This window comes from Aedes aegypti, chromosome 2 (genome assembly GCF_002204515.2).
Source record: "Aedes aegypti strain LVP_AGWG chromosome 2, AaegL5.0 Primary Assembly, whole genome shotgun sequence".
Classification (NCBI taxonomy): Eukaryota; Metazoa; Arthropoda; class Insecta; order Diptera; family Culicidae; genus Aedes; species Aedes aegypti.
Window position 1 is genome coordinate 411,321,073 of NC_035108.1, and position 64,052 is coordinate 411,385,124.

The 64,052-nt window shown below is 38.3% G+C and overlaps 1 protein-coding gene across 2 annotated transcripts; it reads right to left on the reverse strand.

Annotated features, from left to right (window-relative positions):
- Positions 1 to 30,011: 30,011 nt before the first annotated feature.
- Positions 30,012 to 57,572, reverse strand: LOC110674009 (tripartite motif-containing protein 45). Of its 2 annotated transcripts, none has more exons than XM_021847330.1 (7): positions 56,869 to 57,572; positions 56,574 to 56,806; positions 43,002 to 43,192; positions 42,666 to 42,875; positions 41,734 to 42,271; positions 31,031 to 31,557; positions 30,012 to 30,645 (listed from the first exon to the last, which is right to left on the reverse strand). In XM_021847330.1, the coding sequence occupies exons 1-7, from the start codon at positions 57,513 to 57,515 to the stop codon at positions 30,409 to 30,411; spliced, it is 2,583 nt and encodes an 860-aa protein (XP_021703022.1). In that variant the 5' UTR covers positions 57,516 to 57,572; the 3' UTR covers positions 30,012 to 30,408. The 2 variants fall into 2 exon arrangements, with proteins under 2 accessions (XP_021703022.1, XP_021703021.1); XM_021847329.1 differs by having other exon boundaries at positions 42,666 to 42,893.
- Between the last annotated feature and the right edge of the window lie 6,480 nt (positions 57,573 to 64,052).

Genomic DNA, 64,052 nt, shown 5'->3' on the forward strand with positions numbered 1-64,052 from the left:
TAAAAAAAAAATTTATTTTCGTGTAATCTGTTAATTCATTTTAATTTATACATATATACATATACATATAATATTTATACATATACATAATATTTATACATATAATATACATAATACTAATGAGAGGAGCGCAAGGACTACTGTGCAACAGCCATAATATTGTGGTGTCCAGTGTATTCTTCCTTATTTCGCATGAATTCTTATAAATAAATGGCGAAATTAAGTGTATTTGATTCGAACGTGTTCGAGGTTTTGAATCCAAGTGAAGCAATAATTGCAAAAAGTGTACTTCCCGTGGAAAAAGTGATATTAAAGTGATTTGTTCCAGCCTAGCAATCAGCCATTTTTTCGCGTCCAAATTTTGAGCAAGAGCGTGTCGAGCACGCCGTTTCCTTATGTGTTTGTGTAGTGCCAATGATAATGTCGCGTCTTTGAATTTGTGTCCGTCCGAACGAACAAATACTACTGAAAGGTGTAGTACAGAATAAGAAAACCAGTTCCATTGATCAGCAACATTTCGCATGCGGACGGTTGAGTGATGACACATTGAGTGTAATGATGATTGTATGTGTTTTTGCAATCAGTGAAATGGTTCGAGAAAGAAAACACCAGATGTTGAAGCGAAGACAGCAAACTGAAGCTAAGTATTTTTCTCGTTTTTTTCTTCTGCAGATGTGGATTGGTTTTGAACGTTGCAAAGTGATGCTGGGGACGAAGATGTAGATTTCAACGGATCGATGTGGGAGTAAATGTGTTTTTATTTCAGACTGTGTTTTTTATATTTAACACTCACTGTCTGCTCTGTGTTGGTACTGTTTTGCTTTATTTCATCTCTGCCATCAATTATTTTAGAGCGTCCATTGCACGATGAAGTCAGCGGAGAGTCGTTCTCTCCTCTGGAAAATCTGAGAAAGGTGAGAGTGGGAGAGAGAGGGCTTCGCTGCGAAAACAGATCGGTTGGATTTCCTTCATTCTCCATGGACCAATGCACGGGTTCACTAGTTTGACGTTTGAGCGGTGCCGTATTATTTATGTTACCATAGTAACCAGTGGATTCGGCACCGCTCAGGCGTCGAATTGGCGGACTCGTGCATCAGTCCATTGCACGGTGACGTCATCAGAGAATCGCTCTTTTTCCCTCCTTCGGGAGGTCTGAAAACGATGGTGCCAGCACCTATCAACTAGTTTTTAAGTTTTGTTAAAGAGCGAAAGAGAGAGGGTTTCTCCGTGAAATGCCTAATGGGCAATTCATTCATTAGTATTACTCGCCCTTATTTCTTATATGGGAAGTGGGGGTAAAGAACACCTTAAGATCAGCGATAGCTGAATGATTTGCTGCACATAAACTGAAATTTGCAATTCTCACACATCGCCTAACTGTCGAGGCTAATATGCAACACCAAAGACGGCCCTACAGTTGAGGTCAGAATACGCGTGTCTGTCAAAGGATAAATACTTTAGTGGAGTTAAATGACAAATTCGGTTTTTCATTTGTTTCCTTACTATTTCCTTACTTGTTTGATCCTTCGACCTTGTCGCTTGCTCCTGCGGGGGCGGGCAATGAGGGCAGGATTAAACTTGTCGCGCGTCGTTCGCTCAGAGAAATGAAAAAGCGCCGTGGATCGTTAGTAGTGTTTGATCTATTGATCGCGTCGCTTGCTCTTGCGTGGGCGAGTGACGAACACTTATTCGACGTACAATGCGATTATCGAATTATTTCGCGAATCCGGTTAGGCGTGATTATATCATGGATCGCATCACCAAACATTGGTGACTCCCAGATCTCTACCTTATCCCACTAACCCAATATCCTTTCCATGACAACCGTGGAGATGCAGAGGTGATCTCGGTCTATAGTAACAACGGTAGTCACACTAACATTCCTTCCCTTCCCCGATGACTGTAAGGACGTGGCCGGCGCCGTTATTGACTTTTAGATTTTGAGCTCTCGATTTGTGCACATTGAAGAATGGTAAGCTAATCCCAAGCCCCATTCATTGATTCCCTGTGCAACTTCGATTGTTCTGGTCAATCACGGAGTAGCAACTACGAATTGTACGGTCATCTATGCTTATGCTTATGCTTATGCTTATGCTTATAATATACATAATACTAATGAATACATGAAAACGACTTGTTTAATTCACGCAAGGCCCTTAACAATAAAATCAGCAACAAACTGCGGTTCCCGTAATAATTTACACCGAAAAAAAATTTTTTTTTCTACTAAATGTGAAAATTGTGACATGTTTGAAATGTCATAACTTTTTTGTGTATTGGTTTACCATCACCAAATTTTTATGGTAGATAGCTAATATAATGGACCGTTTTTCCTCAAAAAATTACGTTGGTATTCCGGTAGGGTTTTGAGATATTTGAGTTTTTGTGTCAAAAATTATGATTTTTAATGCAAAAAAAAAAATTTTTTTACAGTGTGTATTTTTTTTGGAATCATTATTTAGTTGTCTAACTTTGTTTCTTTAGTTGTCTAACAATCGAACGAACCGTTTTTGCTGTGCAGCTTTTTGAATATTTTTGAACCATTTTCACATACACCCTTTTGAAAAGTTAGTCGTGACTCAACTTGAAGATTTGATATCGGAAAATGACGATTTAGATGGAACTGGAAAACTGTGCAAAGTTTCAGCTCAATAGAAAAAAATGAATTAAAAAAATTACCAAATTTTGGTGCTGTTGCTTGGAATCACTCCTCTTCCTTAACCCATATCCGCCCAGCGTCCTAAAAATAGGACAGAAGCCCCGAACGCCCAGCGTGCTATAAATAGGACAGTACTTGTAGTGCAAATATCTTGAAAATAAAGAGGTTCACGAGAAAACTGTCTTCTGCAAAGTTGATCACAGGACCGCTGACTTCCACTTGGTAACTCACCAGGTGGCGCACAGATGCCAACAAATGTTGCATATGTAAGCAACATATGGATCAATTTTCCGGCGTTCAAATATTTGCTTCGTTTATATCTCAGTCCAGCGATGAGATACAAATTGGTGTATTCGACAAAGTTGAACAATTAAATAATACCTATTTGCGTAGAACCTTATAAATTCAGAAAACACTACCAAGATGACGCTAGAGAGCCAAAACTTTATTTGCTTATATCTTAGTCCAGCGATGAGATACAAAATTGGTGTTATCGACAAAGTTGAATAACTAAATACCTATTCGCATAGAACTTTATAAATTTGGAAAACACTCCCAAAATGGTGCTAGTGAGCTAAACCGTTATTTGCTTATATCTTAGTCCAGTAATGAGATACAAAATTGGTGTCTTCGACAAAGTTGAACAACTACATAATAAAAATAGATGGAGTACCGTATACCTTTTAATTCCGCTCCTAAATGCTTATGTTTGACAGATACGCGTATTTCGACTACCACTTGCAGTCTTCTTCAGTGTCAGTTACTCGTATCTACTGAAAAAATCGTCGCATCGCTCTACCTTAAATACTAACACCATATAAGTACCTACACAATCAATCAACCTAGGAAAGTTTCAACCTGCCATGTCGTGGTCAAAAAAAATAGAAATGTATTCAAGCTCGTTTATATTTCTTAGGTACAAACTTAAACAGCCTTGACTGTCCGTTTTCTTGATCCCTATTAAGAAGTAGTGAAGGCTTTTGTTTGTAAATTTCCAAACTTTCAGCGACGTCTAGTTTCCAAGATGAAGATACGCTTCGTACGATATCTATGTTATCGCTTGTCATTTGATGTCCCTTCTGGAAAACATGTTCAGCCACTTTTGATTTAAAGTCATACGCTAATCCCTTTTCTAATTTCTTGCCCGCTTTTTTTACCTCAGCAACATGTTCTTCGAATCTTATTTCTAGAGTTCGTTTAGTTTGTCCTAAAACCTATACAATATGGGTATTTTCGGAACCGGTATAACTAGGGGATGAATGAATCTTATTTCTAGAGTTCGTTTAGTTTGTCCTAAAACCCATACAATATGGGTATTTTCGGAACCGGTATGACTAGGGGATGAATGAAATCGATGTCCGACGCCATATTAAAATCCAAGATGGCGGTCTCCGGATAAGTAAGTACTTTCGGAACAGGCACGATGAGGGGTTTTGGCCTAAACGTATGCGTTTGGTACCAAAATTGGGACAGGGCAGTAGGACTCTATTTTACTTTTTTCTTCATATTTTATGCACTAAACTGAACCGAATATAACATAAAGTACTATAGATGACAATTCGTATACAGTAATGCCCCAATTTTGCCAGCCCAGTTTTCATAAATTTAATTTTGAAAATAATGATGCTAAAAGTTTCAAAATTGGTTAGAAATTACCGAAGTTAGGGTGACTTCACTGAAGGCCATTTTTATAACTTGAAAATTCACCTTCAAGATGCTTGCGCCACCCCTAAATCTTAATATTTTTAGCTCAAACTTTGAGATTTCTCTTCTAATATGATTTGAATTCATAAGAGCACACGAATTTTTGGTTTTGAGAACTTTTGAAAAATAAGCCGCACCCTAGGTTCTATGCGCAAAAATTCGCTAAAAGGTTACGCGAAATTGAAAATTCTAAGGCTTTTTTACATTTTTTACGTTCATATTATCCTCAGTGTATGAGGAAATCAGAATAAGCCCTTTGCAAATCAATTCAATTATGATTTGACACAAATACATCATCCTCTGATTGTCTGTAGAACAACAGGAGTGTTGCCAAAATAGTTAACCTATTGAAAGACGTACATTTTATATGTTTCTCAGTATATTGAAGTTTATGCGCTACAATCTTCAGATAAGGAAAGTATTGAATGGCTCAGTTATTATCAATGCATGCTTTGTTGTCTAATTCCAACGAATTAATTAGTTGTGTTCGATTTTTTCAGTGAATTGAAATTGTGAATAAAAAATACACCGCAATTGACTATAAAAAGTGATTGCCGAGGAAAGCAAGGTGCATTAATTTTAATTTGTGATTTGAAGCATAAAAAAACAGTACTTTCGAGTGATTTATAGACAAATCTAAAGTTTAATAGTGCCTGAGTGGTCGGTGCGTAGCTTTTGAGACAAATTGGTATTGGAGCGGAGAATTGGACCTTTCAAAGTGGTGAGTTTTTTTAAGCTGTACTTGTGTTGTTTTATTCGGCAGCTCATGAATGACGATAATTTCGTAAGGATTTATTTCATTCAATGATTAAACCCATGTTACATAATATTTTTGTGAAAGATGAGGTTTACATGGAAGATTATAGTTCAAGGAATATATTGAGTACATTGAAGGTAACTCTTGTTCCGTAGATAAATTTTAACAAGGACGATAAGTTAGTGCTGCCGAAAATACCCTCAGGGTGCCGAAGCCATCATTTACCCTACTAAATGAATCCTATTCGCCTAAAATCTTATTAGTTCGGAAAACACTCACAAGATGGAGCTAGTGGTCATTTTTTTTATATCTCAGTCCAGCGATGAGATTTAAAATTGGTGTCTTCGGCAAAAGTGTTCAACTAAATGGGATCTATTCGCCTAGAAACGTAGTAGTTTGGAAAACTATCCCAAGGTGGCGCTAGTAGACAAATATATTATTTGCTCATATCTCAATCCAGAGATTGGATACAAAGTTAGTGTCTTTGACAAATCTGTTGAACTAAATGAGACCTATTCGTCTGGAAACTTATAACTTCGAAAATCACCTAAATGGCACTACTGAGCACACATTGTATTTGCTTATATATCAGTCCACTGATTAAATCCAAAGAAAGCTATTCGCCTAAATCCTTCTTACTTCGGAAGTCATTCTAGAACGGCAAATATTTTATTCACCTATATTGAAGTCCAGTGAGGAAAAATTTGGTATCTTTGAAAACGATGATAACTAAAAGAGATATTTTCGCAAAAAAACTTATTAGCTGGGAATTGTTTTTATGTGCGAAATATAAAGGTAACAACCAATAAGAAATTGGTCTGCCTAGATCCAAACAATGGATATTTACTATCGAGTCGAGCTACACTCGCTTATTTCGGATGCAATGCTCCTTACATTTTTAGATGAACCTTGACACCATTTATTGAAGGCTAGAAGAAGAAAACACATGTTTTCTAACCATCGAATGAAGAAGATGATCTTTTGAAGCGAGTGAAGAATAAAAAAACCGACAAATTGACTTATCCATCCATGAACTGAACTCCAAGGGTGAAGGGCGGCTGTCAAATAAGAGTAAAATTGAATAGGCATCAACCTAAGTCCAGAACTGGTTTTATGGCTTAACGTGGAAAAGTAAAAATTATTCTTCGCAAAATTACAGGTAATAAATGCGCTTGAAAGATATTGTTTGCAAGCAGTTATTTACTTTCCTATTTTATTCCTAAAATTAATGTTTTCGAGAAAATTGATTACGCCTTCACCATTGTTTGGTCGTATTTTTGTATGGTTGTTTACTGTTTAGAACCAGCAACACGTTGAGGTAGCAGCAAAGAACCTCCTTTGCTGAAATCACTCGGTCCGAGAATTGTGACATTTGAGCGGGCACGCTACCGCATGCTCCCCAGGTATTCTGGCCCACTAGTGTCAAAAATCTTGGACCGCGTGGATTCGGTTCTATTGGTGGATAAGACCATATGCATCAGTGATGCAGTAACTTCAACGTTATAGACGAATGATGTTGGCTTCAAATGTTCACGTCTGTAAAGCATGTAATAGTTGGAGTGCAGTATTTGACTGTCATCAGACTGAAGGACTAACTTTTGATTAGCACTAACGAAATTCTGATATTGCCAAATATATATTTCGATCGCTGTCAGATCCGAGCAACATTGTATACTTATAACTTGACCCAAAAAAAAATATTTTAATAGTTATGTTTTCATTATCAGCTGGCAATTTTTATAGAATCTTTTTGAAGACTATTCTGAAACATCTGTAGGTTTTTTTATGATCAAAATATTTGACGTAAGATTTTATTTTGTTTTTGGTATAAAGGGTGTAAGTGTGCATAATTGACGGGGTTGGTGGTCTAATGGCTATCGCTTCTGCTTCGCAAGCAGAAGGTCATGGGTTCAATCCCAGGCCCGTCCCTTTCACATATTTGTAACACTTTTTCTAATAGCTGTCTTTCTCTATCTCTCTGCGTCATTATGGCGCAAATATCATCAGCTCTATCTATCGCTAGAATTGAATATATCGACTTAACCGCTTACCACAGTGGTATCCATACGGTCGAATACCTCATCCATCACTAACAAAACACTCCTACCTCCAAGTTAGCTGTGGGAAATGCAGGAGATTCTCCGGTTTTCTAGTAACAACAGCTAACTAATTAACTTCCTTCCTCTCCCCGGTGGACATAAGGACGTGGCCGGCGCCGTTATCAATCGAAAAATATCAAGGGTTGTGGGATTGTACACTGAAGATGGAAAAAAGCTAAAACCCAAGCTTCATCTGAGTGGTTCTCTGTGCAATATCACTATCCTGATTGATCACGGAGTAGCAACTACGAAGTGTATGCTCCATCAGTTGATCGTTGATCGTAAAGGGTGTAAGTGTGCATAATTGTACATGTTTTTTTTTTTTTTTTTTTTTTTTTCATGCATCTCTAGGAGTTAAAAAAAAAATCTTCTCAAGACTGGCCTGTATTTGTTCATGCTCATGCCACAGTGTATGGTTTGGCACTGTGTGGGATTCGCAATGGGGCGCCTACCCACTAAAAAACAGTCTCCTAGGTACACCGTCACCGTAAAAAATTCTTCTCCGGCACCACCTTGCGGTATTACTTCGAAGAAGAGGCGACACATGCTACGCGCACCCTTCATTAAGCCCTTCGGCTCCATCATTAATTTGTTAGTTCCTAATCCATGCCATGCTGAGCCCTTCGGCTCCCATTAATAATTTGTTAGTATTCCTAGTTTGTGATCTAAACATGCCATATTCATGCCATATTCAGCCATTCGGCTCACGATACCATGGGTGCCAGAAACTCCCTGACGAAGGAAGTTCTCTCGGTGCTGGACGCATGCCATTTAGCACTCCAGGTTCTCGCGCACTATTCGGATAGTCCCCGGCGGTGAATCTACCCTACCCCGACGAAGACTTCCCCGGAGGTGGAAGTTCTTCCGGTACCGATGCTGCCCGTACATGTACATGTATGCATAATTGTACATGTACATGTATGGAAATGTATGTATGTCTGTATCTTACTGACGTGGTACAGCAGAAAATTGATATGAAGTCACTAAATGATTGAGTTCTGGCATGCATCTTTCGCCTCTGAAATTTTTATTTTTCATGTTGCAATTTATTTTTCAGGGTACGTCCATAAATAACGTCACACAAAGTTTTGCCATATTCATTCTCCTCAATTTTCCTCTATATCACACTTATTGTATGGATTTCAATTGTTATATGGGTAGTCACGTTTCCTTGTAACCCCCTCCTTCCTCTTCTGTATGTGACGTAATTTATGAATTATCCCTCACTTGCAGCTTTTTTCAACTTGTTTACATTGTAATGGGTCGAAGAGCATGAAAATATATTTGAATAATCTCGAAAATAAACTTATGGAACAAGTAGATATGGACGACACACTTTCAAGAATTTTTTTGGATCCCCACCATAGACTTGAAAGTTTTTGGTGGAATAAGGTTGAATTTATGGGAATACGACTATGAACAATATAAACGGAGCTGAATTCCAATTGTGACATACCTTGGGCGTTAACGGGTTAATTGAGATATAATAATAAATAAATGACGTATTAAGCAGTTTATGGCGTTAACTGTAATCAGGGTTAAGGGATGGTACACAAATTATGTCACGCTAAATTTCAACTTTTTTGACCCCCCCCCCCCCCTTTGTCACAGTTTTGTATGAGTCCTCCGTAAGGCTTGTCACGCTTGGCTCGACCGGGGGGGGCCCTTGGAGCATGACGTAATTTGTGCATGACCCCTAACGTTGATCAGTTGTTTAGACATTTCTTTAAGGCTGTGAACCGTTTCACCGATTCGTTTAACTTTTAGTTAAAATTTGACAGCTCGATAGTTATTTCCCCTTCGCACAGTGGCGCATGGCCGGACAAAACCTCAAAAATTCATGTTCTCAAAATCACTCGTCAATATTTTTTATAGAATTCTATACTATTGAGAGACAATTTCTCAAAATTTGAGATTGATCTGTTCTGTTTTCGATTTTTGGCAGCATCGTAAGTGTGGGAAAGTCAGCAAAATTGAACTGCTCGAAATTCATCAACTATGATCCACCTAGCAAATTTCAAACAGCTGTATCTCAACGAAATCATAACCGATTAAAGCTCAATAGGTTCCATTTGAAAGCGTAGTCATAAGCCTTAGTTTTGGCCATAATAATATTTTTTTAACATATCAAGTTGTTATTTGTAGCAAAAAAAAGTTTTAAACAATCTTTTCCCAAAATTTTGGTAAATTTTCAAAACTTCGTACGTTTTATGTGAAGTGTTTCGGGAAAATGAGTCATTCACTATGGAGCAGCAAATCATCCATACTTTCAAGTGTGCAATAGTTTTTCTTGCCCCTTTTTGCCCCTAGCGGTGAAAATTCCATTTTCATTTTTCATTATAATTGATCGATTTCATCATTCAAATCTACATAATTTGTCATAATTCTTTTGAAACCTTAGGAGAATTTCCAAAAGGAAGTTAAATTTGTACTTCTAGTTCAGGTTTATGCACAAATTTCCGCATTATAACAAAAAAATGTAGTAATAGCCTTTTTATACGATTGGATGAAAAAACTTAATTTGGACCAATTTCACTAGAAATTTGAATTTTCAATTTGACTGTTATTTCCAACAATATGATATCAGGTATCCAATATAATTAATAGATTACCATTATCAAGCAATTTGAAACGTATTTGAAGTTTTGTCCGACCTTTGTATGAAGGACCGCCACTGTGCTTCGGTTAGAAATAACCCTGCTCTGGAGCATGGTTAAACTTGACAGCGCGAGATTTATTTTCTGCTACCGTGAATTTGAGAATAACTAACCATCTGTCAACTTTGTTCTGAAATAACTACTCGACTGTCAAAGCTCAAATGGGTCGACCGCGAAGTTCAATTTAATCATTTGAGGGGAAAATAATCGAAATGTCAAATTTTAACTAATAATTAAACGAACTGGTGAAACGGTTCACAGCCTAAATTGGCACATAAAAATGCAAATTTTGTGAGCCATATATTTCAAAATACTACTTCATAATAGTACTGGCACCATAAGTTTTCAGAAATCCAATGGGATATTTTTTGAATAATATTCTATTAGCCAAAATAAAGTTTTTAGTTCATAAGTGAAAGAGTAGATACCTAAAAGGTGAAAAACGCTCAAAACTGAACCCCTGACCAAATTGTTCTCCTCATTATTTGCTATGATAACACTACACAAACCCATGCAGAAACAGATCCAACGGAAAACAGATGCAACGGTGAATAGCAAATTTCCTGGGCACCTATCTACTATTTAAATTTCGTTTGTTTATGCAAACCCAAACAGTGCCTCGAGCGATAACAAGTTCCAATGCAGAAATATCTGTTGGCGCGAGCCATTGTTGAAACATTTTGTGCTGAACCATATCAAGCATTGGTGTGCTTGAATTTGAACAAACTGCGACAAACTGCCAGGAGTCAGGTTGTTCCTCCGTACAGCAACATGCGCGGAATGTTCCGGGCGGTGGTGGGTTGAAGCAGGTGGGGAGAATGGGTGGGAATATGCTCCTTGAAGGTTTTAAAATACTTCAATTGTTTTTTTTTTTTCGGACATAATGTCATGCTTTATATAATAGTGTAGTGTTTAATGATAGAACCTCATATATTTTTCAAATTAATATATCATAAAAATCTTGTCAATTAAACTACTTGAAAGGCAGATCGGACAATAGAAAAGTTAGTGAAAAACGGAAATACTAGTACATATCATAGTTATTTCAAGAGCATAACTCTAGAGAGCCAAAGAAGGGATTAAAAAAATTGCCCATTTCATTGTAAGTTGAGAGAAACAATCTTGACTTTCCTATAAATCAACAAACTTCAAAGAAGTTCAGTATCAATTTTTCTAAAAGTGCTTTCGCAAATAACTTCCCGTATTGAACCGTTTTACTTTTCCAGCGCATACGAAACCATCATCCCTACCTGCCCAGATGCAAGGGCAATGCTAACAGGAACAGAAAATAAACAATGACATTGTGGTCATTTCTCTGTCACACCGGTACCCGAAGATATATTTGCTTTGTGGTAAATTTGTGTGCATGCAACAATGCGCAGCCAACAGAACGTAAAACGAGAAAAAGTTCTCGATGATGCAAGCGAAAGTTTGCCCCTGCCACTTCCTAGAAGGAGCCTTTTTATTTATGGTTAAAATAATCTGTGATAGCTATCACTGGTGCACTTGTTATGCAACTAATGATGCTCAAATTGTGAGTTTGTCTGATGGTAGCCGTCCATGGACCTTTGCATGGGTTAATTATTTGACATTTTAGCGGTGCCGTGTTATTTATGTGACCATGGAAACCAGTGAATTCGGCACCGCTCAAACGTCAAATTAGTGAACTCGTGCATCGGTCCATAGGCATAGCCAAGGTTTCTCTAAAACTACCATCGATTTTCTGACAAAAGTGGGTTTGTCTACACGGAGAAATATTTTTACCTAATTTTTGAGTTTACTTTACCCAAAATTAAGTATATCGATTATAGTTTCAACCCAAAATCTCTCGGTTTTCTCTTTCTCCCACACGAATGTTGTCAAAAATAGAGAGAGCTGCATCTAACCAATGAGTACCCCCAATGGCCCAATAAGCTAAATTTGGGTAAATGCAACTTTTCTTATGTTTGGGTCGAAAGAACTCAATTTTGCGTCAAATCAACCCAAAATTCAGTATATTTTTCTAATGGAATTAAAGCCAAACTACCTAGTGGGGACCTTGGAAATTTAGCCAAAATTGAGTTATTGTGCTCAACTACGGAATTGCGTTGAAAAAACCCAAACTTGAGTTGGATTATGTCTCCGTGTACCGTAATCCGGGGTAACATTGATCATTTTTTTTAGTTTTTCTTAAATTTTTCATTTCACAATACAAATGTTACAAGTTTCATATTTTTAAAACAAGTACTGGCACCCACCGCTCCTAGCTATGTACTTTATTTTGTTTTTCGAAAGATTTAAACATGTTTAAATAAATGTTTTAAGTGATTTTTTGATTCAGCTGATATGGGGTAACATTGATCACCCAAGTAAACAACGTTCGCTAATATTGGAAATGTCGTTACTTACTAAAATCAGGGCCCCTGAAGCCGAATATGAAGACCAAACTCTTACAAGTCATTTACTTTTTGAGTTATTTCAAAATTAAAAACACCTTGAACCGCGTAATACGCCTAAAAGTAGGCAATTTCCTCAGGAAATTCTACATTCGTAATAGTATTTAGTTAATGTTGCCTAAATGAATAAACTTATGAAAGATTTGACAACGGAATCGTTTTCGGCTATGCCAATTTTAGTAACACCCGCATTTTCCTTGACCACACCGTCTGCAGAACTCATGTGAGACATGTGTTCGGATTAGACGAAATCGGTTTTTGCAGCAATCTCGTTGCAGACAGCTCAAACTGTAATAGATTTAATTAGTTCCTCATCTTCAATTTCAACATCTTATACCTACAAATTCTTGATATTCGTTTGACCAATCCGAACCCAAATTCCGGTCTGCCTACTACTTCGAGCCTACTGAATAATTTATACAATATAAATTTAAGCAATTTAGTGTGATTCCAAACATTACTTACATGGCTATTGAAAATCACCGATAGATTATTGGTGTACCGATATTAATCGTGCCTCACAGATAGTGTCTTTTTATCTTTTCAGCAATTTTCCTCTTCTAGCGCATCCAGGACTTCAAATAATACGATAAATTTCGCCAACTTTATAGTTGGCTTTAGCTTTCACATCCAACTATCTTCTTCACAATGAATCATCACATTTGAACATGACAACAAATCACCCAAACAATGCGATCTACCTTATCAAGATCAGGAGCCGTGTTGTAAAACTGATCGATCCGGCAACACACGGAACGAACATTCCCCGACCCGTAACGCTCCTTAAGCTTTACCCTTCGTTACCTCCAAAACCGCTATCTTTGCAACCGGCCGACGTAGTATTCCATTACTTGTTTGCACATCAGCTTGTCGGACTCTTCCGTCTTTGCCTGGTAGCGTTCGCACTATCCGACCTCGTATCCATCCATTCCTCGTACCTTCTTCAACCACTATCACCATATCACCATCTTTCACTGGCTTGACCTCGTTAAACCACTTGGTTCTCCTCGTTATCGTCGGCAAGTACTCTTTTATCCAGCGTGTCCAAAACTGGCTTAGCAAATGCTGTATCCACCGCCAATTGCTCCTCATCTGCGTTCTGTCATCTACTAACTCCTTCGGCGGCTGACACACTCCACTTGAACTCAGCATCATGAAATGATTAGGCGTTAACGCCTCCTGATCCACAGTGTCTAAAGGAACATACGTTAAGGGCCGAGAGTTCACCATAGCTTCGGCTTCAACCATTAATGTCCATAGTGTCTCATCATCTGGGTTTCTCACCATCTCTAATCCCGCTAATGCCGTCTTGACGGAACGCACGAGTCGTTCCCAGCAGCCTCCCATGTGCGGAGCTAACGGCGGATTAAATCTCCACTTTGTGGTGGTGTTGGTGAAGGTGGCCGCCAAGCTCTGGTTGATCATCTTTATCTCCTCTTTCAGCTCGTTACTTGCACCACGAAAATTAGTGCCATTGTCGCTAAAGATTTCCAAAGGAGCACCTCGCCGAGCAATGAAACGCCTAATTACCATTTTAAACGAGTCAGCAGACAAGCTGTAAGCGATTTCTAGATGAATTGCTCTTACGGTCATGCAAGTAAAAAGGGCGATCCAACGTTTTACCAAACTTCGACCTACTTTCACAAGGAATGGACCGCAATAGTCCACGCCAGTGTACGTGAACGGACGCACGTATGGAGTCAATCTTACTTCTGGGAGTGGTCCCATTCTTGGTATTTGAGGTTTGGTTTTGCGAATAATACAGCGCTGACACCGTTCTGATACCTGCCTGACCAATGTACGCAGTCGCGACACGTGAAAAACCTGTCGCATCTCGTACACCACAGTTTCCTTATAAGCATGTCCGTATTCTCTGTGGTACCAGTCCGCTATCAAGTAGGTTACACGATGATGACGTGGAAGAATAACCACACTACACGGTGCATATGCGGCGTTCAACGATCTTGTTTCCATCCGAATTACTCCATAATCATCTACGAATGGCGACAGTTTTGCTAATGGACTGCAACGATCGATGACCTTCTTACATCCTTTCTCCGAACGCTTATTCGATTGTAGAATACGCAACTCCTCAGAATACATTTCTGATTGCGCCAACCGCCACAATGATCTTTCGGCTTGTTGTAGTTCTTCCTTTGTCAGCATAACATCTTCTACATTGGATGATTTCCTGCGATTCATGAACCGGTAGACGTATGACGTGGAGCGATGAAGCCGTTCCCAACGCGAAAAACGATCGACTTGAATCCATGGAGAAGAAGCTTCAATGTGATGCAGTACAGGCTGCCTTAGTTCTTCATTTGTTGGAACTAGCGTTCCATCTTTTTTCGGCCAACAAATCTGTGCTTTGTGAAGAAATTCAGGACCAGCGTACCAACGATTGTTCGGGTTGAACGAGATCCCTATCTTCCATTTCGTGCCGTCATCTGCCACATTCAATCCTGACTGCACATAGTTCCATTCACTGACCTGGGATTTTGCCAGTATTTCTCCCACTCTGTACGCCACAAATTGTCGGTAACGACGAGAATCTGATCTAAGCCAAGCTAGTACTGTACACGAATCTGTCCAAAAATATCGACGTGTTACGCGCAGAGTATGATTTTCCTCAATTGACTTAGCCAGGCGAACTCCGATGAGGGCCGCCTGTAGTTCCATCCGTGGAATCGACAAGAACTTCAACGGCGCTACCTTGGTTTTTGAAGCAACCAGCGCACAGCGAGGTTGTCCACGATCGATGATACGGAAGTATGCTACACAGCAGTAGGCGTTCTCGCTTCCGTCAACAAATACGTGTAGCTCCAAAGTATCTAAACTTTCCGGCGAATACCCAGTGAAATAGCAGCGTGGTATCATAATTTCTTGGAGCCCTGCAATCAGACCGATCCACTTGTTCCATTCTTCAAGAAGGGACTCAGGTATGCACTCATCCCAATCTATACCGGCTCTCCAAAGACTCTGAATGAAGATTTTACCATGAATCAGGAATGTAGATATCATCCCCAGCGGGTCGTATAGGCTCATCACCACTTGCAGTACCTGGCGTTTTGTAGGAATTACTCCATCAAAAATTAGCGGTTTTAAGTCGTCTCGAAATTCCATGTTAAACGTGAAAACATCCGTCCATGGTAACCATACCAATCCCAAAACACGTTCTGCTATACCAGATTTGTCCAGCGTAAATGACTTTACGTCCTCTGAGCTCCGCTCCCCGACCCGTTCAAGAACAGTTTTAGAATTTGACATCCAATTTCGAATTTCAAAGCCGGCTTTGGCATGTATCTTCTTTACGTCCAATGCTATCTTAGCTGCCTCATCTTCAGTGTCCCTACTGTCCAGATAATCATCAACATAATGATTTTCGATTATGGCAGCTGCTGCTTCCGGAAACTCCTTCTCAAATTCCTTCGCATTTAAATTTTTCACGTACTGAGCAGCACACGGTGAGCACGTCGAACCAAAGGTAGCAACGTCCATCATGTACACACCTATGTGCTCTCCTGTACCTCTGAAGAGAAACAGTTGTGCTGATCTATCTGCCCGTCGTATTTGAATTTGGTGGAACATTTCCTTTATATCTCCGGTTACTGCTATCTGCCGCTGCCGGAATCGACATAGAACCGCTGGTAGAGATGTTAACAAGTCGGGCCCTTTGAGCAGGACTGAGTTGAACGATACACCTTTCACTTCTGCAGCTGCATCCCAAATTAGTCTCACCTTGCCAGGTTTTTTCGGATTCAGCACAACTCCTAACGGTAAGAACCATGAACGTTTCGGATCCAATGCTCTCAACTCTTCTTCGGATACCTTATGTGCGTAATCTTGCTCCAAATAGTGCTGAATTTGATGTTCCACGTTTGAACGCAGCTCAGGTATAGTGCGTAGCCTCCTTTCCAAAGATTTCAATCGCCGCACTGCCATACCATAACTATCAGGAAACTCCACCACATCTGTCTTCCACAGTAGGCCCGTTTCATAATTCCCAGCCTGTGTTCGCACCGTGGTTTCTCGTAGAATCTGGACTGCTCGCTGATTGTCTTCAGATACTAGAGTGTTTTTGACGTCGACTCCTAATGACTCTACTTCGAAAAAGGCTTGGACGAAGTCGTGCAGGTCTTGTTTGCTTTTTTCCTCACGTATATGTAAGCAAGTTTGCACATCGATTCCACCCCCATATCGACCAAATACAGCCCAGCCCAAACGAGTTTTGGCCGCTACTGGTTCACCAACTCGTCCTTCTCGTTTCCGTAGTGTAACTTTCAAATGAGTATGTTCCAGTCCAATGAGGATTCTCGGGACAGCATTTACATAGCTTTGGACTGGCAAACCTTCAAGGTACGGGAATTTCGCAACCATTTGCGCATAATCTAATGTTTGTGCTGGAAGTTCCAACCTGGCAACTGTGCAAACATTGGAAATTTTATACCGATTCATTCCATCGATACCGGAAACCTCCATCGTAACTCGCTGCGATTTCGATTCTTCTCTGGATACATTTGACGTCCATTTCAAATACAAGCGTTTTGTCTCTCCACTCACTCCAATTTGTTCAGCTAATTCCTCATCAACCATCGTGAGCGAGGAGCCACTATCGAGGAACGCAAAGGTTTGAATGGATGTTCGTTCCCCATGTAATACGACAGGAACTATCTTGAACAATACTCCACCTTGTTCATGACCGTGTGTTCCTACCATTCCAGAAGGAATGAAAGACGACGGCCCTGGAGCATCAGGTTTCCCGGGATGTAGTAGACTATGGTGATGATCTCTACACTCACCAACCCCACAATCTTGTTTGACTTTACATGGCCATCTTCCATGGGGAATCAAACAGCGCTTGCACAGATTATGTCGTTCTGCGATGTCCCAACGTTCTGCCAACGATCTCCTTTTCCACTCTCCACAATCTTTGACCTTGTGTCCTGGTTTTTCACACATTAAACATCGCATTCCATCCATCTCAATCTTCGGATTCGTGCTACTGACATTTTGAGCACACTTGATGCTAGAGTTTTCAGGATGCTCATCCTCTACATGTGCATTGACAAAACTTTTATATTTTGGTCGATCTACCTTAGATGGTTCATGAGCCACAGGGACTATGACGTCACTTGCAGCTGCCACCATGGAAGCCATATAATCCCCAAAACGTCCTAAATCAACTTCAGGTAAATAGCGCTTATACAACGCCCAGTCGAGCTTGATTGAAGCAGGAAGCTTTTCTACTAGTTCCTGAAGAACACTTGGATTGTTCAGATGATGATCCAATCCTGAGGCTCGTAGATGTGCACATAAGTTTTGGACTGATAAACCGTAGCTGACGAGTGTTTCCAACTTGTCGGCCTTCGGTGGTGGAAGTGCTCGCACTTTGGAAAGGAGATTATTCACTATTAACTCAGGCCGTCCATATAAGGTCGTCAAGGTTGATATTACAAATGGAACGGCTGCCGGCAGCAATAAATAACTCCTCACAGCATCCAACGCATCTCCTTTCAAGCAACGCTGTAGACGCATCAAGTTTTCACCATCGCTAAATCCACACAAATCCGTGGAATTATTGTATGCACTGATAAAGAGTGGCCAATCGGCAGGATCTCCCGAAAATATAGGTAAATCTTTCGGTACCACATGCCTAGCCGCTAGCTGTTGAGCCGATGGCCCCGTTGTCAACGTTCGGGATAATGGTGTGCTGTTCAACGGATTATTTCCCAGTGGAGTAATTGCAGCTCTTGGATCCACGATGGGGCGATTCATGGAGTGACCTTCTCGACAATCAAATTGTCCCTCTACATTCGGTCGAGCTGTAGCATCGGCTTCCCCAACGTCAGAAGAGTTATCGTAGTAGTCTGTCAATCCCCTCGCGAAATCCAAATGCGATCTCATGGGATACGGAATCATCGCCAAGTTACCACTCATTTGCTGTTTCACACTTCTATTTCGCACTTCACCAGACGTTTCTTGACGCGAGACATTGACATTGAGTGATCGAGTATTCGGAACCGTGTTCATACGTTCAATCTTAGCGGTTTGATTATTAGAATACGTCGCGTTGCCCGGCGGAACCTCTGATTGGCCAACAGTTTTACCTAACCCAGAGCCTTTCCCCTGCATATGCCGATCCATCCAATTTTCAACTTTACTTTTACTTGAACGGACGCTACTCCGACTACCTTCACTTCTATCCTCACTCCTATCATCGTCAAGTGCTACCATGGTTTGCAGTAATGCGAATCGCTTCTGTAACAACTCTTCTTCCCTAGCTTTTTTCTCCGCAAAACGTTTCTCTCTACGGGCGGCTTCCTCGGCCCTAGCTTTTTCTTCTTCTTCTTCCCTTTCTTGGTGCAATCTGTCGACAAGCTGTTTTTCCTTCTCTATGCGCTCTAATTCTAGCTGCAGCTGCGCTCTCCGTACACTCGATGAGGAAGTCGCGGAAGCTCTCGACTTGGATGACTTACCAGATCGCAATACCGATCTCCTAGGAGGGCACTTTACACAACTCCAGCTTCTGTCTTTCACCGTTTCATCGACATTGGCACACGTATAGTGCCACCACGACTCGCAAGTGTCGCATTGCACCATATCTTCTACCGAATCCGACTGGTTGCACCCGGCTGCGCACCCTACACATACCGTGACGTTCGTTGCAGGTTTCGACGCTTCCTTGCTCATGTTGCTGGAACTTCCACAACAGATCCACAAGAATTTTTTGAGTTTGTTCGGATTAGACGAAATCGGTTTTTGCAGCAATCTCGTTGCAGACAGCTCAAACTGTAATAGATTTAATTAGTTCCTCATCTTCAATTTCAACATCTTATACCTACAAATTCTTGATATTCGTTTGACCAATCCGAACCCAAATTCCGGTCTGCCTACTACTTCGAGCCTACTGAATAATTTATACAATATAAATTTAAGCAATTTAGTGTGATTCCAAACATTACTTACATGGCTATTGAAAATCACCGATAGATTATTGGTGTACCGATATTAATCGTGCCTCACAGATAGTGTCTTTTTATCTTTTCAGCAATTTTCCTCCTCTAGCGCATCCAGGACTTCAAATAATACGATAAATTTCGCCAACTATAATTTAGCTTTCACATCCAACTATCTTCTTCACAATGAATCATCACATTTGAACATGACAACAAATCACCCAAACAATGCGATCTACCTTATCAAGATCAGGAGCCGTGTTGTAAAACTGATCGATCCGGCAACACACGGAACGAACAACATGAATTTTCGGTAGTGTCAGTGAAAATGATAGAAATCATTGTTTCAAAAAGTTGACAAATTTGCGCATGAACTAAACGCAATTTTGGCAAAAACCTTTATTATCATTAGCTTATGAATATACAAAAGAGAGGCACCATTCATGGTTCGAAAATGTTTCATCAATAAATCTTTATTTGAACGTTTAACAAGATGAGTCATCCCGATCAATGTTACCCCGCTGATCAATGTTACCCCGGATTACGGTACTTAGATTTGTGACACAGCAAAAAAAAAACAATTTATAGTATTACAGTAGACTGGCCCTTAAACAAAAAAGTTGTAAAACTCAACGAGGCACCCCCTAGATATGAGCCTTAGGGTAAGAAAAACGCTCTCTCAAAATTTCAACTCAATTGGTTGCTCCACCAGCTGGCACATTCGATTTGAAGTTTGTGTGGGATATTCGTCTCAAATATATTGAAAATTGATCCCATGTCACTGTTTCGTTCCGTATACTAATTGTTCGCGTTCAAATAAGCCCAGAATGACAAATTCACTAGTTGATACCCAAATGAACATAATTGCAGAAGGTTGTATCTGAATTTAATCTAATTTTCATGACTCTTTCAGTTGTTGAAAGTTAGGCTTAGATCAGCACTCCCGTACAGTCACTTACATGCAAGCGACATATGCCTCAGCTCGCCCAGCGTCATAGGTGGCTATGATGCGCTTAGTGGCTACCTCCAAGCTATGTTGAAGAAATACAAGCAGTATTGCATGATATACTTCAGATGGTTAAAACACCAACTTTATTAATTTTGATCATGGTACAATCTTCTACAATATTTTTCGCTATTACATCAAGTAGTGTTTTTGACATTTTGGGTCCAATTGAACGCGATCATCAATTTTCCTGAACCAAACAGTACATGATGTGCTGTTGCTCATATGTTTGAGCTGAAAATCCCATATTAACTTCAATTCAAATGCGCCAGCTCATGAAACGACCAAATGAGCTGAATTTTTCAGAAAGGCTTCCTCTAACCCCAAGAAATAATCCTGGGGGGTGCCCCGTGGAATCATACAACTTTATTTTTCTCCCATACTGAGCTGGGCCAGTCTAGTATTACAGTCAATGCTGTTAAATGTCAACACTTTGAAAAAAAAATCAAATGATCATAGCACCCTTCCATGTGAAATATAGCATTAGCAAATGTTACCAATCGATATTAATATGGAAAAGGTAACAGGGAAGAACATTTTCCGATGATTTTTCCACGGGGAAGGTTTGTATTAGCAATATTTGATTGTCAAAGTCTCGTGATTTTCATGACATTCATTTAGATTTTTTTGTAGGTGAAACCAATTTTTTATTACCTTTTTAGGTAATATTAGGTAATATGAGCTCAACATGCTCAACAAACATCCGTAGTAATTTTATATATTTTGACCATTCAAAGATCAATGTATCTTAAACATGAGATACATAGTATTCACGTAATCACGATATACATATTATTCGACAAATTTATTTCCAATTAAATGATACACATTGAGGAAGTTAAAAGGAATCCATATTTTATGCGCATGGAGTGCAGAGTCGTTTGCCAATGTCCTCGGAACAAAAATAAGTGTCCAAATCATTTTTATACGTTGGAGCCATAATAATTCTGTGACGAAAAATTCTAAAATGCGTCCATTGACATTCGTGATCATGTGCTGCTAAATCAATGTGCTTAAAACGCATTTTTCGTTCATATGTCAATAACAACATCAAGTTTTACTGAAATGTAATTATATGCACACTTATTTGAAAGTAAATATCGAAGGCAATCTTTTGATGGTTTCTGAGTTCATTCGAAAAGTCATAATGACGAAAAATGAGTAGATTAAACCAAATTAGACAAGTTAATGGCCTGCTTAGCTCTGTAACAGAACATTTAATTTTGATATCTTGGCGCAAAAATGCGCAAGCAACGACAAAACACATCGAATACCTAACTTAATTTGTAACATAGTGAGGGGTGAATGATCATTTTAAAGTGTTTCAAAGATAACACAGCGTAACAAAAATGACATTTTTGCGTGTCTCAAGGATCAAATTATGTGTCTCTAGTAGATTTGGGATTGTTGAATCTGATGTCATTCTCAGAAATGTTCCAGCACGTCACGATTTTTAGCTACAGGTCGCCAAAGTAGTATTAAACACTGGTTTTATTGATGTTTACATGAAATTTAAAGTACAATTTATCATTTTTTTGTAATCCAAGCATGCAAAATAAAACTTGAACTTTCATTTCAGATATAATTCGATTGCAATTGCACGATTAAATTTTGATTAAACCGATTTCTTCAACATGCTTGCACTGCCCATAACTGCATATTTGTAACATTCGACAAAAGTAGGCATTGAGTAAGTGTGCATTTTATGGCAGTATGGGAGGAAACTAAAATTTCTAAAAATTACCAGGAACTCAAAAATGCTTATTTGAGGCTAATATTTTGTACAACTCATATCGCATACTAGGTGAATTGTTAAAAAATAATTCTGATAGAAATTTCATTGCAATCACATTACAAGGCCCATTCATAATCTCAATGTGACAGTTATGCGGTTATAATTATCAATGTGACAAAACAACTTGGTATTTTTTTTTCGAATTTTCTAGAACAATCTCACAGATTTCAGTAAGCTGATCGAAAGTATTCATCATTTGATGACTCTCCATGGTATTAACTCCATTTTGTCAAAAATGTCGAATGTGACTGTTTTGCAGTTATGGGCAGTGCAGTCTCCATACAAAATTTTTCGTTTCTTCCATATGGCAAAATACAACAGTTCTCTAAACCATAAAAAAATAATTTTTGCGCATCGAAAGTATTATAAACTTTGTTGACAAGTATTGTTATATACATAAAATTAAAATTCTGTGGCAAATTAAGCAAATAAATTACCTTACAAGCTGGCAAACTTGCATGCAAGTTGGCTAAAATATTCATTTTTTGCATTTTCAACAGCCAATATCTAAAAAACTAGACGTGCTATGATATTTCTGTAAACGGCAATGGATTCAGCAACGTTTAATTAAGGGAATAGCGGTATTTTGGTGCTGGAAACAAAAACGTGTTACGCAGTGTAGCTTACAAATTGCATTTTTTTTAATGTAATCCATGCTATACACTTATTGACATTCTCAAATGTAAAACATTTTTGATTTCGAACAAACGACTCATAACACCTTCAAAACGAAGAATAAGGTCTGCTCTTTCGAATGAGACGAGTTGAGCTGGATTTGATTGAGATTTAGTATAGATACAGCAGTTTCAAAGGAACAACATCCGTAAAATTTGAAAAATCCAAAAGGGTAAATTATTGCTGACATCTCTACATTTCACATGATGTGATAAATCGCATTGTACACCAATCGATCTCAAACTTTGGAAAGTTACTATTCACTTCTAGAGTAACCAAGACATAATATCAATTGAAGGATTTGCGAACTTCATTTTTTTTTTAATTTTGACCAGCTTTGGGTCACTGTACGACCATTTTTTTGACCTGTTTGAAAGTTGGCGGCGAGTTTTGTTGTCAATGAAACAGACAATATTTATTAGAGAAGATTAATCAAGTATTAGGCAATGTCTTGGTTATACTAAATCTAGAGCAAACATGTTCAAATGCTTTGTTCTCGAAGAGCAGGAAAAAGCACTTGATTGTTGCATAAGTACACTATTTTTTTTACTTCCCTTCCGAAGGAAGTCGTCACTATAACCTTTACGTCATAAGTGGCTATCTCGGGGATGGGATTTGATCCCAGGTCCTCGATGTGTTGGCTGTCCGTATGCGAAACGTCCTTATGCGATACGTCTTTATACGAATTGTCCCACCCGTTCAGAACTTTACCATGCGAGAGAGTGAATATCAACATTCATAAGGCTCTCCGAATGAGATAAGCATAAGCATAAGCATAGATGACCGCACAATTCATAGTTGCTACTCCGTGATTGACCAAAACAATTGAAGTTGCACAGAGATTTTATGAATGGGGCTTGGGATTAGCTTACCATTCTTCAATGTGCACAAATCGAGAGCTCAAAATCTAAAAGTCAATAACGGCGCCGGCCATGTCCTTACGGTCATCGGGGAAGGGAAGGAATGTTAGTTCGACAAACGTTGTTACTAGAGACCAAGATCACCTCTGCATCTCCACAGTTGTCATGGAAAGGATATTGGGTTAAATAAGACGCCGACACGTTAATGCTTCCAGTGAACGATTTGTTCTTTGAAGGCAGCACCACACTAGACAACGGACTAGCATGCAACGCCCAGTGGCACAGTCGAAATACATTTCTGACGAAAAGTTTCCCAGACTGGAGCGGGAATCGAACCCACACCCCTTGACTCGATGCAGCTAAATGCTTGGTAACACTAACCGCAAGTGGGTTAGTGGGATAAGGTAAAGATCTGGGAGTCACCAATGTTTGGTGATGCGATCCATGATATAATCACGCCTAACCGGATTCGCGATATAATTCGATAATCGCATTATACACCGAAAAAGCATTCATCACTCGCCCCCGCATGAGCAAGCGACACGATCAATAGATCAAACTTTACTGATGCTCGCGGCATTTTTTCAGTCTAACGCGAACGACGCGCGACATGTTTGATCCTGACCTCGTCGCCCACCCCCGCAGGAGCAAACATCAAGGTCGAAGGATCAAACACTACTCTCATAAGGCTCTCCGAATGAGATATGCCACAAACTGTTATGATTCATGAATTGTTACTCACTGAATGAAATTTCATTCACGATTCTTCAGAATAAGTAGATTTAGTTAAAATATGTAAATCCTTCTCATCATTTGCTAGAATAAGAAGTAAGAAGAATAAGAAGAAGAAAATCATCGTTCTTGGATTACACAGAAAGAAAAATCCATGTATATTTCAACGTTAAATCATGTACATGAAAGGAGGGCCAGATATGTCGCAAATTAACACGTCATATCGTGAAAAATTACTATAACATCATGTAAGTTTCCGTTATACATCGTGTAATCTAGCATGGGGTCTTTTATTTTTCATTTATTTCGTCAATCAATTGTAGACTAGATGTTTGCTTAATACTATGTTGTTTTATATCTCAGGGAATCAAAATATTGCCTAAGCTTCGTTCGCAACATGGTCATAAAGAGACATCATTTGATTTTTTTGGCCGAATTTGGCATAATTAGTTCGATGATTGTTTGATGCAAACAAACTCTGATTCCTCAACTGTCTGGCGGGCGTGTAGAAATTCAAACTAGATAAGAGATTGGTGGAATCAACACGATGCGATACTATATCATTGTCAAATGAAATCATGGCTAATTCGCGACGCTCATTTAAAGTTTGGATGTCAGTAAGCATGCATCGAGCCTCGTATGATGGCAGTGGAAACGTTGTCCAGCCTAATTTGCGTAAGGCATATAAAAGAAATTGCTTCTGTACTGATAAGATTCTATCCTCATGTGTTTTCATATGTGGGGACCACACAATACTACAATATTCTAAAACTGATCTTCCATAAGCAATGTACAAGGTTTAAATCGTATATGGATCCCGAAAATTGGAGCTAAAACGCTTAATAAAGCTTAACATATTGGTTGCTTTATAGACAATAGTATTATAATGGTCAGTAAATGTAAGTTTAGAATAATATAACACCTAAATCTCTAATCATATCGCACCTTTGAACATCTTGGCTCTAACCGGTTACACGATAATTCGCATAAATTTACATTATGTTGATGTAATTTTACACGATGTGTCATGTAAATTTGCGACAAATCTGGCATTCCCTTTATGTGCATGATTTTACGCTAAAATTTACATGGATTTTTATTTCTGTTTATAAATAAGTTGATTTCGTACAAAATTTAAATAATTACTTAAATTATATAGGGTATTGCATACCTTTCAATCGGTAACAATTGACGAAATTTTTAAATTTAATTTTATGCCTCGAATGTTCGCAATTCCTGAGAAAATAACACTAACATGAAGTATTATACTAATACTTTTTACTTTTGCAATCGTTTAACTGCCGTTATACGCATAATTGTCCCATGTTACTTTTTGTGTATTTTGACTTTTTGTCATCAAAGAGTTTATTTTTACGTATAGTTTTAGAAAACACTTATCAAAAATTAACTTTGTTCGGAAAATCAATGAAAAGCAAGCCAAGTCAATTTGTCCCATTGTTGAATTTCCACGCATAACTGTCCCACTACTGTATTTCTACGCATAACTGTCACACTATACAATTCGCTGCGCTAATCTTGAATAAAATATTCAGTTGTGAGTTTTGAATTAGCTAGTGTTTGTGAAAATCGTTTTGAACATTTTCTCACGTTGACTTTACATCCCATGTGGAACACAACCCGTTTTATGTGTTTGTATTATCGGGATGCATTCGTCATTCATGCGAGTCTGACGTCAAATTTGATTGAAATTTTCAACTTAATAATATTATTTCCCATCAGTTTTTCAATGAATTTCAATTGAATTTGCAGGGTCAATCACATTTTTTTTTTTTCAATTTTTTTGAACCGCCGTCATCGATTAGAAATTCACCGTAATTTTGGATTCATCACGAGGAATACTGAAAGAATCCCACTTGAAGAATCAGTAATTACTTTAATTTCAAGTCCATGGCTTGCGACAAATCAACTTCATAATTTAGCAAACCAAGTAAAACAAAGCAAATAAAAATAGTTCGACCATTTTTGGATGACTTGGCCATATGCTGGGTTGGTCCGAATACCGGTTCACTGGTGGAAGTGGCCATTATATTGGCGAATCTGAAACCTGGCTTGCGAGACATCAATTTTCATGAATTTGCAAATTAGGTCTACAGGTGGTTCAAATGTATTTGAATGACTTGACCACATGTCGGATCGTTCTGAATTCCCGGTTTCCTGGGGGAAATGGCCTCTAAACTGTCGGTTCTGAAACCTAGCTGGCAACATCAAACTTCCTGAATTCACAAATCAAGGCTAAAGAAGGATAATTCAAAGGTTCCTGGATGACTTGATAACATGCCAGGTTGTTTTGGATACCCTGTTCCCCAGAGGAAGTAGCCATTATATTGGCGGTCTTGAGACCTGTCTTGCGACATATCAAACTTGATGAAGTCAAGACGAAGTCAAAGTCAAGTCAAAAGAAGAATAGGATGACCTGGACACATACTGGGTTATTCCGCATAGTTGGCTCTTCGGTGCAAGTTGCAAATATGTTGGTGGTTCTAAAACTTAATTTGCGATGCATCAAAAATATCATGATATGTATTGCAAACAAAGTCCAAAGAAATGTCAAATCGTGTGAAGATTTGTGTCGTAAATTTTGAGTTAAATATATACTCGGCAGATTAACCTTGAATTCGCAGATGAGTTTCTGTCAAGCCTGCAGCTGGAAGAGTCGATTTAGGAATTAATTACATCTTATAAACTCTCTTACTTATTCATCCACTCTTTCTTTCACTAACTCATACATTTTCTCACTATCACTATCAAAATTGTTTATTTTTCACTTTTCCACACGTGGCTCCGTATAGCACATGTCACTTGAGCCTTGATTAGGTGCCTTAACATAGTCTTGAGGATATACGTGCTCTACATTCGGTACAATCTATACGTAAGAACGGTCATCCACAGCAGTATGTTTAGCACATAATTGGTCACCACTCTCAGTGGGACTGTTATGCGTAGAAATTCACCAAAAACCCCGTATTTCTAGGCATAACAGTCCCACTTTGAATTTCGTATCTAAATTTACTTTATTCCCATAATACAAACTCTTGACTCTAATAAACATGCTATTCTTTATACTATAGTGAAGATTTCAATTCAATTTACCACACACCTGATCAACACGAGGCCTAAATGTGTTAAACGCGTTTTTCTCGATTACATATTTTGGAACATGGGACAATTATGCGTATAACGGCAGTTAACTGATTATCAAAAAATATGTTGTTTCGTTAAGTAAGATGTTGCTCCTGCACTATCAAAGATACCGTAAAATCGGGTGTAATTGATCAGAGGGGTGAAATTGATAATCGTATCACACGATTTTATTTATTCGTAATGGGGCACAAATATCAATGTAAGCTGCAGTAAATGAACGTTGTTTGTCGTAACTATTGTCAAATTGTGTATTGTGAACCTGAAAGTTTGTGAGGATGCTTGAGATATATCCGCAAATCCGGTTTCATCACCAAAACTCGTACCAATTAGCTCAAATGGTTGAAATAATTGAATTTCTGTTAGATATCATTGATTTCCTTCGGAAATTGCATACATTTAGGCGTTTTCCGCGTACACTGATAGGCAAAATAAAGTGCCCACCTTACCAGTTTTCGAATTTTTCTCATTGATTTGGTTCAAATTAAAGTTAACACACTTAAATCTTTTTTGATATTTTATTTTTGATATTCTTTAAAAGTTGCACTTACGAAATTTTGATAAAAAAAAAGATTTTCACTCAAAGAAAAAGAAAATCAATTTGTATTGAAAAATAAATAGTGACAAAATAAAGTGCCCACTACCTTCTTGGCCCCAGAAAAGATGATTTAAGAAAAATAAAAAGCAATTTAATAGTTGATGTGTCCTCCTTTGGCCTAAAGGAATTGGTGGAGGCGCTTCGGCATGCTTTTCACCAGGTTTTGTAGGTGTTGTGGTTCTAGTTCTTCCCAGGCGCGCTCCAAGGCTTCAAAATAAGTATTTTTGTTGGTAACACCAGTTTTGTCAACCCTGGCATCGAGAATCTCCCACAAATTTTCAATGGGGTTGAGGTCTGAGCTTTGTGGAGGCCATTCCAGCGGTTTAATCCGACAAGACCGGAAGAAAAACTTGGTCTTCTTGGTAGTATGCTTCGGGTCGTTGTTCTAGAGAAACATAAATTTCTCTTCATGGCCCGTCTGGATCAGCGAAACCTCCAGATTTTCCCGCAAGATGTTGATGTAGGAATCTGTCGTCATTATTCCGTCGGTATTCACGAGGCTTCCTACTCCACTCCATGAAAAACACCCCTAGACCATCACATGTCATTACATCACACCTCCATGCGTCACCGTTCCTTGGATGTAGCGCTCCTGAAGCTCGAGCTGTTTAATGGAAAGCGGCGGGCTCGTGTGTGGTGCAGAGCGCCACATCCAAGGAACGGTGGAGCATGGAGGAGGAAATGTGATGGTCTGGGGGTGTTTTTCATGGAGTGGAGTAGGAAGCCTCGTGAAAATCGACGGAATAATGACGGCAGATTCCTACATCAACATCTTGTGGGAAAATCTGGGGGTTTCGCTGATCCAGACGGGCCTTGAAGAGAAATTCTTATTTCTCTAGAACAACGACCCGAAGCATACTGCCAAGAATATCAAGTCTTTCTTCCGGTCTTGTCGGATTAAACCGCTGGAATGGCCTCCACAAAGCTCAGACCTCAACCCCATCGAGAATTTGTGGGAGATTCTCGATGCCAGGGTTGACAAAACTGGTGTTACCAACAAAAATAATTATTTTGAAGCCTTGGAGCGCGCCTGGGAAGAACTAGAACCACAACACCTACAAAACCTGGCGAAAAGCATGCCGAAGCGCCTCCACCAAGTCCTTTAGGCCAAAGGAGGACACATCAACTATTAAATTGCTTTTTATTTTTCTTAAATCATCTTTTCTGGGGCCAAGAAGGTAGTGGGCACTTTATTTTGTCACTATTAATTTTTCAATACAAATTGATTTTCTTTTTCTTTGAGTGAAAATCTTTTTTTTTTATCAAAATTTCGTAAGTGCAACTTTTAAAGAATATCAAAAATAAAATATCAAAAAAGATTTAAGTGTGTTAACTTTAATTTGAACCAAATCAATGAGAAAAATTCGAAAACTGGTGAGGTGGGCACTTTATTTTGCCTATCAGTGTAATTCTTGAAATTTAACTATTCGTTATTTATATAAATATTGCATTGTTAAGATTTTGACAAGCATATTCGGATTCAGGGAGCTCAAATTTATCATGTAGAGTTGCTTTTGAAAACTAACAATAATATCATTGACAAGTGATCAATTCACCCCGAAATGAGATCCCGTGATTTTTTATTTAAGAGATATTTGTTAACACAAAAATGATATTTGTTAGAAAATTTCGGTACATGAGTCGATGTGGCTCACCTTCGTACTTGTTTTCCTGCATTTAGTTGTTTGGCATTGTTAACATTATGGAAAACAGACTAGAAAAACCGTGAAAAATGATCAATTTCACCCGAAATTACGGTACCCTGTTTTACAGTATTGCACTGTGAACTGTGATTTACCAAATACCTGTAAGTTTTCAGTTATCTAGTCCGTTCCTTATACAAAAAAACAGCTGCTATACTAAAATAGTAAGCACCGATAGCCAAGGACTTCGATCATTCAAAAGAAAAGCTAACGAAATTGTTCACCAGAAAAGTGGTACTGTTTAGTCTGTATTGAAACGAATTATTTGATTAACGTTGTTCAATGTAGTATATGCATGTTTATTTCAGCTCTTCTTTTATTTATTACATAACTTTCATACAGCGTCTTCTACGCTGTGAATCAAAATCAATGTATGGACATTTGAACCTAGTAAAGTGATGGACAAAGTAAATCGCTCTCATATAAATCAAAATTTAAAATTGTTGGAAATTAAAATTACCAATGTCTCATATCATGAGGAAAAAATATTTTTCTCGCCATATGTTTTCTTATCTATAGGTTTTCCTATCTCATATTACTTTACTGTTCCCTCACTGCTTACGGTGATCGTAAAGTAGCACCTACTGCTGCCAAACACATATGTTATGCGTGTTCACTTTACTTTCTTGGTCGTACAATCCGAATGCTCCAACAAGCTTGCACAGCAGGACCAGTGACGGTGACCGGGGTGTCCCTCGTGACCGTGGCCGCAACCTTTGTAGCCTCCGGGCATGATGCTTCCGCAAGCACACGTGCTGTATTTCGACCCGTTGCTGGAGCAGAACGAACAACAATGATAAACACCGTTGTGTGGCCGTAAGTTGTGAATTCTCAGCACATATGGGCAACCCTAAACGAAGCCGGAGAAAAGCAAAAACAAGCGCTTCAATCATAAACAAGGTACTTTACGGCTTCCAGCCAGTACAGAGCATCACGGTGCTTCCCAGACCGTTATTATAGGGAAATATTTCCATCAAATCTATGCTTTTCAGACGTTTTCCATGGCTAAGATGCATATCTGGGCAAAATTTGAAAAAATAAATGTAGGACCCTGATTTGATCTGAGGGTGAGAAGATTTTGTATAAATTCAGTGCAACTGGTACCAGCACTACACAGTCGTATGATAAAGTTTCTAATATAATGATTGAAACAAATGTTAAATGACTAGTGAGCTCAGATTTTATGAAGATTTTTTTGATAATAACGGTCTTGGGAGCAGCGTGATCAACCTTACCTCAATAATTTTCCCATCCACAGAGACCATCAGGCTCATCACACCTGCTCGCTCCGGCACAAAAGATAACCCATAGGTCCCGTTGCGGTTATCTGCCACGTTGAGTGAGATTGGCCGAGAATCATCCTCCTGGTGGCGAAGGTCCGTCTGTACGGTGATTCCACCGTGGTTCATAGGTCTACCTTCATAATCTTTGGTGACAAGTGACAGCTCAACCTTTCGATGCACTTTGAGGCTGGCTAGCTCAGCACAATTCACAAGTGAGCACTTTCTTGGATCAGCCTTCTGGGTCGTGATGATACCGTAAAGTGGAACTAGGTTTTGCACCCGGAAACAGGGTGTCATTTCATCCGGTAGGAATTCCAATGTATCCGTCACCTTGAAATCAAGCGCCCGGTTGGAGCGCAAACATTGCTCGAAGCGTTTCAGCAGGATGCTAACAAATATTAAATTTTCTATCTCATTGCCTTCGTTGATGATCTCCTCGGCAAAGTCGATGGCTGTGCGTGCATTTTGGGAGCGTTGTTCTAGCGATTTTGCAGAGTATCAGATGGAACATAGAAAAAGATAAAATACAAACATTAATTACACGATTTTCAGAGCATGCATATCGCATGGAAAAAACAATCATATAAAATTAGGTCATTTACAGCAACGTGTGTATGTAATCCTGTGTATGTAAATCCATCTTTTAGTTCATAAATTTTGCATGAACGCATTAATTTCCAAATCTTAACCTTCCTTGTGCATTGGGGTAATTTTTGGCTCAGTAAGTAAGGCTATTGTATATAACTTTGTAAAGAAAATAATAGATCTCTTTTCTTTTCCAAGATTAAATAACTGTTGCGAAAGTGGCTCGGTAGCTCAATTGGTAAAGCACTCGTATAACATACAAGAGTCGAGGGTTCGAATCCCATCTGAGCACGTGGTTCATATCTTTACTCATAATTTATCCATGGTTACCACGCGTAATGAAATAAATAATAATAAAAAACAATGCGGATTGGATTACCGTACAACTCAATAAATGTGTCAATATGAAAAATATAAGACCCTACAAGGGAATTCTGGATTCAATAGAAACTGGAACCTATTTCAGATGGAAGTGGTATACACTACATTTAGGATGCCATACGGTTGTATGATAAGATGGCTCAAATTTCACGATTGCTTATTCCGATTAACATGAGCTTCAAATTATTAGCAATTATATTTGACCATTCCGGAATCGAAATCGGTTCCGGTACGGCATTGTGTGCACATTTTCAGAACATCAAATAGTACCATCTTTCGACAGCTCAAAATTTATGATTTTCCATCAATATTCTAATATACCAAACATGTCATGTTTATGAACGAATAATCAGAACCGGTTTCGAAGTAGCGTTTGGTCTGTTTGTTCTGTTGCTTGTTCCTGAGGAGGCGGAATCATAATCGTGTCCACTTTTGGATATTGTGGTGGCAACAAGAGTTGGTCACCTATGGGCATGCATTCATTTCAAATGACACCTACCTACATAGAATCCTGCAAAGCATCAACCCTTTTTCATATCCAAACTCCTAGTGTTTTCCGGTAGAAGTCCATAGAACTTCTCAGATTCAAAAGTATGTTGTAGCATGTCAACATTTCCCCCATCCCCAAATTGACCTGCATTTGGGCGCAGTCAGCACTGGTCTGGTTTGCTAACATGGCTTGATAAGTCCAAAATCATGATTTACACCACTACTTGATTCTTTGTTTGAGTCTCTAGTAATTCTTTTAGAGATTGTATGTGGCATTTTAGAACGATTCTTTCTGCGATTCATTAGGTTGTTTCCAGAAACTCTGTGGAGAAAAAGGCACCTCAAACAATTGTTAGGTATTTATAGCTCGCAATGAAATATGTGGCAAATCAACTGCAGAACTACTAATACGATAACTTAGAATCCCGAAACATCCAAAAGGGAGAAAGACTTAAAGTAAAAAAATAAACAAAATCCAAATCATCGAAAAGCTGGTGAAAATTTGGAGATTTTTTTGTTGAAATCTGAATTTTACCAATAAAGTGATGCCAAAAAATCATTTTGCGAATCTCCATGTAGAGGTTCGTACGTAAAAACGAAGCCTTTGAAAAATAAGGGACTTTGAATGTTTCAAATTAAGCTCATCAAAGTCCTTAAGTACTTTCTACTACTGCTGCAATTCCTTTAAGAGTCTATAAAGGTATTGTCGAAGAAATTTTTGAAATTAATATTTGTTGAAGGATGAATCTCGAGCAGAATACTTGGAGTAATTTTAAGGGGAACCTTCCGTACACTGTGCGAAACTCTGAAAGAACTTGGCGAATAAATACAGGCAACTCTGATTCAAGTTTAATTCCTGAAAGAAACCCTGTAGTACAACTAGACAAACCCTAGAAGAATTCATGGAAAAGTTCTTTGAGGAATTTCATGAAAAACTTTTGGCAGAATTCCAGAAATCCTGAAAGAATTGCAATATAAATTGCTGGAGAAATATTTGGAGGGTGCTCTGAATTCAATAAAAATGTTTGCAAGGATTCTAGTAGCATATTTCTGAAAGAATAATTCGGAGATATTCCGGAGAAATCCCCGGATGAAAACTTTAAGTAGTCTTAGCAGTCTTAAGGTATATTTTGAAGAAATCTTCGAGAACAAACCTGAAGGAATTCCAGGGGTAACAATTATATAAAAACCTGTAGAAATTTCTGAAAGAATATGAAGTCTACAGTGGACAATAACTGTAAAAAGAACCTTTGAAAATTTTTGAGGATACCTGACTGAAACAATGTGGGAAATCATGCATTTAGTTACCCTGCAGACGTTTCAGAAAAGTGAGAAATTTTACAAAACTTGCCAGCTAATAATGACAACATTTTTATCAAAATATTTTTTTACTGGGTCAAGCTATTAATACACGATGTAGTTGGGAACTAACAGTGATCCATATATATTTTTGACGCTATTACAATTTCGTTAGTGCCAAGTAAAAGATTGCCCTCAGTTCAATCACAGTAAAAAAATGGACGTGCTTTTGGGTGTTCCTGGATATCCGAATTAAACATTATAAATCTATCACGTTAAAGTTATTGTATCACTAAGGTTGTCTTGCCCGTTGGTAACTTCTTTCAGATGCCTTCTTCAATAGACGGCTAGAAAACATGTGTTTGCTTTTGTTAGCTTTCAATATAATTCATATTTTTTTTTTCCCTTCACTGTAGAGCCTATTCAACCACTGCGTCTATTATTTAGGAATATTGTGGTATAACCCATACTTGATTTGGTGCTTAGGGCTTATTCACAAATTTCATAACTCTGAAGTGGGTGGGTGGGTGTCCTTAAGATGTTACAGCTCATACAAAATTTGTAAGATGTTCATACAAAAAGCGTTATAAGGGGGTAGGTGGGTATCAAAAATGGCCATTTTCGGCGTTATGAAATTTGTGAATGAACCCTTATCAAATATCCTGTCACAACTAAAATGTGATAGACATTGGTTGATATAGCGCACGATCCCAGTTAGGCTGGACTTGTTCTATAAAGTCCATAACCCTGTTGGGATTACTTTGCCAGATTTCTGGGGAATAACCCTTTTCCAAAGATTGACCTTCTTTGATTGAACAAAGCTCCACAGCTGCAGAGTATATTTTCAGCAGTTTCGTTTTCGATTTGACAAAAACGAATTCAAAGATTGGATTATCCCAATTTTATACAGATGATACCTACTAGGGCAGTGACCAGTCAACAGACCGGTTATTACCATCAGATCCTTTTTTTTAAATTTAGTATAGTAATTAAGTATATGAACCACTGTGCCTTATAAACCTTTTTGCTTGTCTTGATGTATCCGTGGTATTCCAGTTGGATTCTACCATAGACATTTCCCAAGATTTGAGTTTTGCTCTCAGAGCGCACTCTGAAACTCCACAAAATGGCTCGGGAGCAATAAAATTCATTGAGGAACCTTGTCTTGCTAAACTGTCAGCCGTTTCATTTCCATCAATTCCACAATGGCCGGACACCCAGTATAAAGTAACTTCGTTCCTACGACTCGTACCTAAAAGTCACCAGCCAGAGTTGTCTTTTTTTGCATTGAATTCGGTATTTAAACTGGGAGGTGAATCCAAGGTGGGGTCTAGTGATTCAACTTCGTTACTGGAGTTTATCATAATATTTGCTGATATGGCTTTCATCTCATTCAAAATATCTATTTCTAGTAATGGGTTGTTTCTCATAGGCTCCAGCGAAGTTATGTCTAAGATCAAAGATGCAAATTCTCTTACATATTTGCTAAGACATTTCACCTCGTCAGTAATATTGTTTGCTATTGACTGCATTGCCGTTGATATGCTGGATTTGGACGACTCAAGCGCAACATCAAACAGCGCAGTAATGTGGTTTTTAAAAGCATTGTCAGCAAAACAACGTCGCGAGCTGATTTTTGACATCGATCACTAGAACTTCCAACCGGTCAATGGCTTCATCGATCACTCTCAAACTGTTCGGTTGAATCGAACGATGAATCACCTCTGTGTTCTTGTTAATTTGTTCTGCTTGTTGCGTCTGTTGACCAGCAAGCGACTTAAATTCAAAGCTTGCAGTAACCATGGTTTGACATGAACTGCAGCATGGGAACACATAACATGTCCATTCTTCTATCTTTCTTCCGGAGAGATCCTCATTGAATATTGACTCCCACGCAAGCAGGGTGGAATTTACGTGAGCACCCAATGCACGACCTCATAATTGAGTCGGTAATGGAGTCCAACAAGCAAATTTCACAATTCTTTTTACCTAAACACTTTAAACCGGTATCTAGCATGTACAAAAAAAACGAAACGAAAACAATTTAAACGAAAAGTGCGCGACCGGGAGCTTAGCTTAGCTTAGCTTAGCTTGGACTGACTACACATATCAATGGGTGCTATTCCGTGATTGACCGAAGTCAGTGAAAATGCACAAAGAATCAACTAGAAGTTTGGCTGGGATTGGCCATAATCTTCTTCAATGTGCATAATTCAGTGCCTCTATTTATACAGGGTCAATAACGGCGCCGGCCACGTCCTTGCAGTCAGGTGGGATTGGGGGAAGGAATGTTAGTGTGTAACCTTTGCTATTTGGAGACCGTGTTTGCCTCTGCATCTCCACAAAGGTTATTGGGAGGGATGTTTGTTAATGGGAAGGATCACAGGATTCACTTTGATAAGCGATTAGACCATGATAAATAATGATTTGTGAAATATATACATGCTTATTTGTAAATATAATATTTTCATTTGATATGAAAAATTTCTATGTAGTGGAAAATTATGCCGAAACTTGAGGTGACGAACCATTCAAAGTTTGTTGAACAAATACCTAAATGTAACATTCCTACAGCTGTCAGGAAGAAAGCATGTGTTATTATATTTAACTCATTTGAAAAGAAACAAAAAACTTGATTGGTTGGAACATCATAGAACACTCTTATTCTTATGCCGACACTTACAGTGGCGAACCATCCAAAGTTTGTTGAATAAAGTGAACTTTTCGCAAGTCTACACTTGTAGTGTCGAACCATTCAAAGTTTTTTTTTTAATTACAAAAATAAAGGTAAAAAGGGGTGTTCTGAAAATAAAAAAATGTGAAACATAAATAATCCATGAATCAGAGTTTGTGTCGACACTCACAGTGACGAACAATTCATAGTTTGATGAAAATTCATATTTACGTCCCACAATTGTAACGATTAAATGTGCAGTCATACATATTTTATAGATTAGAAATAGTAGCATGAAACGAGCTCACCAATTGATCCTTTATCCTTCACTGTGCAGCCACAATCCACTCTCAGCCTCACTCGTTTGCTCGGCTATATAAAAGCACCCAGAAAAAAAAGGCGCGCGACCCGAAAAGGATAAAAAACTTGGCTTTCTTGACGCACTGCCCAGCAGCAAGCGTCAAGGTCAAAGGATCAAAAAGAACTTACCGATCACGCCACTTTTTCACTTACTAGACGCGCGACATGTTTGATCCTGCCTCCGTCGCTCGCCCCCGTAGGAGCAAGCGTCAAGGTCGAAAGATCAAACAGAACTAACGGATCGCGGCACTTTTCACTTACTCTAACCGAACTAACCGATCACGCCACTTTTTCACTTACTAGACGCGCGACATGTTTGATCCTGCCTTCGTCGCTCGCCCCCGTAGGAGCAAGCGTCAAGGTCGAAAGATCAGACAGAACTAACCGATCGTGGCACTTTTCGTTTACTCTAACCGAACTAACCGATCACGCAACTTTTTAACTTACTAAACCGACGCGCGACATGTTTGATCCTGCCCTCATCGCTGGCCCCCGTAGGAGCAAGCGTCAAGGTCGAAAGATCAAACAGAACTCGAAAAGTGCGCGACCGGGAGCGATTAAAAATGCGTCCGAACTGATTGACGATCAATAACCGATTCGCTTGGTTGGTAAATGGCTGGGCATGGCGTACCATTGGTACCTCGCGTACCTGAAGGAATAAAATAGACCCCTCTGTGCGGTCCTTAGCCTCTTGCCCAGCAACTCCTATCCCTACCTCCTCGCGGTACTGGCCAAGGTACGAGTAACCTTAGGGATCATGCACAAATTACGTCACGCTTCAAGGGGGGGGGAGGGGGTCGAGCCAAGCGTGACAAGCCTTACAAAATTTTCGCAGGACTCATACAAAAAGTGTGACAAAGGGGGGAGAGGGGGTCAAAAAAGTTGAAATTTAGCGTGACATAATTTGTGTACCATCCCTTAGGGAAGATCGGGTAACCAACTCCGGTGGGAACTTTGGTCGTTTGCTGACAGGAAAGGGGGGGTTTGCATTTGCTTTTGCTTCTGCAAACCTTGAGCGTCTGTACTCCATGTTAGGAGCGGCTCACAACAGCGTCTGTTCCCCATGTCGGGGGCGGCTGATCATCGTCCGAGTGCCAGAGAAGGACTCTAAGCTAAACTGTGCAATATGGTCCTCCGAACATTTAGCGGGAATGGTCCTCCGGAAATCTAGGGGGTAGGTGCCAGGCCCTGCAAGCCAGCCGTAAAAAATCAAGCAACGAATAATGCGGCCTACAAAGTATTATCTCAGATCATCTTCCGTCGTCTGTCACCTGTAGTAAACGAGTTCGTGTGAAGTTATGAAGCCGGCTTCGTTGACTGCCGATCGACAACGGACCAGATCTTTACTGTACGGCAAATCCTCCAAAAATGTCGTAAATACCAGGTCCCAACGCATCACCTTTTCATCGATTTCAAGGCGGCATACGACAATATCGACCGCATAGGGCTATGGAAAATCATGGACGAGAACAGCTTTCCCGGGGAGCTCACGAGACTGATAAGAGCGACGATGGAAGGTGTGCAAAATTGTGTGAAGGTTTCAGGCGAACACTCCAGTTCGTTTGGATCCCACCGGGGACTACGACAAGGTGATGGACTTTCGTGTTGTTCAATATTGCGCTAGAAGGTGTTATGCGGAGAGCTGAGCTTAACAGCCGGGGTACGATTTTTACGAGATCCAGTCAATTTGTTTGCTTCGCGGATGATATGGACATCGTCGGCCAAACATTTGAAAAGGGTGCTGACCTGTACACCCGCCTGAAACGCGAGGCAGCAAAAGTTGGACTGGTGGTGATTGTGGCCAAGACAAAGTACATGCTAGCTGGTGGGGCCGAGCGTGACAGGGCTCGCCTAGGTAGCAGTGTTACGATAGACGGGATACTTTCGAGGTGGTCGACGAGTTCGTCTACCTTGGATCCTTGCTGACGGCTGACAATAACGTTAGCCGTGAAATACGGAGGCGCATCATCAGTGGAAGTCGGGCCTACTATGGCCTCCAGAAAAAGCTGCCGTTAAAAAAGGTTCACGCCCGCACCAAATGTACCATGTACAAAACGCTCATAAGGCCGGTAGTCCTCTACGGGCATGAAACATGGACGATGCTCGAGGAGGACCTGCAAGCACTTGGAGTCTTCGAACGTCGGGTGCTTAGGACGATCTTCGGCGGTATGCAGGAGAAAAGTGTGTAGCGGCGAAGGATGAATCACGAGCTCGCCCAACTCTACGGCGAACCCAGTATCCAGAAGGTGGCCAAAGCTGGAAGGATACGATGGGCAGGGTATGTTGCAAGAATGCCGGACAGCAACCCTGCAAAGATGGTGTTCGCATCAGATCCGGTTGGTACAAGAAGGCGTGGAGCGCAGCGAGCTAGGTGGGCGGATCAAGTGCGTATCAATTTGCGTGGGGCAGAACCGAGGATGGAGAGATGCGGCCACGAACCGAGTATTGTGGCGTGAAATTGTTGATTCAGTGTTATCTGTGTAGATTTTGACTAAATGAATGAAAAAATGACCGATTCACTTGGAGAAGCTTGGAGAATTTCTGGCAGAACTCTAGAACGAAACTCTGAATGAATTCCTGAAGAAATTCCTGGAGTAATCTCTGGTAGAAAACCCAGAACAAATAATGCAATGCTTCCTCAAGAATTTTTTGAAGGATTACCTGCTGTGATGTCTGGAGTAATTACTGGAAAAGTTTTCGGAGGGATCTCTAGAAGAAACCCTGAAATAGCCGTTGTTGTCTGAAGAAATATTTTGGAGAACCGATTCCCTTGGAGAAATTATTGGAGGAATCACTAAAATAAAATCATGAAGGAACTCATGGAGGAATTTCTGTAGGAGTACAGAACAGAAAATATAAATGAATCTCGTGTAAGAGCTCCTTAAGGAATTCTTCATCCGTTACTTAGAAAATTGTCAATGGAAATCCTCAGAATAACTGTTGTAGTAATTTTGAAAATAATACTGCGGAACAAGTTTTTGTCTCAAGCACTAAAATAACGCTATTTTCTATATTAAGCTTAGCTGAATCAATTGCGGTTTTCAAAAATATCATAGCACGTTTGGTTTTTGAGATATAGAATGTTGAAAAATTGGATATTTCAGACAGCTTGCATGCAAGTTTGTCTGTTTGTATAACAATTTGTTCGCTCAATTTGACACAGAATTTAAACTTCATGTTTATAACAATAATTATCAAACAAAGTTCATAATACTTTCGATGATCAAAAGTAATTTTTTGTGGTTTCGAAAAATATTGTATTTCGCCATATAAGAGAAACGAAGAATTTTGTATGGAGACTGCATGCATGTTAGAAAAATCGATTTAATCGAAGTTTAATTGTTCAATTTCAACCAATATCTGAAATGGCAGTTGAGGTAAATATGTATCGAAGCTCGGAATTTTAAGAGCTTATATCTAGAAAACCAGACAATCGTTTGTGCAGAAAATTTAATTAGCTGGTCATCACCAGTGAGTTACATTTTCAGCTCAAACGGTTGTCTGGTTCTCTATATTTGTGCTCTTGAAATTTCGAGGTTTGGCTTCGATGCATCTTCAACTTAAGGTGCATTACATGCTTGGTGAATAAGATAAAGAAAGGTTTGATAAATCATACTTTAAATTCCATGTAAACATCTATGAAAGCCATATTTTATTTAACTTTGATGACCTGTAGCTAAGAATTGTGACGTGATGGAATATTTCTGAGATCGGCTGAGATTGGCATCTGATACAGCAACTCTAAATCTGCTAGAGACACATAATTTGATCCTTGAAACAAGCAAACATGTCATTTTTGTTACGCTGTGCAGGAATCGCTAAATAAACAGACAGATAGGGTGCAGAGCTACTTGGGCACTTCCATGATTCACTTTGGCATGGGGGGTTTTTCTCGGCCGAATTGTCTGAAACTTTGCAATGAAAAACGCTTTGGCAGGACGCATATTGTGGCCTAATATGCGCTCTATAGCTTTCAAAAAAAACTCCACTGGCAAAGTAAATCAAAAGTGCCATAGGGCAATTCGCCTAATGTTGAACGGCTAAGAACCTCGCCTATTGTTGAACAGTCCGTGTATTCCTTATGGCGTGTTCAATAATTAGCGAGCATTTTTTCGATCAACAATTGGCGAATTACCCTAAATAGGATCCGGCTCCCTACCTACCAATAAATTTTCAGGAGAATCGTAGAAGGAATCCCTCTAAGGATCCACATACAATCTCTAAAAGAACCTCAAGTGGACTATATCAGTAATGATTAGAAGTTCTTATTGGTTGACAGTATTACTTGTTTTCAATTCTGGATATGATATCTTGATATGATGGGACAATTATAACGTTTATTGCACAGAAGCTTTTATAAATTGGAATGAAAAATCCTAAAATTTGAGCCATCCTACCATTCAAGCGTATACAATTCTAAATACAGTGTGTACCAAATCAATCTGTAATAGGGTCAAGGTGCCATTAAATCCAGAGTTACCAAATTAAAAAAATGTCTATGGTTCCTTTTTAAAATCTCATATTTTTCGTTTAAGGTGAAGGTTAATCGAAGCCAAACTTCAAATTTTCAAGAGCACGGATCTGGAGAACCAAACATCCGTTAAAGCTGAAAACTTAATCGATTGGTCACTAGCTAGTGGTGACCAATCGATTAGGTTTTCAGCGATTAGGTTCACCAGATCCGTGCTTTTGAAATTTCGAACTTTGGCTTCGATTTATCTTCACTTTAAAGCTTAAAGAATAAAAATTAAAAAATGGAGTGTTTAAGATCATAATGCAAAATGTGTAACTTTTTCTTAACTCACCAGGAAAGTAAAAACAGTTTCCTCACGAGTACCTATCAAGCAAAACAAAACTGTTCACTCACCCAAATCCACCTTCTGTGCCATTATCATTGCCATCTTCGCCTCCCGCACCTCGCCGATTTGTTTTAGCAGCGCCTTCCGGTGGTCCTCCAGTGCAGCAACATACTCATCGATGTAAGCTTCCACGTCCCGTTGGACCGCTTCACACTTGCTGTTGATCCTTATCGACATGTCATTGAGCCGTCCGATCGATTGCATGGCGTAATCTTCGAGCGGTTTCGTCTGCTCGATTGCATTTTTCACAAACTTACTGTAAACCTTTCCCGCTTTCGATGCAGACGTGTATTTATGGTCCCGGTGAATGAAAGCGGTGCACTCGTTACATATGACTTGATGGCAAGTGGTGCAGAATAATTTTAATTGATGCTCCGGATGCATGGGACACTTAATCGAGCGTGCCTCCGGATCATTGTGGCGGGATTTTTTCAACAGCTCCCCAAGCGAGCGAACCTTATGCTGGGCTGTATTACGCTGCCGCTGGTGGGCTTCCTTGCAAAAGCTACACAACTTGAGGGAACACGTGGAGCACGACGATGTGGCCTAACCACGGGAGAGAGAATATGTACAGAGGTCAAATGTTATACAATCTGGTGGTAGTGCAGCTATGATGTGAAAGTAGCATTCCCCAGAGTATATCAGTTAAAATTATTAGGATCGCATGGAACATCTATTGAGTATATGTACTCAATATCCCAAGGAACAATTAAATAACAATTCGGCTTTCGTGTGTATTTATTTATGATATATGACAGTAACGTGAATGCTATAATAATTAGAGGCAACTAAAAGAAGATATTTTGTAAATCGATTCTTAGCTATTCAAACCCTTTTAGAAGCACATTCATTTGTGAACTTAAGTCGCTGTATTCATTCATTTGTATGGTTCATGGAAACAGCAATCATCATTACCGAAATAAACTTTTGTCATACCTACCGTGACTTCATTGGTGCACAATTCGCAGAACAGATTCGGCGGAGGATTTCCGCAAGCCGAAACCATATCTTCAATTTTGCGTTCCATGACAAAATGAGGCGGTAAGCGATTCACTCCTCCCAGTGGGAGCACGGTTGCCAATCCGCAACTGGGACAGATCAAATCCTTTTCTTGGTCAATTTTCGCTGCGAGCTTTAGATTGCTTTTAGTCTGGAAACAGTAACAATCCTGTATCGTTATATCGGGATAGAAGAATGGTCACAATAAGCTCAATCCAATCAGTGTGGTGGCCGAGAAATTGAAAATCTACGATTGTACATTGATTGTTGTACCTACCCTCTCTTTAGACGGTGACTTCAAACAGTTTTTCTCCTTGAAGTTCTGAAAAGACGCTCTAATCTGATCGAAACGTGATTCTCCGCTGAAACCATCATGATTAGCAGCACAATTGATGGCACGTGAGGATTCATGTGTGGAAGTCGCCCCAGCTAGGAACTTTTCATTTTCTCTGTTGCTTTCATCGTTTGCTAACGGGAAGAAAAAAGTGTAAAATCAAAAGCTCAATCGACTCTTCGTACTGTACGTGGTATTATCAGGGTTGGTAGCAGGATTCTTTTTAGAGATTTCGTTCCATGCAACAACAAGTTTTTGATGGAAGATCTTTAAAGCAGTAGTTTCCGACATTTTCAGAATTGCGGCCCCTTAAAAATAAAATTTCATTTTTTAACATCGCTTTCCATTTTTTTTATTGAATGTTGTGCTTGAAGTTGTTATGAAAATGTGGTCTCTCCTTTTCAAAAAGATGTTTTCTTGAAAAATTTAAGACGCATCCAAATCAAAAAATCGCAATAAAATCGTAAAAGGTATTTCGAAAATTCATATTAAATTTCCTCATGTTCTAAATCCAACCAAACTTACTCTTGTCGAGAAATCATGCACTGCATTATGGATCTTGAATTTTATTTAAGAAAACTTCTGAAACTTTCTAAGAACCTTAAAAGAATATGCAAAGCATCATTAGAGGAGCTCAAAATATATCATAGCTGTGTTTAGTATGAATATTTCTTGTATTTCCATGGGAAAAATAAGAGGGTTTCAAGGCTGCTCAACGAAATCTATGACACTTGGTCGAATGACATTTGGTCGAATGACGTTTGTTCGAATGACATTTGGTCGAAAGTACATTTGGTCGAATGGACATTTGTTCGAAACGAATTTCATTGCTTTTTATTAGGCATTTGATCGAATGGACATTTAGTCAAAAATTTAGTTGAATAGGGATTTTTCAGACTCGTACTGAGAAACATTTTGATGTTAATGTACAGTGGTTGGATCATTGAAAAAGGGGAGTGCACATATGATACGTGCTATTACTGGAAGTTGCGTATGCTAGAACAACATGATAAAAAGGCATTATATGCAGACAATTTGCAGTGACCAAATTGTTCCATGCCTAATCGTATAAAGTCTGGTCCCCACATTTTAAATTCTTATTCACGGTCGCACACTTCAAAACTTTATACTTCATGAAGGTTCCGAGCACTGAAAGTTATCTTTAAATAAAGATCAGCAGTTATATATTAAGAACGATGACATTTGAAAGAATAAAAATTTCAACAATGCTCAATATTTAGTTCACGGTGTGTTTCGTAGAGCAATTTCAAAACAAAAAATTCGGCATGTCTGAAATTTTGACACAAGAAAGCCATGATTTTCCTCTTTCATTTGCGACCACAACGAAAATAATCGGTCGGGGGGCCTAGAACATTTTTTTTGTTTTCATTTTTTTTACCGAGTTCGGGATATAACTTAACCTTAGTAAAGACCTTAGGTCGTTTTCGACCCATTTCAAAATTCAAATCATTGTAACTTTTGATTAAAATAACCTTGTAATTAGACGTTTTCTGACAATTAGGTATTTTTTGTGGGAACATTTTTTTTCGGAGACAAAAGTTTTGAATGGCCCTTAGGGAGCTTTCATAAATAAAAGTTATAAATTGTGACTTAGGGTCGTTTTCGACCCAAAAATTCAAAGAGCTCGAAAAATCAGTGTGTTGACCGAATTTAGTTCTGTTGGGAAATGAAATGAAAGGCACACATGTCGATTTTCGGAAACGCATCCGGAGATCCGGAATTGCGTCAATGTGGCCACCGGGAACCTGCCACATCTGAAAAAATGTCCCTTTAGATACCCTTACTTTGACAACATGTAGTTTCGTAACTAAACAAGTAATCTTAACCGTCCTCATATTGTTGAATAGGTATTTACGTGGACTGTAAATAGAGATTCTCAAATCATTTAGTTATTCATACCCGGTTCCGGAAACCCGGAACATCCGAAAAGTAAGTGGAAACTTACTAAATGTCGCAGTTTTGTGTATGTAATTCACATCGGTACTATTCAGTTGATGGATATTTTGTCATAAAATTTATCTGTAATAAGGAACCAATTACCAGTGCAAATCCCTTGAGAAACTCGGTGCGGTATGATCCAAACAGAACCGGTTCCTGGAGACCCGGAAGGTGGTTAATCTGCACAATTTAAAATTACTCGGATTGATGCCAAAAACCAAATGGCTTGTGTCCAACTCATATTGATTTATTATGTTTGAATGTATTTTGCCAAAAGAATGAATTGATGGTTATTCTGGTCCTTTTGGGTACCGAAATGACCACCGGAAAACCCATAGTATGGGACCACTAAATTTTAGCACCAAAACTAGGCATGCGACGGCTCAAACTTCATGATTTTGAATCCCTGTGACTCTTATAATTCAATTATAGCGCCAACTCGAACGTCTTTTGATGGAAGATTAGCATCAAAAGTCGTTCGAGGTGGCGCTTTTGGAAGTTTTAAACACAAAAAAAGCTATACGAAACGTAGTACCATCAGTGCACGAGATTCCGCTCATTTAAGGGAAGTTATGTGTTCAAATGTTTATTATAAAATAAACGTTGTGTCAATCAACACTATTTTTATGTCACAATGTAGCTCCAAGTATAGCTCCAAACTTTCATAAAAAAATATTCAATTGCATTTGTTACTGCATCTACGTGTTCCTATTTCCGCTCACGGTAAACAGATTTCGTGACGAACTTACTAAAACATGCATTATTTTGAAATTCGTTATTTATACTGTTATTTTTTATGGCCAAACAAAAGCTATTACTTCAATAAAGGAGGCTGTACACTAAAATCGACATTTATTTAAAACTTTGTTCAATTTTTTGCTTGAGCGGTTATTGGAACACACGAAAATACCTAGTGATCCAATAACCGTTCACGAGGTGTTGTGTTTTCAATATTAACAATTATTTTATCAAATGAAAATCATGTCAGACGACTTCATTTGAAAGTTGTTAATATTGCTAGAACAAATCCGTGCGAAAAATATTGGTTTTTGACACAAGAAATCAATTTTTGCACTAGTGAGCGGAAATAGGGGCATGAGCGGATACTGGTGCACTGATGGTACTTGAAATCTGCTGAATATAAATAGCAAACAAGTCTGTATGCACTAAAAATCACCGTTTTTGGCTCTTTTTTGGTGTAATCGGAGACTTTTATGATTCACCTGATATTTTTGTTAAAGCGTCGTATGATTTTGTTATTAAGCTAACAAAATCGTAAAGTTACTGAGTAACATTTTCAAAACTGATTTAATGTATTTGTTTTATTAATTACTATAAAATTCCGTACAACTCTAATAAAACTATGCTAAAACTGAACATTACAGCACTTATTGAGATCTCTAAGCAAAATATTACGATCACACGATCAATCTTTCACAGGTAGATTTGTTATGAATGAAACCTTTCGAGTTTGTATGAATTCATTTGCACTTTTCCTACCATCAATTTAAAAAGGAAGTGTATATTCGTCAGCATTATTTAAGAGAATTTCAGCCCTAGACCGGCTGCTAATCTGAGAATATTTGTCAGCAATTCTGTTTGTTTTACCATTGCAAACAAAAGCAACGTTCTGTCAATTCTCACAACAAACACATGGACAATAGTGTCAATATTGCATTGCTATTGCAATTGGGTTAGAATATTGGATTTATGAAATATTATATTGGGTCTGTCATTTGCACAAATGTGAACTTGTCAATTTTCTAGAATTTATGACAAAAGATCGAAAGGACAAAAGTTCGAGGAGGAATAAAAAGGAAATAAAAAGGTAAAAATCTTCTTTCAAAATTATTTAATTTCCCATAATGCAATTCAACCTGTGGTCCTTTTGACCTTTTGCATTTTCGACCATTTGTCTTGTCTTCCTTTTGTCTTTCGACTTCTTTTGTCTTTCGATCGCTCGTTCAGTAAGTCAGAATGATGAATATTGCTCTTGAGTTACAAATAAAAATTGAAAACAGGTTGTTTGACACACTTAGTTTTTAAAGCAATGCAATTTTCAACAATGGATGAAAGCAAAAGAGAGGCAACTCGATAATTTAAATTTCGACCTTGACGTGTAAATTTTTAGGTCTAGAGCTGTCTAGAACATAATCTACAAGATATTGACACTAGATTTTTGCAACATTTTCATCTAAATCCGTTTCAACAGTTCACCCCACCAAAATTTATTAATTTACGGTGCATTTAAAATGATATTACAAATAACAAAATTCCAAAAAAAAAAGTTGCACTAGACCCCCCGATGGATTATTTTCGTTTTAGCAGCAAATGAAAGGGGAAGGTCTTGTCTTTCATTGGTCCAAATTTGAGACATGCCGATTTTTTTGTTATAAAGTTACATGAAAAAGACACCGTGAGTTATTAGGGTAATGAAAGTTTTTCGGAATATTAACAAAGAATTATGATATTTGAAAGAATAATAAACTCAACAGATCATTATGTTTCCAAATTTAGGCAATGAATAGATATTTGACACAATAACCTTTGAACTTTTACAAAACTAAGTTTGTTTGTTTGTTTGAATTATTTATGACCTTTTAATCGTACTGATCATTCGGGTCGTTCAGATTTTTAAGGCACATTACATCTTAATACTTTTATAATAATTGAATGTTTCCACTTTGTCTTGGTTGGGGTACTTCGTTGCTTCTTTTCTGCGTCCTGTGTGTTGATCTCTTACACATTAAGTGTTAGTACTGATTTCACTTATGGCTTGTCCCTGCCATCTCTTCCTCAGATGTTTGGCTATTGTAAAGATGAGCTGGATTACCACGATAGTAGACCCGTATGTATCTCCTGATTCTCTATAATGGCAACGTCTTGGTCGCCATTTTCAGATGTCTCCTTGGAGTTGTTTGTTCTCATGTTGTATTGCTGTGTCGATCTAGTTGTACAAAACTAAGTAAAATAAAACGTCTAGTCTACCAAACCAAAAACAGATGAAGAATAAGAACATTGACAAGAATAATTTATCCTATGTTGACACTTGTATATATACAAAACCACGGTGTAAAACGTAGGCAATAATTATCATTTGAATAGATTCACTATTTACTTCTGATGAAAAGTTTGTCTGCCCAAAATTAACTTAAGATGGAATGTTCATCTACTGCGCAAAAAATATAGTCGGTTTTATAACTGCTGAATTAAATGATTTTTCAATCAAACATTCTAAAGCCATTCGACCAAATTTCCTTTCGACTAAATGTACTTTCGACCAAACGTCATTCGACTAAATGACATTCGACCAAATGGCCTAAAGCCGCCCAACGAATCGAATCTATGACATTTGGTCGAATGACATTTAGTCGAATGATGTTTGGTCGAATCATGTTTGGTCGAAAGTACATTTGGTCGAACGGACATTTTGTCGAATGGACATTTGGTCGAAACTTTTTAGTTACAACAGAAATTATAGTTTATATTTAGAAAGGATAGTGCTAGAGTCTAAATAGTATGAAAGCAAAGTTTTTCGTTTAGTCTGACTACCGTCGATATAAGCATTTTGTCGCTAATACAAGAGTGATTGAATAATTGAAAAAGTACTAGCCATTTTATCAACAATCTATATGCGATTAGCAAAATTTTGTTATTCAATTTTATGGACGCTCTTCCAACATATTGATCAACCACTTACGTTTTCGACGTTTCATGCTGCAAGGCATGTTCTGCGATTCGGGATAAGCTGATCTTAAATGGAAACTAGCCAATTTTTGTCACCTCAGTCAACTCGTCTTCTCTTACCCGATACAAAAAATTTGCACAAATTTCATTTTAAATAATCCAATACTTCTACTGGCAACTCTGCTACTCACTCGAGGTCATCAAAGCCATAATTTTACTTGAGGAATCTTATTAAGCTGGAAGACACAATACGCCAATTGGTCATAGGTAGAGTTACCGACACCTTCGCCATGAAGGTTTCCTTAAACCATAACTTCACCATGCAGGCTTTCTTAAAAGCAATTTCTCCTGCCGTTTCAATTCTGATTTCTGCATTCAAAAATCTTGCCCACGTCCGTGAGCTGCAAGACCCGGAATTCAAAGAAAGTTCCCGTGCACTCTCTCCAAATGCATCCATCAGATGATATGATCTTCATTACGAAGATCGATGATATTTCAAAATAAAGCTAAGTATACTGGTCTGCCCAAGAAATGCTCAATAAATTTCCTACAGTGAGCTCCATTTGAATTGATATTTCTTTTCAACTGCGTACTGCGATCAAAGAAAAATGCTTTTCTTGAGCATTTCTTGCAAGAAATTTCCCACGCATGGAGATAGGCGATTACTTTTCTGTTGAAGTACATACTTCGGTAAATTATAAATAAAGAAAACATTATGCTCACATCGTTGAGTTATATAATAACTTGCCAAGCAGTTTTTCAAAGAATGATGATATTTTAAAAGAATAATAAATTCACTAGAGTCAAGTATTTGGGGGCCCAGATAGCCGTAGCGGTAAACGCGCAGCTATTCAGCATGACCATGCTGAGGGTCGTGGGTTCGAATCCCACTGGTCGAGGATCTTTTCGTAAAGGAAATTTTCTCGATTCCCAGGGCATAGAGTATCTTCGTACCTGCCACACGATATACACATGCAAAAATGGTCAATCGGCAAAGAAAGCTCTCAGTTAATAACTGTGGAAGTGCTCATAAGAACACTAATCTGAGAAGCAGGCTCTGTCCCAGTTGGGACATAACGCCAGAAAGAAGAAGAAGAGTCAAGTATTTCAGTCAATGTACTAAAAAGTTCATTTGAATCATCAATTAAATCCTAGATTTTGGCATAACTTCAAATTGCTAATAAAATGTGCATTAAGTTTAAAAATAAGACTGCATCAAATGTTCCCTTTTTTCAACAACAGTTAATGATTCAGATTATTCAAAAGAACACGTTATCTTATCAACTTTGCAAAACTCAGAAAACAATAATCAATTTTACCAAATGATCTTTCAATAAACCAATTCAAAATAGTCTTTCAACCAAATTTCCGTTTAACTAAACATAATTCGTTGAAAATAAATGCCATTCGACCAAATGTCAATTCGACCAAATGTCCTTTCGACCAAATGTACTTTCAACCAAATGTCATTCGACCAAACGTCATTCGACCAAATGTCATTCGACGAAATGTCCTAAAGCCGTTTTAAGAAGCATATGATATAATATTGAACGGATTTTAGACGATAATTCAGTCGAAAAATGATTTTTGATATGATTTTACGTAGTGTCATTTTGAAGTTAATAAACAGTGGTTGAGTCAGTGAAAAATGGGAAGCATGTATGGAGTCGTCCATCAATTACGTAAGGGTTTATGGGAGAGGGGGTTTTGAGATTTATTACGCGTAATAAAAAAACATTTTTATTTTTCATAAAAAAAAACTTACCAAGAGGGGGAGTCCAAGAACCCTTCAAAATTGTCTTACGTAGTAAAAGGACTGCCCCTATGGTCACAATCATAACAATAATTCACCAGGAGTAGGAAAACGTATCCTACAGGTAATACTTTGAATGCACTTCGTTAAAATGGTTTCCTAAAAGCCATGGCCATGAAATTTGGCCCCTTCTATTCTAAGTATTTGCAGAAATAGCAAACCAATAAAAATTATTATTATTATCTTTATTAAGGAGATAAAATTGTTCTACCAACTGCATCAGGTTTGGTCTCTACATCCCAAAATTCTTACCCGTGGTCACGTTGAAAACTTGATAGGAAATAAAAAGGAATCATTGACATGATTATGAAAAACACGCTCAAAAACAAAATCATGGACAGGATTCTCAACGAATTCTGGACACAAAGAATCTTAAATACGATTCGATCTAGTATATAATTTGAATTCAATACGTAATATTATATATTACAGGATTATGATGCGATAAAACCCTATCTTAGATTTTGACTGAATCTTAAGTGAATTTATAATCGAATTTCAAGCCGGTTACTTTATGAATGGTAGACCGCATTCTCAAATATTAAAGTGTAGGATTTTGAAATGAATGTTGAGCAAGATTCTGAAGGAATCCTAGACATATATTTTGTAAAATCTTTGAAATAATTCTCACTTAATTCTGACCAAGTTTTTCACAAAACCTTGATGAGGATTTGATGACACATTACGTGGCATTGTTCTCACAAAATCCTATGAAAATTTTGAATAATACTACTGATCCGTTTTGGCATTTGACAGAAAGGGTTTCCTCAAGAATATTGTTTAGTTCACGTTAACAAAAGCGATCTTAATAATATAGAAGTTTTAGAAAGAGCAAGACTTATGTTCGATGTCCGTGTGACATGGAAACATTTTCAGAAAACTGGATGAAATTTCTCTCAGTGCCATCGATTCCAAAAGTGGGATCATGGTACCAAACATTGCTGCTTGGAGGCAAATGCATGATTTGCGGAGGTTTTTCTCACGCTAAGGATGTCTGTCCTGTAAAGAAGGTATGTGCATATTGCAAGGGCAACAATTGGAATTGCTCTTCGCGCAAGCAAATCGTTAAGGCTCGTACTAGATAGATGAACGACAACGTTTTTTGAATCGGGTATTCCCTAGGCAGAATCTCCAATAATTCGCATTTTTCAGTTAACGATCATTTGCTTAATAATCATATCCATCAGGTAAATCATCAACAGAAAATCATCAGAAAATGAACCTACTTCTAGTAACGTATCTCCCTCTGTTTTTGATTTTTAAACTGAACAATTGAATCAAATGATTGAAATAATGCTCAAAACCACCACTATGGCTGCAGCTGTCCAATTTAGTGAAAAATAAACTAACAAAATTAAATTACGATCCTCTATTGGATTCATTTTTTTAAATCTAATAATTGAAATTCCCGTTCTTTGAATGGTTAAGAGGACAAGCTTTTAATTTTGTAACAGTAAATAACACACGTATAACAGTTATTACTGCAACTTTTTTGAACTCGGATTTAAACTTAAAAGAATTCCAAACATTTTTATTTATGGTAATGATCAACTGGATGGAGCATGTGATGGAGTTGCTATCATCATTCATAGGCGTATAAAACATCAACTTTATTCGTCATTTGACACCTAAGTTTTTGAAACATTTGGTGTTTCTGTTGACACACAGCTTAGTTAATATATTTCCATAACTGTCTATTGTGTTTTCAATGCATTGTGCAACAAGTTGATTGGTTCCAAACTGACTTGCAAATTAGGGTAAGTGTTCCCCTAGTTGTGGGTATTCCTATAGTTGCGCTAATGCCGTTTTCATTGATTTTATTACATTAGCCACAAAACCGACACTGCCAATCAACGTATTGGCTTATTGATACACAGAATAGTTGGGAAGAGCGTTCAAATTTCTTCAAAACTGATGAAATATCACTAAAAATGCGCTTTTTTTTCTCTCTCTCCGCTGCCCCCCCACACCAAAAAGCTCAAGTCGAGCCCCTTGGTAGTGGACTCCATTACAAAACACAAACAAACAACACAGGGTGAGGAGGACAGCTACAAAAACAAAAAAAAACATTGATGAGATCCCAGTGGAAATCTATTTTTCTTTTAAGGGACTCGTAATTATTTTATATAAACTATACAAACATATTCTGGCGACTTTCCAACTTAACAAACGAATTTAACTGATAAGCTGCTTATGCATTTTAACATTTTAAGTTTGTTTAAAATTGTATAATGAAAGGATCATCATCATACATTAATTGCGCTTCTTGAATTTAGGCGGTTAAATGAAGTTCAATCGTGCTTAGTACCTCCACTATTGGTGCATCTACCCTAACTAGCGGTTAGTCAAAATTGTTGTCATTGTTGACTTTAATGAAAAACATCGCTCTTGAAATAATTTGCAAAGCAATTCCAACGGCAGAACGAACGGCATGATAGCCCTGCCTGTTTTCCTTTTCTAGAAAGCCTTATACGATTGATATGGTCTTAACTGCCTCTAGTCACCGTTGCCAACTGGTTACTCCCACTGATTTTAATTTTGATCATTTAAAATTTCAAGGATTCCCTATTACATTTCGAATATCCCACGAAGCGATTTTCAATCATATCAGCCCCACTTTCATTTATATTCGAGCCAACTGGAATGTATATGAAACATACAGTTAACTCTCCCTTACTCGGTATTCGCTATCTCGATATCGAGTTAGAGAACCATAGTAAAAGTTGGTTTTCATGGCTAACTCGATGGTCCCTTGGATAGCAACTGCACTGATTTTGTGTTCTGTAACTCGATACCTGCCTAACTCGATGGTCCCTTCAATATCGAGTAAGGGAGAGCTAACTGTATATCGATAGTAACTTGATAAAAACATTTCTTTGCAAACGTTGATAATGCTCTCGAAACTTTAACTAATTTCATTGTTAATGCAAGAGGTGTTGCAATACCAAAATGTGAAATTAAATTCGCATGCGTGATCATAGACTATCATCTTGAATTTTTGATCTGTCTTAAAAATAAGTGAGGAGGAGTGCTTTGTGAAGCCCAAGCAGGACAGTTCGGTTTTGCGTCGTCCGATTGATTTAGCTGACGGATTCGCGCGTTTTCGTTGCCGGAGAATTTTTTCCCCCTGTTTTGGAGCGTCTTGCTGGGTAGTGCTTCGAGAAGCCCAAGCAGGACGGTTCGGTTTTGCGTCGTCCGATAGAGTTTGTTGACGGTTTCGCGCGTGTTTTCGTCGCCGGAGATTTTTTTTTTTTTTTCCCTTTGTTTTGGAGCGTCTTGCTGGGTACGTATTTGGGAAGGCCCAAGCAAGACGGTTTATTTTCGGGACGCCAAGAAGTTTTGCTGTCAGTGTCAGTTTTGTGTTCAGTCGAGAATGGATGGCCAACTGGTGAGTTCGTTTCATGCTTATGATAACACATATTTTCTTGAAAGCGTAACTTTTATGTAATATTAAAACAAACTTTGTATGGTTTGTCACTATAGGTGTCGGCATTATGCTTTTTTCTTATACAATTTGAATATACATATATTTTTCTCTTTTTGACATTATTAAAAATTATCCTTTGAATTGTTCGACATTGTGAATGTTGACGTATTTTCTAAAACTTCTACCATATCGAGACAAAATGCACAGTAATACTCATATGTAATTTTCAAACAAACTATGTATGGTTCGTCACTACAAGTGTCGGCATTATTCCTGTTTCATATAAGTTAAAATATATACATGTAATTTTCAGTTTTCGTCATTAATAAAAACGTCTTTTGAATTGTTCGACATTATAGATGTTGACGTAATTTTTCCAAAAACTTCTCGAGACAAAAATACAAAACTAGCTTTAAATACAAGTCGTATATTTCCCCCTTGTCCATGGATCGCATCACCGACCAGAGGTGACTCCCAGATCTTTTCCTTCCTCACTAATAAACACCCTTCCCGTGGTGATTGTGGAGATGCAGAGGTATTCTCGGTCTCTAGAAGCAACAATCATTACACCCTAACATTCCTTCCCCATCCCAACTGACTGTAAGGACTTGGCCGGCGCCGTTATTGATCAATAATATTAGATCTGCTAAAATTGCACTTCGAGAGTAAGCGGAAACTCCCATCCCTTATTCATTTGGATCGTAGTGCAATTCTTACCAGTTCCGATCAATCACGGAGTAGCAACCATTGACATGTACAGTCAGTTTATGCTATGCTATGCTATGCTATGCAAAACACCCCTTTCTTTTTACCTTTATTTTTGTAATAAAAAAAACTTTGAATGGTTGGACACTACAAGTGTAGACTTCCGAAAGGTTCACTTTATTCAACAAACTTTGGATGGTTCGTCACTGTAAGTGTCGGCATAAGAATAGGAGTGTTAGGAATGTTTCATTTAGGTATTTGTTCAACAAACTTTGAATGGTTCGTCACCCCAAGTGTCGGCATAATCATGTTTATATCTCACAAATAATTATTTATCATGGTCTAATTGCTTATCAAAGTGAATCCTGTGACCCAACGATCCTCCCCATTAACAAACATCCCTCCCAGTAACCTTTGTGGAGATGCAGAGGCAAACACGGTCTCCAAATAGCAAAGGTTACACACTAACATTCCTTCCCTCAATCCCACCTGACTGCAAGGACGTGGCCGGCGCCGTTATTGACCCTGTATAAATAGAGGCACTGAATTATGCACACTGAAGAAGATTATGGCCAATCCCAGTCAAACTTCTAGTTGATTCTTTGTGCATTTTCACTGACTTCGGTCAATCACGGAATAGCAACCATTGATATGTGTAGTCAGTCTAAGCTAAGCTAAGCTAAGCTGTCTTAAAAATAAGTGAGGAGAAGACAAATTTAATGCACTTGCGATCCTGTCATAAAAATAATATGGCATGATCTGCAAACGGAAATAAAAAACGTTTTCCTCAATTAAAGAACAAAAATTTCACTATTGGACCCTGGATCTAAGTCAGAGTCTAAAACGAACCATTATTAATATTTGTAGAAAAATATCTGCTCGGATTCTCTGGCGAATTCTCATCAAACTCATGTCTCTGTTTTCCTGCTTGATTTTTCAATTTCATGCTTTCTGTTCGGCCTCTTTCTGGTTTCTCGTTAGTGTCTTCTGCGTCTCTCTTTCCAGGCCTAAGATCACTAAAGTTCCTATTTTAAGACCCTCAGTCATTACCAACCCTATGGTACTCAATGCTTTGCAAGGCCAATGCTGTGGAAGCTGTAACTAGGAAAAATACCGACACATAAAAAAAAACGACCAAACTGCTGCTGCAAACTTTTGTACCAACCAACCAACGGTAGACCCAGTTAATCCGTATCAAAAACAAAGGCATCAACTAAAATAACAAAACTATTGAGTAGCCAGAAAAAAAACAGGAAGTTGATAGCGAAACAAAAAAAAACTCCAATAAATCAACCGCCGAATTGCATTGTAACGGTGCAATGTGGGAACTATTTGCGGTAAGTGAAAAGAATCGGATTGGAACTGAACGGTAAGTGCGGTAGGTGCGATTCCGATGGTATTATCGGACTTACCACCAACTGCCACACTATCCGTGTTAAATCGACATGGAGTGAGAATGGGGAAGCCAATAAAAGTCATCGTTACGACTGTGGGATAGGACCACCTGGCAAGCACGTGTCTCACATGTGGATTCATAAATCTGTGGAAATCGAACGTGCACGGACAGCAAAGTTCGAACGAATTCCGGCTTCGTACCGGAACAACAAAAAGTTCGGCTGGGATTGGCCATAATCATCTTCAGTGTACATAATTCAGTGCCTCTATTTGTACAGGGTCAATAACGGCCATGCCTTTGCTATTTGGAGACCAGATCTTAATATTTGCTATTTTAAGGCCTAGTTTACCTCGGCATCTCCACAGAGGTTACTGGGAGGGATGCTTGTTAGTGTAGGGAATGGCCTCACGAGTTACCTTAAACTTGAATTTTCTTTAAAATCAAATAATCATTTATTATTTATTTTGAGATCTAAAATTCGGTGCTAAACGTGACGCGTCAACGACATCAAAAACCACCAATACGTACCTTCAAGCTCGCCACTCTTGACCTTACTATCCCAGTCAAAGTTGGCACACTCGTTGATCCGTCGCCAAAATAGGTTGCTTCCGCTGTTCGAGTTGGCCTCCAGCTCTATCAGACACCGTTTGCAAAAAGTATGCAGGCAATCCAGCACACGTGGCTCATGGCATAGTTTTTTGCAGACACCACATTTGTACTTACTGGGAAGAAAATCCATCGGGAACTGGTCATACACGGTGCTAATAAAAACGATAGAACTTTACTTCCCACGTTATGTTCGCTAAGCTTGTGTCAGACCTACAGAATCTCGTCGAACTTCAGCTGGGCATTTCGGTCGTAAAAACTGTTCATATCCATGAAATCCTGGTCTTCAGAAAACATTGGCATCAAAATCCTCTTGGGAACATCATACATTCCTGCCGGTTCCGGAATAGGTTTCGGTTTCTCCATCACCAGCTGCTTCTCCAGGTCCGATTGGTTACTGAACACAGAGTTTCTGCGGAGACTGGACTTTCGCGGAATACTTCTATTTTCCATGGTCGCACTACCACCGGCAATGCCACCCAACTGTTCTGGTGTCAAATTGAATTTGAGTTTCCCGTTGCTTTGCAGTAGATCCTCCATTTCATCCGGCCCGGTTTTTGTTCCATCGTTCTTCAGGATCACCACTGCCTCAACGTGCTGTTCCTCGTTTAGTCTCACATACTGCGTTCGAATGCCACGTTCATTGTCGTCACTCTCCGTGGTATGCTCATCGTAATCATGCTCTTCGGTGTCGACAGCAGAAGGCAATATGGCTGTGAACGATGGGTCAATTTTCAGTTTTCGGAATCGGTGTGCCACTTTTTGGTCACTTGTTGAAATTGAGTCCTTTTGATCTGTCACTTGTTCGGTGAACTGCTCACCATTGAAACCATTCAGGTTCCTATTTGTAACCACCTTTTCCATGGTGAAAATTAATTTGGGCACAATATTGCGCGTTTATCACCTCACCGCACCGTTAGAATGAAGCTTGAATGTCTACTAAACTTGAACTAGACCTGAACGCATGTCCGTCGCTAATTCAATTAGTACCTACCCATTAAGGTTAGGGCGGTTCAAATTACGAAATAATAAATCGAAAACTCAATATCCGACATCCTGCTTACAGTTTTAACAATAAGAATAGAGTCCTTGAAATTAACAGAACTTTCGGTGGTGCTCTAAATACAATGTAGGTTAATATAGATATTACTTTTGTGAAAAAGAAAAAATGTTCAGAACATGTTATTACTGTAATGTAAGTACAAGCTTATGATCTTAAGGTAGAACCTTGTTCGTCAATCGGTTATCAAGAAAGTTGCTGAAGAGAGCAAATGAATACGAATGATAGTGGAACATATATCCACCAATTTGTTTTTTATTTATTCATGACGAATTATAGTTCGGCAATCTTCTGCAGAAATCCCAGACAAAATCAGCTCTAAAAGGATTTATTTCTTCAGCAACTTTCTTCGTTGAAGGTTTTTCTTTGAACTACCCTATAGGTAGGTATTGCACCATGCATGGGATTGCATTGAACTTTTTCCATCACATAGCTGTATTTGCGAGGCATAAAAACAAATTCATATTATTAGATTAGGGATTAGCTAATCGAACGGATTTGGATGGAATTTAGATCGGATAGAACGTTTGTCCATTCATTCAATCATTAGTAGCCAATTTATCACGCAGTTCTATCATAATAATAATATTTGAAATGGGATTACCATCAAAAAGAAAAAGGCGAAAGAATAAAATGCAAGCAAGTTTTGTAGTATATTACAGTATTGTAGCTTTCAATTGCGCCCTAATAACATTATCTTTTGATAGATAGCCTTCTTCAGTATCAGTTAGTCGTATCCACTTACAAGTGTGGATTAGGGCGGTTCAAAACTTAAAAAAATTGAAAATTTGATCTCCCATATCTTGTCTACCATCCTTACCATAAAAATAGTGTTTTGTCAAATTTCCAGCTTTCTAGGTGTTGATTTAAAGGTAGCCCAAAAACGAAATACATGGAAATTACTTTGGAGAAATTCCGAAAAATGTTCCAAACACGTTAGGGGCAGCCCCATTAATTACGTAAGACTATTTTAGCAGTTTTTCAACCCCCCCTCCCCCCATGGTAAGATTTTTTGTATGAAACCAAACCAAAAAAAAACCAAAAATAATTTGTATGGCGCGTAAGAAATCTTAAAAACCCCTCCCCCCATAAACCCTTACGTAATTAATGGACCATCCCTTAGTACTGGAATGTAAGGGCAAACTTATAATCCGATAGTGAAAACTCATTCTTCAAACTATAATGAAGAACTTTGCTGAAAAGAGCAATTCAATCCGATATATAGGAGAAGAAATATTCATGAGTTTGTTTGCTATTATTTAGCTTCATATGGGATTATAGCCCTGCAAACATCTACAAAAATTTCAAACTAAATTAGCGCCAAAGGGATTTATTCCTTCAGCAACATCCTTTATTAAGGTTTAAAGAATTAGTTTTCACTATGGGATGATAAGTGTTCCATTTTAAGTAGATGAAAAACCGAATTTAGTACTATACCATTTAATTCCACTAGAGTTTGTATCATTTGACAGATACGCGTATTTCGACCTCAACTGTAAGGCCGTTTTCAGTGTCGTGTACTAGAAGTCGAGTCTAGTACACGGGCTTTAGGACATTTGGTCGAATGACGTTTGGTCGAATGACATTTGGTCGAAAGTACATATGGTCGAAGGGACATTTGGTCGGAGGGATTTAGACCATTTAATTGGAAAAGTATTTTCTAATGGTTGATTCAAAAATCTCACGGTTCAACAAATATAAACCGAACTAAAATTTTTGCACAACGGATGAACATTGCATCTAAAGTTTATTTTGGGCAAATAGTACTGTGTAATAGTACTGTTGCTCAACTTTGGAAATAATTGTTGAATCTATTATTCTTTCGATTTATCATCTGTCTTTGAAAAAATGGCTCCTAAATATTTTCGTTGCTCAGTGAATAAAATGCTTGTTGTTGAATTTATTATTCTTTCAAAATGTCATCGTTCTTTCTATATTACTGCTGCACATTATCCAATGATAACTCTCAGTGTCAGTGCTCGGAATCTTTATTAGGTATCAACGTACGACAGTGAGTAAGAATTTTGAATGCAATAGAACAAGTTGGCCATCTCGGATTGTCTACATATAATGCACTTTTATAACAATTTTATTTCCAACGATTTTGACGAAGTGAACTAAAAGTATTATCTATATAATTCGTTTTCCTACTAATTGTTATGATTGTGACTACATTTCTTGGGTAAACACGTGGATTTGAAAACGGTGTCGATGGATTCAATTGATAATAAGTTGATAATTGGTTCAATCGAAAATAATCAAACAAGAGAATTGTGTTAATCCTGTGTATTGTGTGAGGTGAGACGAGTTGACCTATCTAACAAGTTGATTTGCCTTCATTTGATATCAGCTTGTCGCGATTCATCCGACCCGCAGAATAAGCTTGAATGAGAAAAATGACATCAAGTAACGCCCCCAACGCAAGAAGTCGAGTTTGTGGGAGAGTCTGTGTTATCAACTGAAATTCCCTAATTATGCATGTCGCATATTGAAGCTTTGAAGTTTGTGTAAGAAATACCAATACACCAATGCAGGTTTCTTGCAGTCTATCATGTTGTACCAGCATATGCAACCTCTAGTAATAGGACTATACAGACCGTCACCTTTTCCAATGATTCTATCACTGAGTTTTATCGTCAAAACTACACTCTGTAAAATAAACTGAAAAATCCGTATTCGACTAAATTTTCGACTCAAAATCCTTTTAACAAAATATCATATGCTTCTATGAGCAATAAAATTCTTTTCGACCAAATGTCCATTCGACGAAATGTCCATTCGACCAAATGTACTTTCGACTAAATGTCATTCGACCAAATGTACTTTCGACTAAATGTCATTCGACCAAATGTCATAGATTCAGATTCGACCACTATCCATTCCACGAAATATCGGTTCGGCCAAATATTATATGCTTTCTGTTACAACTAAACCTTTACAACCAAATGTCCATTCGACGAAATGTCCCTGCGACCAAATGTACTTTCGACCAAACGTCATTCGACTAAATGTCAATCGACCAAATGTCTTTCGACCAAATGTCATAGATTCGCACTTGACAGCTTTTAGCAAAAAAATAATAGTACACCAATTGTAAAGGCAAAAAATAATGCATGTACTTTAAAAAGAGAACGTCTGGTAACCCTAATAGAGGATATTAAATTTCCTTCCATCATCATTTCTTTTTTTACGAAATTAAGATATCATCTATCGATTTTTTACTGCTACGTACAAACTCTTTGGCGAATAATGTTGATTCATTCATTTATTTAGTATAATCTAAACAGATAACACTGAATTAACTATTTCACGCCACAATACTCGGTTCGTAGCCGCATCTTTTCATCTTCGCTTCTGCCCCACGCTCGCAAAATCGATGCGCAGTTGATTCGCTCACCTAAATCGCTGCACTCCAACCTGATCTGAGGCGAACACCATCCTTGCATCAGGGTTGCTGTGCGGCATTCTTGCAACATAGGGTAGATGTACCAATAGTGGAGGTACTAAGCACGATTGAACTTCATTTTACCGCCTAAATTCAAAAGGCGCAAATAATGTACATGTCAATGTTGTAACGGGAAGTAACGACCAGGTCCGTCCCACTCGGGCTCAGAATCGGTACCACTTCTAGAACTGCATTTGGTCCCTCGTTAGTGCAAAAGGTACCCAAGTTTGACAGATCGCAGTACTCTTTGAACGGCATTCTAGATTACCTTATGAGCCATAAAATTTTGGGCAACTGCAAGGGACATGGGGGTCTTTAAATTGTCTTTGTAACGACCATTGACTTAATGGGAAAAATGATTTCATCGCAGTAATCCACGGTATATCAGTGAAAAATAATACCTCCACTATTGGTACACTGTTCTTTTAGTTGCGGTATATTTTTAATTTATGTTCCTATAGTTGCGGTATCTGTTGTTTTCTTATGGGATCCTCCACTATAGGAACACTTTACCGCAACCATTGGTACAAGTAAGTAAAGTTTTAGCAATTTTAGTGATATTTCATCAATTTTGAAGCAATTTGAGCGGTCTTTTCAACTATTCCGTGTATCAACAAGCCAATACGTCGATTCGCAGTGTCGGTTCTAAGGCTAGTGTAATAAAATCAGTGAAAGCGGCACTACCGCAAATATAGGAACACCCACAACTAAGGGTACACTTACCCTACATATCCTTTAAGCTTTGAAATTCGAAAGGGAAATTGAAAGACACTATATTTGAGGGATTGAAACGCAAAGGGCTGTAAGTGACATTTTGGTCGGTTTTGCGTTGAGTTAAGAATGATATTTTCAGATGATTTATTACGATACAGTCGCCTCTCCACATCTCAATAGGGACCATCGAGATAGAGAGAGATTGAGACAGAGAACAAATTTTTGATGAATACTATATTGAAAAACACTCCGTTGCCAAGAACTTAATACCAAGGATGGAAATGTAGTGATCATGATAAAACAAATTATGCATCATGGTTGTTCTTTATCATGCGATCATAGCAACAACGACAAACCCTTTGTCGTCAAGCCATCACAACAAACTCCGCTCCGCGAAAAATAAATCGCTCGGCCTGTGAGCTGACGATCAATTGTTCGCGAACCAAAGTCATAATTTTGGAGGATTTTTCTGATTGCACTCCACGATTTGTCTCCTAGCTTGTCGTTTATCATCTGAAAGTCAATCGTGCGCGGTATGTGACAGAGTTTATCTGTGAATTTTGAATTGATTCGCATTAATCGCAACATGTTACAATATCCGACAAACCCTTTGTCCTACGACAAACAGTTCATCGGATGCTCGATATATCTATGATCATCGCGCGTGGTGAGGTGTTGAAATCATGTTGCTGCAAGAGCGACGGCCCTCTTGGACCATTCAGATACCGTGTTGTTTGTCGTTAGAGCTGAATTTTTTTCATCCTTGCTTAATACACAAACAGACGTCATTTTGCGCTCCTAATGTGTTTTGAATCCCAAAATTTTGGTCTAGTAACCTTCGATATTGGTCATATCGACATACGGAGAGAAAATTGAGAACGAAAAATCAACAGAAACACATCGAGATATGGAGTTATCGAGATAAGGAGGATATCGAGATATGGTCGGCGTTAAGTCAGAAGGAACCAAGTACAAAACTTGGGAAAATTTGGATTATTCTCTCATTAGATGCAAAATTACATTACCTCCTTACCACTTTAACCAGATTTGATGAATGCTGTAAACTGCGAGATATATGTAACAAATTTACTTTGAATGATCAATAAAAATCGATAAAGTGTGCAGTCAGAGTGGACCTAAGCACTTGACCATATTAGCGAAAATGATCAGCGCGCTGAGGAATGCGAGGAAATGAAAATCATTTCAAGAGATTTGTCAGTTTCTTCGACATCGAATGATTCTTCTACTTATCCAGCAATAGAAATTTATAATTATTACTTAATTCGATGCATTTGATTTTGATTTTTGACCATATACCATATTTGGATGGGTGGTCAGAAATTGCAACAATTTCTGTGCATACAGAGCGGACCAAGTGTTGAAAAGCAATAAACTGATAGATTATTGCATTTTTTGGGTCAATTTCAGAGTCCGATAGAAGTTTATTGTAGTTCTATGGTGTATGTATGGAATGTGCTAGAACCCGCTCATTGGACCATTGTGCTTCGTTGAAGCTCTTTACACTGACTTTAGTAAAGCACTTGATAAACTGGACATTCCAATGTTGACTTTCAAGCTTGAAAAAATGGGAATCAAAATGAGTCTCCTTACGTGGATCAAGTCCTATTTAAAAGACCGTCAGCAAATAGTAAAATTCAATGGGAAAAGATCAAATCCAATACATGTTACATCTGGAGTACCTCAAAGCTCACACTAAGGCCCTTTTCTTTTTATTTTATATGTTAATGACGTTTCTTATATTCTAAACAAACTGAGGGTCCTTATATATGCTGACGACATGAAGCTATTTTTAGAAATAAAGAATGATGACGATCATAATGTTTTCAAGAATGAGATACAAATTTTCTACACGTGGTGCTGCAAAAGTTTATTGGAATTGAATATAAAAAAATGTAACCTCATAAGTTATAGCAGAAAACGAACCACACCAAATATGTCAATTGTTTTAGGAAACGAACATGTAAAAAAATGTGATAAAATAAGAGACTTAGGAGTTATCTTAGACCCAAAACTATCATTTGTAGATCACTATAATGCAATAATTCATAGAGCAGGAAATATGCTCAATTTCATAAAACGATTTGTTCAACACTTTCGTGATCCTTACACATTAAAAATAATTTATGTTGCGTATGTAAGATCAATATTAGAATATTGTAGT

Bases quoted from the DNA above. Each gene is read 5' to 3' on its own strand.
- LOC110674009 (XM_021847329.1), bottom strand. From the start codon at position 57,515: ATGGAAAAGGTGGTTACAAATAGGAACCTGAATGGTTTCAATGGTGAG. The intron at 31,558-41,733 runs GTGAGTGAACAG...CAAAATCGCTAG, and splicing joins GGCACAGAAGGTGGATTTGG to AACAACGCTCCCAAAATGCA. The intron at 30,646-31,030 runs GTAAGGTTGATC...GGCTTCGTTTAG, and splicing joins TGGATGGGAAAATTATTGAG to GGTTGCCCATATGTGCTGAG.